This window comes from Hyaloscypha bicolor, assembly GCF_002865645.1.
Source record: "Hyaloscypha bicolor E unplaced genomic scaffold K444scaffold_118, whole genome shotgun sequence".
Classification (NCBI taxonomy): Eukaryota; Fungi; Ascomycota; class Leotiomycetes; order Helotiales; family Hyaloscyphaceae; genus Hyaloscypha; species Hyaloscypha bicolor.
In genome coordinates this window covers 172,439-231,421 of record NW_020194620.1, presented here as the reverse complement: position 1 = coordinate 231,421, position 58,983 = coordinate 172,439, and the positions used below count along the sequence as shown (strand labels likewise).

The 58,983-nt window shown below is 43.5% G+C and overlaps 12 protein-coding genes across 12 annotated transcripts; 9 read left to right on the top strand and 3 right to left on the bottom strand.

The window, feature by feature from the left end:
• Nucleotides 1–10,627: 10,627 nt before the first annotated feature.
• Nucleotides 10,628–11,996, bottom strand: K444DRAFT_536424 (uncharacterized protein; the record flags this gene model as incomplete). Its single annotated transcript, XM_024875376.1, has 4 exons — nt 10,628–11,229; nt 11,258–11,485; nt 11,666–11,729; nt 11,790–11,996. 4 exons carry the CDS (start codon nt 11,994–11,996, stop codon nt 10,628–10,630), a joined length of 1,101 nt encoding a protein of 366 aa, XP_024733057.1.
• Nucleotides 11,997–15,199: 3,203 nt separating this feature from the next.
• Nucleotides 15,200–16,061, top strand: K444DRAFT_615950 (uncharacterized protein). Its single transcript, XM_024880828.1, has one exon. It carries the CDS (start codon nt 15,412–15,414, stop codon nt 15,823–15,825), a length of 414 nt encoding a protein of 137 aa, XP_024733056.1. The 5' UTR covers nt 15,200–15,411; the 3' UTR covers nt 15,826–16,061.
• Nucleotides 16,062–17,231: 1,170 nt separating this feature from the next.
• On the top strand, nt 17,232–17,981 carry K444DRAFT_632582 (uncharacterized protein; the record flags this gene model as incomplete). Its single annotated transcript, XM_024883493.1, has 2 exons — nt 17,232–17,671; nt 17,732–17,981. The coding sequence occupies 2 exons, from the start codon at nt 17,232–17,234 to the stop codon at nt 17,979–17,981; spliced, it is 690 nt and encodes a 229-aa protein (XP_024733055.1).
• A 1,905-nt stretch (nt 17,982–19,886) lies between these two features.
• On the top strand, nt 19,887–21,689 carry K444DRAFT_536111 (uncharacterized protein; the record flags this gene model as incomplete). The annotated part of the gene is made up of 1 exon (XM_024875351.1): nt 19,887–21,689. One exon carries the CDS (start codon nt 19,887–19,889, stop codon nt 21,687–21,689), a length of 1,803 nt encoding a protein of 600 aa, XP_024733054.1.
• Nucleotides 21,690–22,355: 666 nt separating this feature from the next.
• K444DRAFT_654393 (aromatic compound dioxygenase) lies at nt 22,356–23,948 on the top strand. Its single transcript, XM_024885941.1, has 2 exons — nt 22,356–22,906; nt 23,008–23,948. The coding sequence occupies exons 1-2, from the start codon at nt 22,620–22,622 to the stop codon at nt 23,678–23,680; spliced, it is 960 nt and encodes a 319-aa protein (XP_024733053.1). The 5' UTR covers nt 22,356–22,619; the 3' UTR covers nt 23,681–23,948.
• Nucleotides 23,949–29,642: 5,694 nt separating this feature from the next.
• On the top strand, nt 29,643–31,146 carry K444DRAFT_536432 (uncharacterized protein; the record flags this gene model as incomplete). The annotated part of the gene is made up of 5 exons (XM_024875377.1): nt 29,643–29,739; nt 29,825–29,918; nt 29,970–30,132; nt 30,189–30,310; nt 30,396–31,146. Coding segments are annotated over 5 exons (1,227 nt in total), but the record flags the coding sequence as incomplete, so codon positions are not given.
• A 208-nt stretch (nt 31,147–31,354) lies between these two features.
• Nucleotides 31,355–32,592, bottom strand: K444DRAFT_55304 (uncharacterized protein). Its single transcript, XM_024876603.1, has 3 exons — nt 32,421–32,592; nt 31,809–32,367; nt 31,355–31,759 (listed from the first exon to the last, which is right to left on the bottom strand). Exons 1-3 carry the CDS (start codon nt 32,500–32,502, stop codon nt 31,564–31,566), a joined length of 837 nt encoding a protein of 278 aa, XP_024733051.1. The 5' UTR covers nt 32,503–32,592; the 3' UTR covers nt 31,355–31,563.
• Nucleotides 32,593–34,374: 1,782 nt separating this feature from the next.
• K444DRAFT_499033 (uncharacterized protein) lies at nt 34,375–35,139 on the top strand (the record flags this gene model as incomplete). The annotated part of the gene is made up of 1 exon (XM_024873318.1): nt 34,375–35,139. A coding segment is annotated over one exon (765 nt), but the record flags the coding sequence as incomplete, so codon positions are not given.
• A 2,060-nt stretch (nt 35,140–37,199) lies between these two features.
• K444DRAFT_535689 (uncharacterized protein) lies at nt 37,200–38,810 on the top strand (the record flags this gene model as incomplete). Its single annotated transcript, XM_024875310.1, has 2 exons — nt 37,200–37,923; nt 38,515–38,810. Coding segments are annotated over 2 exons (1,020 nt in total), but the record flags the coding sequence as incomplete, so codon positions are not given.
• Nucleotides 38,811–39,801: 991 nt separating this feature from the next.
• Nucleotides 39,802–43,993, bottom strand: K444DRAFT_665816 (uncharacterized protein; the record flags this gene model as incomplete). Its single annotated transcript, XM_024887121.1, has 9 exons — nt 43,716–43,993; nt 43,281–43,662; nt 42,906–43,223; nt 42,606–42,786; nt 42,439–42,459; nt 42,352–42,384; nt 40,978–42,298; nt 39,852–40,920; nt 39,802–39,813 (listed from the first exon to the last, which is right to left on the bottom strand). The coding sequence occupies exons 1-9, from the start codon at nt 43,781–43,783 to the stop codon at nt 39,802–39,804; spliced, it is 3,405 nt and encodes a 1,134-aa protein (XP_024733048.1). The 5' UTR covers nt 43,784–43,993.
• A 2,088-nt stretch (nt 43,994–46,081) lies between these two features.
• On the top strand, nt 46,082–48,904 carry K444DRAFT_55175 (uncharacterized protein). The gene is made up of 3 exons (XM_024876559.1): nt 46,082–46,752; nt 46,810–47,613; nt 47,667–48,904. Exons 1-3 carry the CDS (start codon nt 46,159–46,161, stop codon nt 48,819–48,821), a joined length of 2,553 nt encoding a protein of 850 aa, XP_024733047.1. The 5' UTR covers nt 46,082–46,158; the 3' UTR covers nt 48,822–48,904.
• A 4,996-nt stretch (nt 48,905–53,900) lies between these two features.
• K444DRAFT_615936 (beta-lactamase/transpeptidase-like protein) lies at nt 53,901–55,666 on the top strand. Its single transcript, XM_024880827.1, has one exon. It carries the CDS (start codon nt 54,041–54,043, stop codon nt 55,502–55,504), a length of 1,464 nt encoding a protein of 487 aa, XP_024733046.1. The 5' UTR covers nt 53,901–54,040; the 3' UTR covers nt 55,505–55,666.
• The last annotated feature ends 3,317 nt before the right edge of the window (nt 55,667–58,983 follow it).

The window sequence follows — 58,983 nt, the reverse complement described above, 5'->3', positions numbered from 1 at the left end:
AATTGGTTCCGGTGATGGTAATAGATACTGTGGAGTATGCAGTGATGTAGCTTGTAGCTGTAACTGTTGCTTGATCGCTCTGAGTTGAGGTAATGGTGGAGTAAGCTGTAACGTAGCCTAGAATATTCGAATTAGTAATTTTCTCTCTATAATAATGCCCTAAGAGCATCTTGAATAATAGTGGAGCGTTGTCTTGAATGTTCCATAACTTGAGGGACATTTGGTGGGTTAAGGTTCTTTCAGGCTGTGGTGGTTGAGAGTAAGGAGAAACGTCTTTCGTATTTTCAAAATTATCCCCAAGCAGACTGAACCATACCAGTAGAGAGATTTCACGACTTCTCGGGATCAAATTGAGCAATACAATTTAGCATCTTTTCAATGCCCGGCAACTTGCGGGACATTTGCCAGTTGAGTCTTTCAGAATGCCTCGTGAGCATATTGAAGAATAAAAGAGTGCTTACTTGTTGAGATCAAGGTCACTGTAGCTGAGTCGCTTTCAGTTGAAGTAATTGTTGCAAAAGCGGTGGAAATAAGAGTGACGGTTGCCGAATCGACTTCCGTATTGGTTATTCTGGGGAATAGAGGAGTTAGCAAGCATGATTCAGTCTTTGACTAGAGTAGACGAGAAGATTATGAGGAATTATGACACCTACGTTGCTGAATCAACCTCTGTATTGGTAATTGTGGCTGAATCGACTTCAGTATTAGTAATCCTGCCGGGAGTTAGCAAGTGTCTTGTAAGAACCGGAATAATGTCTCGAGTAATTCCGTGAGACAATGAAAAAAAAATGAAAGGTCCTTCCGGCCCCAGACCTACGTCGCAGAATCCACTTCGGTTCGGGTAACTGTTGCTGAATCAATTTGAGTGTTCGTGATCCTGGATGCCCCCGGCGTTAGTGAGTGTTTAATACAGAGGGGTTCAGGAGACCTGGTACAATGCCTCAGGAGAAACTATGAGACAACTTACGTAGCTGAGTCTACCTCTGTATTCGTAATAGTAGCAGAATCAACCTCGGTGTTCGTAATCCTGCGTGGACAGATTAGCAAGAGAATTGAGAAAATTTTGAAGTGGATTCTCCTTCGAACTTACGTTGCTGAATCCACCTCAGTGCGGGTAATTGTAGCGCTATCAACCTCTGTGTTTGTTATCGTAGCCGAATCGACCTCAGTGTTAGTGATTCTGCGTAACAGGTAGAGTCAGCATGTGCTTAAGATAGATTATTGTTTTTATGCAAACTGAAAATAACCTGGAAGGAGATCTCCCGCTACCTACGTTGCCGAATCAGTCTCCGTATTCGTGACAGTTGCGCTATCCACCTCAGTGTTTGTGATTCTAAGGGATACGGAGTTAGCAAGTGTTTTTGAGAAGGCGTGCTCCTTCAGAAATAGGAATATGAGAGCAGGTTCGTCCATAACACCTACGTTGCAGAATCAGTCTCTGTATTCGTGACAGTTGCGCTATCCACCTCAGTGTTTGTGATTCTAAGAGATACGGAGTTAGCAAGTGTTTTTGAGAAGGCGTGCTCCTTCAGAAATAGGAGCATGAGAGCAGGTTCGTCCACAACACCTACGTTGCTGAATCAGTCTCCGTATTCGTGACAGTTGCACTATTGGTCTGCGTATTCGTAATCCTAAAGTACCAGGATGTTAGTAAGCGCCGAATAGCTCATTTGGTAGGACTTTGAAGGATTCAGATGAGATTCTCTCAAAACCTACGTTGCTGAATCAACCTCGGTGTTGGTAATTGTAGCGCTATCGACCTCGGTACTTGTGATACTAGATGTAAATTAGCAAGTGCTTAATAAGATTATTCGTGAGAACCAAGAGAGGAAGAATTGCAGAGGCGTTTCTCCTATAGCACTTACGTCGCTGAGTCAACCTCGGTGTTGGTAATTGTAGCACTATCAACCTCGGTACTTGTGATCCTAGATGTAAATTAGTAAGTGCTTAATAAGATTATTCGTGAGAACCGAGAGAAGAAGAATTGCAGAGGCGTTTCTCCTATAAAACTTACGTCGCTGAGTCAACCTCAGTATTTGTGATAGTTGCGCTGTCAGTCTGGGTATTCGTGATAGTTTCACTGTCCACTTCGGTGTTGGTGATCCTGAGTAACGAAAGTTAGCAGATACCAGATGCGGGGTGTTCTGGGAGAACTGGGACTGTCTCGGGAGACTTACGTTACAGAGTTAGTCTGCGTGTTGGTAATAGTTGCACTCTCAGTCTGTGTGTTCGTGATCGTAGCACTGTCCACTTCGGTATTCGTGATCCTGGGAGAAGAGAGTTAACACGGACCTGATTCAGAGTGTTCCCTGAGAGCTGGGACAATGTCTCGGGATACTTACGTTGCGGAATTAGTTTGGGTGTTTGTAATAGTTGCACTGTCCACCCTGAAACACCGAGAGTCAGTATTCATCTCATTGGCAAATTCCCGGGATCAAATTGAAGCTGAGATGCTCTACGGGATTGGTTGCGAGGGTATATGAGAGAGAAAAATAATCTGGGAATTTGGGACGAAAGGATCTAGGAACCGGATCGCTTTACTCAGTATTTGTAATCGTTGCCGAATCAGTTTGGGTATTTGTAATTGTTGCGCTGTCGACCCTAGAACATCGTGGGGTTAGCATTGTTCTAATTTTGAATTTCCTAAGGTCGAATTAAATAATAGAGGCTGTGTTGGGAGCGTAAAGACGAAGGGATGCAGTCTTTGGACTTGCGACAAAGAATCTAAGAAACCAATTCTCCTTACTGTGTGTTGGTGATCGTTGCACGGTCAGTTTCCGTGTTTGTTAAGGTCGTGCCGTCCACTTCTACATTTGTCGATGTACTCGTGTAGAAATCGGTCAAGGTATCACTTTCTGTGGTATATAGTGTGACAGTAACGCCCTGGAAACCAGCAACTGTAATCGTGGACTTGGCAATCGTTTTTGTGACCTGCGTGGTGGGCGATTTAGTATGAACTTTGGAGAAAGATTGTTTGTAGGGGACAGAAAGAACTTGAAAGGTTCTATCTCCTAATACTTACTGTGATCGTTGGTGTTGAGGTTGCGAGGACTGTTGTGGTAACGGTCTTTGTCCTGCTTGTTGCCTCGTGAGTTGTTGTGGTTTTGACAGTCTGTGTTACCACACTTGTCCGAGTAGTTGTGGCTGTTGAAACACAGGCAGCTCGTTCATTAAGCAAAGCGCGAACATCAGCTGCCTGAACGAGTGTGAATAGGGAGAGGAAGTAAACAGGCAGCCAAGAGAATGACGGTGCCATCTTGAATGTGTGACGATGCAAAACTGTAAAGGAAAGTATGAGATGGCTGGGATGGACAGAATAAGGGAGCTTGGAGAGAATGGGCAAACTATTAGGTTGCTACCTTATGATGAAATTCAAACCTCATCGCGTTACGGAACGCCTGGATATCTCTTTCGATAGCGGCATCTCCGGTTCAGAGCAACGCAATATTTTCGTATGCTCATAGAGCGTAGGCTTTGGTCTTAAGCCCCCGGCCGAAAGAGATCGCACACGGAAATGAAGAGGCTGAGAAAATCTAGGTTTTGAAGATCGATTCGCTTGAAACCTCACAAATCGGATCATTATTAGTGACGGGACAGAAAACGCTGTGTAAGGGGTAGAGTGGTCAGCTAAGGGTGATGCTGGGAAGGCAATCGCCACAGTCCATTTTTGAATTGGCCCTGAGTTAACAACTGGTAGTGGCGTAACGTGACTATCCACTAATGCAACTGGATGGGGCACACCGTGCGGGGTTCACTGAGAGGACCACCCCCTGATCTTGAGACAAATCGATAACAAAAGCAGAGAAGTGACATACTCTAGAAGCTATTCTGCCTGAAATGAGAGGGAATACGCCAACAAATGGCTCGATGCGAACTCCCTTTGGCACTTACTTAATATTCATTCCTTTTGCAATCTGCAAACGATTCCTGGCCCAAGTACGAAAATTTCAATCGACCCATCGGCCACCCTGTTTTGAGAACATTATAATAAAGGGGGAAAAAGTTATTTACAGAAAAGTCGGACAGGTCGACTTGCCACCGGCCACTTGTTGGATACAAATGAAAAGAGGACTGAATTGTTGAGAACGAAGAGGAAGACCATGAGGGGTACCCCGGATTCTCGGCAAAATGCACCAGAAAAGCAAAACAAAAACCCAATCCTGTCACAATAAAACATAGCTAGCCACGAAATTTGATGAGGCAATACAATGATCTGATGCATCGAATGATCTTTATATTGCTTTTGGATGTCAGCCCAGAGCGGAAAGTTCACCACAGAGGGGGGGAATTGGTGCGCCCAACCACTTTCTTTGCCCTACGCCGGCGAATGTCACTGATCGTCTGTGACTGATGGTTCAAGAAGCCAGCGCGTCGGAAATTCAGAGGCTTGGACGAAACACTGGAATTGGCCCCCCCCCCCTTTTACTGATATTGATGAATAACAATCCCGTGTCTCAATGCGGCATATGAATTGTCCACCTTGAAGCATAAGAAAAGTTCCACTCGGATTGATGTGAAAGCTTGAAAGTTGCCAACGGGACGGAGATTTGAACCGCTGGAAGCGACCAATAAATTGCCCGCAAACGCTAGCTAATACGGGCTCCTTTAGCGACGCTACTGCATCTATTATTTTTTGAGAAAATCAATTCGACGATATTTCAAAAATGTACTATTATTAATAATATAACTAATACCTATAGTTGAATATAATTAAAACAGTCGATCTATATGGTGTTTTATCGCATTCCATGGTAGGAATGCAATAGGGTAGGAAATTCAATAAAATATACGTAATATGCCCCCTGACATACTAGCCCTCCTATATACTTCGTTCATACTTCTATTCCTTTATTATTATTAATTCCTTAATCTTCTATTATTAACCTCTTCGTAATGGCTCGTTTAAAGATTAATATCGATTGCTATTAAGCCCATATTCTTTATTTAATTAAGCAACAGCTATTATATGAGGAGATTATTGAGAGGTTACAGTATAACTTTAATATCGATATTTCCCTTAGAACTCTATGCAATAGGCTTTCCGAATGGAAAGCACCTTCCTAACGCTCGATATTCGAGCCTTCTCCTCAGGTAAAGGCTCTTATCATATAGTTCTTTTATAATATCCATACGACTAATGCCAATATACTTACCAACCTCCGGAGCTTAGGATATAATATTCCTAATCTATAATTATTATAGCAGGTTCGCCGAGCTATAGGGCTTTGACATCGAATACTTAATTCGCAAATTGAGCTAGAAAAGAAGCAACTTCGCTATATCCTCAAGTAATATATAGTGGATAAAGGCCTATAGGGCAATACTAGAAGTTATGGATACCGGCTTCTATATACTTATCTCAATTTCCTAGGTAATAGCAAGAAGTTTTCTAGGAATAGAATAGCTTCTATAATATAGGAACTTGATCCAGAAAGTATATAGCATTATTCGGAAGAGATAAAGGCAGCTAGAGGAGAATATAATATTTATGGACCGAACTTTATTTAGTCTATTAATAGCTATTATAAGGTAAGTATAGTATGGACTTAACTTTAAAAATCATTATTTGAATAACTACTAATACGTTTACTTAGCTACGATTTTGTAGTATTAAGATATATACCGGTATTAATACCTATTTACGGTTTATACCTTGGATTTATATTGGAATCTCAAATAGTTATACTATAAGTAGTATTATTTCCTAATTCGGTATAGATATACCCCCTTACAAATAGCCAATATTTACTTAGTCGTAATTCCGGCTATATAATTCTATAGTATTATAGAGAACTAGTTATTTGAATTATACTTAATTTAGGTAATAAAACCCCTGAATCTCTATACTATATTCTTCTTTGGCCTGATTAATATTATACTAATATATATTTACTTATACTACCTTCTAGGTTACTATCCTAGTTTAATATCTTGACTTAGTAAATGAAATAGAGATTATTCCATTTTATATTTAATCGGATAGAGAATACGAAATACCTATAGTTACTAATACCTATTATATTCTTTATAAAGCGATGTACTAAATAAGGGGTATTAATCCATATTAGTTCTTAGATCTTTATTGGTTTGAGACTAGTATAGCTAATTAATGAATTGAGATATAGTAGGGGCAAGTTGCAAAGGTAATTTATTTAGTCTAATCCTATAGACTAATTTAATTAGCTAATATTATATAGGGTATACTAAATAAATAAAAGATATTTTTTAAGTAATTATACTTTTAAAGGCTTTACTCTTACAAACTTCTCCCCGATTATATAGCTATGCTTTTCGTCTATTTGCCTATTATACGAGAGCAAACTAAGGAGTTTATCCGGGTTTGAAATATCTATTTAATTAGGAAATAGCCTAATTATCTATATATTATTCCTGGCTAACCCTTCCAGAACTATATGTTTTCAGAATAAAAGGGGGTCAGGGACTATGATATTCCTATTAATATTAATAAACTAAACGAGCTATATAAAGGATATACTAGCTATAATAAAGATATATATTTACCGGAGGTTATACTTGAGTAGTATGAATAAGAACTTAAGGATACCGGCTTTATACTCTTAATTATAGAATCTATACGTGACTCGAATAGAGAGATAAACCACCTGAGTACTTATATATATTTAAGGGAATCAATTACTGACTACCTAATTAATACGAAGAATACTCGTCTAAAGCTAGGGCTTTTATTAATACCCAAGGATATATATAATTGGAATCTATTACTAGAGGTAGCTATAGAATTAGAGGAGGCAAGGCTAAAGGATTATAATAATTAAGATAGTATTTAGTTTATTAATAAAGAAAGAAATACTAGCTATAGAGATAAAAATCTTATCTATATTAGTTCTAATAATAAAGCGGAGGTTAAAAATAATACGGGAGGTACTGGATTTACTATAGATAGTATTACTTTTAATAGGGCAAATGGCAATTGGGTTATAAATGGCTAAGAGTATAGGCAGTTTATAGAAGATGGATATATATCTGAGTCTAAAGCAGAGGAGAAAGATAATCTAGAAATTCCTCCTGTAAATATTAGACGGTTTGTCCGGTATTAGAGAAGTTAAATAAGAATATATTAATATATATTCCAAAAAAAGAATTAGCTAAAAATATTAATATTTACTAAAGTAATTAAATATAGAAGTTAATAGTAATCTATTTAATAAGTCAAATTCATATAGTTACAGGTGATTTATTTCTAATTTAATATTAAAAGGTTATATGATTTGCCTTCTCAGAAAATCGACCCCTACTCTTTTAATTTCTATATCCCCTATAATTATTCTATTAACTTATTGTTTTGGTAGTAAGGACTTTATAGTATAGATCAAATTCTCCGTTAATACTAGCTTTATTAAATTAATAGTTCTTATAAACTTTTAAAATAATTATAAGATATATTTAGTAAAAATAACAAGAATTATATCTTAATATATAGAATTTAATTTTTCCCCCTTAATTCCTATAGCCCCTTACTTAATATTCTATTGCCCCTAATATAGGAAACCATGTTTTAAGTAATAATAATACTAGGGATAAATAAAATAAATCCAATTTTAATTTATACTAAGGGGTATTCCTTATAGTTCTTGTATTTATTCCTTTTCATATATTAGTAATATACTACTATTAATAATCTTCGAAATGGGTCCCTAGTATATAAATTCTTTAGAGAAAAAGTTATAGGAATATAGGCTAAAGGATTAAAATAATATTAATATATTATGGTTCTATCCTACTAATTATCTTTATACTATTATTTACTAAACTATTAGATTTATTAGCTATACTCTCCTTCTAATATTTGATTATAAATCAAATCCTTATTCTTTTATCCCCAAACATTTATAATAGATAATATTAATCTATAGAACTCTTGTTTTATACAGGAGGCACTATACCCCCCCTCTATAGTAAAGTATCTACTATACGGTGCGATTAACCCTGCTGCTCCTCCTCCGGCTCCTATTACTCTTATACTAATTATTATATTAGACGGTATACTATTTTCTAGTTAAACCCAACTTCAAAATACTACTGCCTAATTATTAAGAGATTAAGGGATTAATATCTCAGCTAATTTCTATTTTTTTTACTATCCTCCGGATATAGATCTCTTAGAGAAGGTCCTTGAGGCAGAAGTATATAAGAGAAGGCAGCAGGCTAAGCTCGAACGTTTAGAGCAATTACGTAGTAATTTCTATTAGGAATCTCAGGGCGAAAGTACGTATCTATCTATTTAACTTCTAATATTAATATATTATTTACTAATTTTATTAGATTCGGCCCAGAAAAGGGGTAAAGCCTTTAGATCTTTTACTCTTGGCCAGGAGATATATATAAAGGCCTTTAGTAAGGGTAAATCGATGATCCCTCCTGCTCCTATTATCGAAAAACAATATAAGGTCCTTATTTCTATTATACTATATATATATATGAAATAGAAGAACTAGAGAGTAGCTTTACTGGGACGAGTATACCTGCTTCGACTATAAAGAAGTTCCTTAGCTTGGAAGAGTACCGGGAGGCTCAAAATATTCAAATTGAGCTATAGATAGTAGAACAGTTTAATATATATATAAAGCTTACTTATAGAAACATATACCTCTTTACTAATATAGTTATTTATTATAGTCAAAAACTATTATATAAGGATTTTGCTATATATTTAGCCAAGGCTTTTTTATTATTAATTCCGTTATTTGAAAACTAGGAGCTTAATTAATGGATTATAATCTTAGAATATACAAATATAGTCTCTTTTACAAGTAAAGTAAGCTATTATTTACTAGTATCCTAATAGAATTAGTACTAATATAAATAGGTTTGGCCAAGAGACAAAAATAAGAGAATCGACTATATAACTAGCCAGATATTTAAAGCTAAAAAGGATATTAATGGCTTATTATCTTACTTTAACTAATTAAATAGGAGCTTGCCAAAGCATATTTATCTTATATTTGATCAAGATATTAATATAATTCAGGAAAGAGATAACGAGATTCAGGATAAGTATAAAAGAGCTAATAGGGAGATACCTTTCCTAGATTTTAGCCCCCTATTAGGAGGCTCTCCTGATACCACCCCCAACGTAATATCTATATCTATAGTTATATCTACGGCATCTTTTTTACCTGCTTCGACTCCTAATCAACAGATCGAAGCCCTATGGGAGAAGGTTACTCCTTCAGAGAATGGGTCAGGTAATAACCTGAATTCTGACGATTTTAATTCGGACGATATGCCTATGCTAGAAGCTAGAATTACGGTTTCTCCTGCTCCTGCTCCTACTCCTGCTCCTGCTTCTGCTCCTATAGCTAGTAAGTTTTAATAAATTTAGATATACTAGTAGATCTGACGTTTTTACTAGCCTTCGCTCCCGCTCCACCTACTAAACCTCCTCAACCTCCTCTGAAGTCTATATTAAAGAGGAAGCGACAAGTGGAAGTGACTATATCAAGCGATAACGACGATAATAGATCAGATCTTGACGATGGAGGGAAGGAATTACCAGGGGATAGTGATTATAGGCCGGGGAATAGGTCAAGACATAGGGATAATCGGGGGCAGTTCAAAAAAGCGAGAACAGAGTAATAGTACTGGGCGCATTCGACTATAATGCATGGGAATTGCGTATTTGGCCATTATTAGGTGTGTTTTCCATATAAAATATGGCTTTAAAAAAAATCTCGATTCATAATTCTCATTTTGCGATTGCGATAAAATAATAGATGCAGTAGCGTCGCTAAATCAGCCCGTAGCTAAATCCCTTGAGGACTGGCCTACTCTAAACCTAAAAATAACTTCACTTCCCCTTTTCCTAACAACTTCATTCAAGACTCAAGAGCCATCAGCCCACACTCGCAAGCTCGCGTCCTTCAAAGGAGTTTTAGACTTTCTAGGCCAGCGGAACTTGGACAAAGCCGTACTTGTTGCTAAAATCCTCCAATTGCGGCGCTGGAAAAGCCTCTCTAGCCAAACGGTGACTGCAAGCATCGTGCGGGAGTGAAGGACTTGTTTGTTCTACGTCATGATTGCCAAAAAAGAGGGTGTATGGTGGGGTGTCGCAACCAAGAATGGCGTGCTGTCCGTGAGCCGCTCACGTGACGTGTCGAGGAGCGACTTCAAGTTGCGGTCATTGGCGACGGATTTTGACGTTGAGATTTCCTTGTACAGGGGAGTGAAATTGAAGTTGATTGGGTTCTTTACGAAATATAGTGATGCGTGACTGGTGTGGACAATCCACGGTTGGTGAAGTCGAGGCTAGCGAGTGACTTGGAAGAGTTTAATTGTGGAATCGGCGGCCTTAGTTTCGATGACTCGCACAATGTGCATCTCTATTAACTCCTGAAGCAAAAGTCTAGCTTCGTCACTCCCGACAAAGCTTCAAAATATATTCGCTGTTTCTCTAAACCCTTCGCTTTGTTTCTTCATGCTTCACCCACCTCGGCAGATGCTTCGACATCTCATCGCGATTTCTGGCTCTTCCCCTTGCCGAAAAACAAACACCAGCAAGTGTTCCATATGGCGATCTGTCTGCCTCTTTCCTTGGATTCCCGTTCTATCCGTCAGCTTTTCGATTCCAGCTTTCCTCTGCGGTCTTTTATATCGTTGTCCCAATCCGCTCCGGCGTTACTATTCTTTCCATTGACCTCGGATAAGTCGAACTCGCTGTCGTCACCACCGGCCTCTTTGCCTCCCTCTCTGCCTTCTCCCTCACCACATACCTTGCGTCATGCCAGCTTAAAACCCAAACTGTCGAAGTCGTCACCATAAATATAAGCTTCACCCAAAGTATCACCAGCAATCCCGTGCCTCCATACGTCTCCACCCCTAACCCATCTATCACTTCCTTCACAAGCGCCTCAACAGCAATATGTATTCCCGTTTCCAACCCCGTAACGAAACCGAAACACCCCGTCGCGATGAATGTCAGCGAAGCAATGATCACAGTGAACCACCGCTTCCGAAAGAACTCAATAAAGAGGTTAAACGGCGTAAACACGATCAAGACACCGGTACAAACTATCCCAATAATTTGGAGAACGATGGCGGCTTCGATTACCGTACTAAGCGCGCCTCCTCCTTTCCCTAACTTATTCGGAATATTGATTGCTGAAAAATCGAGAACTGTGTTTCCTAGCTGGAGTGTGGAGTTTGTTTGATTGGCGAGCTTCAAGTTGTCTAGTTTTGTCAGGAAAATTGCTTTCGAAAGCCAAGATTGGAGACTCACTTAGTGGTGTACACGACGTAGTGTTCCTGCTGGCTCCGGGGATTGAATAACTCGGTACGTAGTGCCCCGAACACAGCTCCGTCAAGTAAACTGCGTACCACTGCTTTACTCCCAGAGCAGAGACAACATCTCCTACAAGCGTATTCGCTACGCTTGCTACTTCTTCTGCTGACGAAGTTGCAACGTTGCCTAACACGTCTGTGATAAATGATTCTAGGTCTCCAAGCACTCCGCTTCCACTGGTCAATCCGCCAGAGGAGGGCGATCCAGCTGATGGTGTAGGCTGAGGTGTCAAGTCCGAACCCACTGAGTTAAAGAATGAAGAGATTGCTGAGATGGAGGGGAGACTGAGTTGCCTTGCGTCGATAGCCGGCGTGGGGAGATTGGACTCGAGGGGTGGGACGGCACGAGCTGTGACAGATACTGCATTTTCCACCTTTATTGCGTTTTGAAGAATGGTTGAGGTATTCAACTATACCGAAAACTATCAGTGATAATATATATTAAAGATAGAGGATACAGAGAAACATACGACGACGACTTCGTAGTCCTGCAGCTGGCCCTTCTCGGCCCCCGAGAGAAGAGCAACGAGGGAAAGCGAGAATGCTATGGCCGCGGAGACGAAGGTGAGGATTGGAGGGAGCTTGTCATTGAAGAGGAGACAGGTGAACAGACGTGTTTTCTTCGCCGTGATCTTCTCAGAGTCTACCGTGGAGAGTAGGTGGGTGTTGTCAGCCATTAGGGGTAAGATGGTGCCGGTACTTTTCTCTTGTAATTATCCGACCTGTAATTCTTTTCAATGAAAAAAATAGTTATTCAGCAGTAGCAAAAGTTTTTCAATGAAAGTAGTGTTTGTTTCCTCGACAAGAATTTGTCCAAAGGAGGTCGACAATTTCGGGGAATTGTCGAAGAGAAGTACGAGGAGCCCATAAACATTACATATATATTCTTAGCGTCGCATATGCAGATCAAGCAAGACAACGCATGACGTTATTCTTGTTGACCCATGGTTGGCTGTGAAAGTCGCTTTCGACAAGGGATCCCCCGATAGATCTCTTCTCGCAAGCCAACTCAAAACACTCTTGACCCGCTTCGTAAATCGGTGCGAAGAAAATGGAGCGCTCAGACTAAATTCAATTTATTAGATAATAATGCAACGGTTTACAATTTTCATCTTGAAATTATATGAGCGTTTTGGTCAAAGAGGAGAAACTCGCATTAACACTCGAGCATGAAGACGAAGACGAAGGCAAAGGCGAACATGCAGTTCTAGCTGTTATAATCGAGTTCTTTTTTAATCCTAACATTTCTTTCAATTTGGGTTGAAAATGTATGCGCACTCTTCTTGAGGTCACTAGAGGCTTGCAAGTATTTGCATAATGTCTACTTTCTCTACGCACCTCAAAATAGCGCGATTCTCTCTACTTTCGCACATACTTTAAACTAGACTCTACGGTTCTATCACATTGAAATTACAGTTATGCATATAATTTGTCGCCTGTGTAATTTTGAAGGGCGAGGGTAGAGGGTGAGGACTCGCCTCCTTCGGAGACATGAAGAAAAGCAATGTCAACCTGCCTCCGCCGCTATTGAGGTCGAAATCAAGAAAAATAGCAACAATTCTGGGTCTTTTTTCTTGCTGATCCTGCCGCTCCGTGATTGCTGATAACAGAGATGGGACAATGAAGTTTCTTCACTATTACTCGGGAAGACAAATACTTGCAACCGAGGTCAACATTACAACCAACAGAGGCAGTACAGTACAGCTTTAATTAGTATTGTGTACCCATACGGATAGCCACCCATGAGGACGGAGTTCATGCAAAATTGTGTCAATTTCGAGGGTTGCTTCTTGGAAAAGGTTCTCTGGTTTGACATAACAAAGCAGGTGCAAACAAAAATTGGCTCTCCTTGTTGGCTGTTAAGATAAGCCCGTTTCTTTTTTGCAGGCCACCAAGCCGGAAGTGTTGAAATTTAGGAAACCTTACTCAGAATACTACGACAGTGACGATGAACAGCCATCCCCCATCACTCTATATTGTTCCCAGTCCAATGATATAACAAGTAGGCTGTAGGTCACAAAGTAATTGACCCACACACAGATTTTATCTACCCCCTCACCCGCATCTACCATCCACCATGTCTTGCACTCAGACCTTAGATAACACCCACATTTGCGGGCAGATTGAGGCGAATCCTTCCAGAGCCTCTCACACCGACATAGAAGCACGTGCCGGAATCGAATCGAACATAGATCTGGTTCAGGGAGGCCTCTGGCCCAAGATGTGCGGCAAGTGGTGCATCATCTTTATTCCACTTGTTATTCTCGGGGTAGTTGTCGGTGTCTGGGTCGCACTGGGAACCAGAACAACCCATCCCCAAGGCAACTAAGCTTGCCGGTACATGGAAACCGGGAAGTGAACGGTATCTAGTGCATTAAATAAAACTTCAGATTCGATGCTGGTACACTGGATCTTGGCGTTTAGGCACAAATTTGAAAGCCAGGGATATATTGATATCTTTAAAAACTAGGAATTCAGAGTCCGAACTCAATATCTACGCTTTCTTAAAGAAATAAAAAATGACTTAGGTAATGGAAAACTAATTCGCGACTGATTACAAAAGATCAAAAAAATTCCATCGTTGGGAAAGTAATAAACTTCAAATTAATCAAAAGTCCCGGTCGGTTGCCTAGTATTCACGTGGGAAAACAAACAATGATATTGTTCTTGATTAGCTTCCGCCATCGGGATCCGAGGTTGAAGTCAATAAACAAAATCACAAATCTTGTTTTCCTTATTCAGAAAGATATTGCGGGGATCCCTTGGTGGGTGGAAAATAGCCAGTTTTGGGGAGTGAATACTGTGCGGAATCCTACTGAGAACAGTGAGCTTGTGATATTGTTGAATATTTCATTGCATTGTACTGTGCATTATTTAGAACCCGGGGTATAGGTACAGGTCTCCTCTCTATAATTCGTTCCGCATCCAGACTTGCTCGGACCCAGCAACGTATTCGTCATCCATCACCCACCATGACCCACCTCCAAAGTCCCAAAGCGGAGGTTCCCTACACTCCCAGCACTCCTAGCCCCCTGAAAAAAAGCGCATTTTAGCCCCGAACTAATCCAGATTCGCAGTCTACCCTGGCAGACAGACGTCGAGAATCAAATCGGCCCACAGGCATCTCCAGCTCCGGATTATAAGAACTGGCGGGCGCGTGGACCGCGGTGGTTTAAATATTTCCTCTGGTTTCTAGTGATTGGCTCTATTATCACAATTGTCGTCATCTATGCCTTGCATGAGGGAAAATAGGGAGAATCAGCTACATCAAATCGTGTACCGTAGCAGGAACTCTGAATGTGTCGCAATATATTGAAAGTCTAATCCCAAATTAAGGAGTCTAACTAAACTCTTAAGATTTGTGCTTGTGAACGGCACTTTGAATTCTGTATGTAGAACAGAAATCCAATTTCAAACCATTCAATTGAACGCGTTTAACATAAAGAGTATAACTTATGGTGAGTGAGTGCTTGGTTGATACGAGACATCTGCAAAAGTCTCCAGCGAGTATCGGAGAGTGTATCACACTAGAAAACATCAGAGGCCGCCGAATGCCCCAAAACTTTCGGATGCACATACTATGCTGATAGTTTAGGCGAAAATGGAGCCTCTCGTGCTTCATACGCTTCTGCGCTCAAGAATCGGGCATGCTAGCCGTGGGAGTATCCTTAGACTACGAGCTGCACCTCTCCAATACTCAGTCCGACTTCCATGGAGCTCGCTATATCCCAGAATTGATGCTCTTGAGAAATGATACACTTTCAATCAGTTGCTCAAATGGAAGGAAGTGTCGTGATCATGGAGAGGGGAAAGTGAAGTGGAGCTTATCAGCAACCACACCGTTTTCTCAAGCCACGATTCGGCTTGGTCGGATGCGAACCTCATCCTCCAATGAGCAATACACACTATCGGAGACACCACACCTCTTCTTATCGAGACAAGAATTACTTTTCCGACTGTCGCATATCAATTCAATTGATAATATGACCTGGAAGGATATCCTTGAGTTGAAAAGCCAAGTGATCTTCTGCACGTCGACTCCAGATCATACAGAATACGTGCCGTCTCCGCTATCCATCGAAACCTTTCAAAATGCATCTCAAGACAGTAGCAAATGCTCTCACATTGACGAAAACTCACAGTCACCACGCGGAAGAACCTCCAAAAGCCCTCGAAGCCCACAAAATCGTCACGATAACAACGATCGAAGAGTTCGAGCAGATCCTCGACGACCATCACCACCGGCGCGTCGTAGTCTTCTGCGTAACAACGAACTACAAAGATCCAGATGTGAGTGAGGAGGGATGGTATCACCACTACGAGAGGCTGAACGATGTTCATTTCGTTCGCGTGGACCTGGACGTTTCGCCACCCCTGGAAGAAAGGTTGCAACCGAAGGTCAAACCCTGTTGGGTCACGTTTCACAAGGGCGAACAGACGGGATGGAGCTCGGGCGGGATGAAACGGTTTGTGCAGTTGCATTCGGAGAGAAAGGGCTCCGTTTAATTGATACCGGATGAATTCGTCGGAAAGATGAGGGAGGATGAGATGAAATTTGAACGTTTGGTGCCGCTGGCCGATGAGGAGATGATGGGAAGATCTTGGTTTGTGTGGGTGCGCCTTTCAATTCGATGTAGGACGCTGAGCAAAGATGGAGAAATAATGAATGGCAAGAGCATAAGGAGTAAAATTTGACCCTTAACCAGTTGATTTTGCGAATAACTTTCTGTCTCGTTAGGCGGAATGGGGTGGGCCATTGAGCAAGGGAATCAACAAGACACGTGATACGGAGATTGCAAGATGGAGAAAGCCCCAGCGAGGGATGAGAGGAATTGAAATAAAGGTAGAGTTGCTAACAAAAACAGAAGATGTTTCGATTTTCATTCAATGTACGCCAAGGCGGAAGAAGATCAGACATGGCAGACCAGGGAACGGATATCACGTGATACTTGAAACGAAGCTCGGTTTCCGGAAACGCTTTGCCCGGCTTAGGAAGCCGGCTGCAAGCCAATCAGTAGATCATCTCCAGATCCTGCAAAGATAATCAGCTTGCGGGGGACAAGATAAAGGCTGTTTCTGACCAAGCATCTGGTAATGAAGGGGCTCGCTAAGCGAGGCGTTTGCACAGCCCCCCATCGTGTCTCAGGTTGGCCTAATCACCGCTGTAGCGCCTTTTACCCCTTTCCCATTCGTCCACGAGTCTAAATCTGGCCTCCTGCATACCAAAGCCCGTCTCAACGTCAACTCACTTGAAGCTTCACCCACGTCCTGGCGTCCGGGACTCCACCTATTAAAGTTCCGTGAGGACATGAAGGATCAACAGATCCTCGTCTGCCGCTGGCAGCTCACGCTCGGACGAGTCTCAGGTGTTATTGCTGGGGGTTCTTATTGGCTAACTGCATCCGACTGCCGATGGTCAAACTTATCTGATTGTTTCCTTTCCGCCACAGGGTCTCAAAGTCGGGATAGGACAGCGCAAAGCAGCAGAGCTGGCCAACGGCTGGAATATTAGTGGTGGAACTGTGATCAAACTTCAGCGTCAACTTCTTCTGGCAAAGGCACACCCGCACTGTTACACCGTTCCACTTGTGTATCAAAGTTGGCGCTCCTCCAGCCCCGTCCTGGCTGAGACCTGCCTCCAGCGTTAGGATTTACCTTTCTCCGTGCCCCAAAGAGGAAAGGGGCCTTGCATTCTTCAATTTAGGCTGTCTGCTGAGTTTGAAGTATTCGTCTGATATCAAGCCACAGACCTGACACCTCCATAATATATATCTCAAGATTCCCCTCCATGTCCTTCTCGAAATTCTCTCAAACTACCTCTTCTCGCCCCTGCAAAAACTAATTGTTTCGATCTTCACTTCAAACTTAAAGCTGGACTTTTGCTAGACATTTTATTTTATCCACTATCCAAGATGCATTTCACCACGCTCTCCCTCATCTTTTCCGCCGTTCCTTTGGCGCTGGCTCAATACGGCGATTCCGGCAGCAGCACCACCACTTCCGCCGCCGCCGCCGCATCGCAGACATCCTCCTCGGGACCACTCCACGTTGTCAAAGTATCAAACGCCAATGGAGACCTGACATTCACCCCCAACGACATCCAAGCTGCCGTCGGCGACCAAGTCGAGTTCCACTTCTACGGCCCCAAGCACTCCGTCGCGCAATCCAGCTTTGCCAAGCCATGCGCCCCAGTGAACTCGAGCGCCTTCTTCAGCGGTCCCATCACCACCTCTGGCACTACTGCCAATACCGAGATCTTCACCTTAAACGTCACCTCCACCGCTGCGATCTGGTTCTACTGCAGCGTTGCTAGCCATTGCGCGAGCGGCATGTCAGGTGTTATCAATGCACCGTAAGTCCTCCACGTCCCGCAAGTCCATAGAACGAACAGGCGCTAATCCAGTCCTCGCAGATCTGATGGTTCGAAAACCCTCGCGATGTATCAGTCTAGTGCCAAGACCGCAACCAGCACCATCCCGAGCACCGTCCAGGGCCTTATCCAGGGAACACTCAGCTCAAGCACCACTTCATCAGCGACTTCTAGTGGCGCCAGCCCGTCCGCGACAAAGAGTGCTGGTGTTGAGGCGAGAGGAGGCGTAAAGTGGACTGTTGTTGCTATCACTGGTGTTGTGGCAGCTGCCTTCGGCTCCTTGATTGTTTGAGACAATACAAAGGGTGAAGACGATGGGGACTTGAGTACATACAGCATGTCATGATTGACGAATTGCACTGTATGATGGGGTGTACAAGGAGACGGTTTACAGGAGTTCTGGGGTTGTAGTTTATATCAAAATTGAAATCTTCTTCCAACCTTTTACAAATCGAGTCACTCGCAAATGTTAGCTTGCTTAAAAGCATGTCATGACTTCACCCTTCCCTAGTGAACTGAGAGATTCGCTCGTATGACATGATTTTGCCTCAGTTATTGCCTACTTTTTTATTATTTTCATTTTCAGCAATTTCTTCTTCTGCATTAGCTCGGTTAGCAAGGCTCCCAGCTTTTGTAGCTATTCAGTTGATCACATTCCACTCTTCGCGATCTTTTGCTCCTCACACGACGGGAGTGGAACCGACTCCCGCGGTATATGAGAGATCGGCCTGTTGTACTGTACATCTCATATTCTGGAGGCTTTTCGCTTGGCCGTCGATGATTGTGGATATATCACAGCCTGAAGCAAATGAATGTTCCCAACGCGATGCTGCCAAGGACGGGCCTAGCTACCGATGCCTTTCTACTTGCCGATTGTTGAGTTACGGCCACCTCAGTAGAGGTGGCCGCTGGCAATAAAGCAGCTGTGGAAGGTCTCGTGCGATCAATGGTAAAAGCGCTTCAAAACCCAGCACAAATGTAATTCGTAAGAGGCGAGATGTTGGGATATGTTTGGTAACCCGTTTAGGTAACGCATGTGAAAGTATTGTCCTCGGGACTGTCTATTGTTAGTGATTCCCTTTAGCAAGTTCTTTTAGATTTCTTACAGACATTCCATGTGAGAATGCCACTATTCTCAGGACCACCTGGCCCCACGCAACCTTCTTTAGCTCACCAACAGCGTCAGGATCAAGGCAGGCGCCATAGCTACCCGAACTAGTGAAGATTTCGTTTGAGCCGCAAAACAGGACCTCCGCTTGGAGAATTCGGCAAGGGGGGCACAGGGTGCCAAAAAATGATTCAAGATATATAAAATATTCATGAACATTTTGAATAGAATCTGAGTAGTAGGTAGATTTTGATGAATAGAATAGAGTAGTAGCCACTACTCTACTCTACTCTATTTATTTGACACTAATCCAGACTAGAAATAGCCCTCGAGGAACGGTGATGCTTTCTGAAAAGTGCATTGAAATTTCCGAAATCTTCTTCATTGGTCTAGAACGTCCGGGAAATCTGGGTTTTGTCTTCAATGCTTGTGCGATGCAGATGTCCTGTGATAATGCACTACCCATTGGACTCGGAACTGAAGTTTGCAGGCGTGAAGGCTTCGGCGTAAACCATATTAGGGTCTGATTCATCTTCAGCCGGGGTTTTAATACTTACAGGGGGCCTGAATTGCTCTTATACGGCAAAGAAGTCGAAACTGGATCCTCAAAAGGGGTTGGGCTGGAGGATGAATGGCAGCCTCACAGCCTTATGGCTGTGCAAAAAAAAAAAAAAACAATATAGGGAGCAAGAACGGTTGATCAATGACAGAACGTTCTGCCATAAGGCGGTGAGGCAAACATTAGCCGTCGCACACGTACACGCGGCATCCTGCTGCATGTTAGACTTGGCAGCCAAAGGCGGCTTATTATTGGGGCCGACAGTGGCGATTCAAATGTGCAAGTACGACTAAGGTTCAGCTGGTTTGGCTGTTCAGCTAAACAAGGGTTTTCGGGGGTAATAGGGGTTATTTGGATGTCTATAAGTAAAGGACTTAGATCACTGTAAAATGGATAGTCGTCTGGGGAGCCTTGCATGCGCCCTTTTGTTTTGCCATCTCAACACTTATAACCACTTAGGTAGACTTCATAAGCTCCCCAGCCTCTCAATTTGAAGCATCCTTTGTTCGTCCTGAATCTACGGCTCTATTATGGCGACTGAGCATCGAATCATCAAATTCCTTCATATTCCTCTTGTTCTTCTCTCCAACGCGGTCTCCGTTACCCTTCTCTTCTTGCTCAATCACAGGTTCACAGGGAAGCTCCCACGTCTTGTTGGCCCTCATCCCGACACTATCGCCATCATTGTCCAAGTCTCAGCTTCTCTTCTCGCTGCGTCCCAAGTCTACGTTCTCTGCACACTTGTCAACTTCGCTACCCGTCTCCAGGTATTTCGGAGATTCATATCAGCGAGCTCTCTGAAACTCCTCGCGGCACTATCCATACCACGAATCGATTGGGGCCTCGGATATCGTGGCATAGCTGTTGCAGCATTATTTACCGTCATCGGACATGTTTTTGGCGCAATTTGGGCGGGCGCATTGACACCATTGGCGGTCGATTCGATACGCAAGGATGGAACCGTACAGATACCAACCTACAACGGTCCCTATAAAATGAGCTGGTTGCTGCAGACGGGAGGCAAAATCTTCTTAAAAAACTGCAACGCTTACCACCTTACCTCGTCCATCTCCATCAGTCGGTGCCCAACGATTAATTTCATTACAACTTTAATGTCGACGGCCCTGGGTGCCACAAGTGCGCCAGGTGTTCCGAGAGTTTACCCCAAGATAGAAGTTCCTGCTTGGAGCTACAGCAATCGCTCATACGGAGCCGGCGCCTCACAAGGTCTCTTCTCTCCCACTAGTAATTCCAATGACTCGTATACGGCATACTCATATGAAGAACCCGGTTACTGGAGCCGAGTGGCCTGCCACTACAACGAAACCTCAAACTTGACGATCACCCGTCTGGATTCTCTTGAAAACGCTCCATTCGTACTTTGGCTGGTCGAGGGTTCACTGCCAAACACAGTCGCAAACAATATCTCCTCCTATACGTTGATGACAGACCGTACACCTTGGTGGAACGAAGCGCTCGGATGGTCGGCTGCTGCGGCAAACGGTCATAACATGCTCGCTATTGCTACTGTTGCTAGTGGTCATTGGTATACACATTGGAACAGGATGCAATGTTCAGTTGACTTTCAGCCGACACTTTTTAACGTCACCGTTAATCTCACTCAGTCAATGATCAGTGTCTCTCCAAGCGGTCCGCATGCGGACTTCGACCAGACCGGCTCGCTTCAGACAGCTGTCATGGCCAACCTTGATCTAATCTCCCGAATGAGTTCTAACATAGGCATATCAAGCTTGGGCGCCGCGCTCGTCGCGAATTCGGTCGCTATGAACGCCAGCCACCCTGGGATGACGGAAGACGAAATATATTTACGTGCAGGCGAGAACATGATCGCTGCTCTTGTCGACGATTTGTTGGTTGCCGAAGCAAGCAGACAAATGATAATCCACAATTCAAGCGTCGCTGCGCCTGTGTACAAGAAATTCGATGCCATCCGGTTGGGATCGCCAAGACTCATTTATATTTCCCTGGCAATCAATATCACACTTGCAATCATAGTTCTGGCCGAATCGTTTCGTACCAAAGCATGGCACCATCTCCCAGCGTTCAACATTACAAATTTGCAGAGCGTCATTACTGCTGCCCTGCTGTCGCCGTCCAGATGCCCAATCAATGACGACGAGTTCGAAGAAGATGTGAATGCTACTCTGGCGACAAGTGAAATGAATCGGATGACGTTCAAATGGACGTATGACAAAACTAGTACCGTCATGATGCTAGTCGACTTGTCGAGCGATGTACCCAGCGAAAGAACGAATGCGACCAGTATCCCCCTGGAGCATTTTTCATCCGAGAGCCTGGAAACATTGGTATAGTCGTTTGTTAAAAGCCTGATTAAAAGCCTGATTAAAAGCCTGATTTAGACTTGTCGGAAGCTGGGTTTTAGTTACGCGCGGTGGGCTGGTGTAGCAAAAAACGCACGTGATTGTGAAAAGGCGCAGTCACATGACCATGTGCAATATTTGACCGGCCGCCGGAGGCTTAGGGGCGGTTGGGGGGTCTCCCCTCAAGATCAAAGACTACTTTTGCCTTTTTCTACTTCCTCCTTTTTATAAGGGGGAGTTCCGGGGGTCTCCCCAAGATTAAACACTTCTCTTATCTTCTTCTATTTCCTCCTTTCCTTTGAGGGGGGAGGGGGGGTGCGTGTGCCTGCAGGAAACACGCCCTCAAGCTCGTTAAGTAATAATCATACAGACATTCCAACGGGATCATGTTATTCCTGCGCTAATATTAATCAAATCACACGATCGATCTTGTGCAAGACGCCTTACTCAGCTGTCCATGGAGTACTGCGCTCGAATCTGAGCTGCTTGTGGAGTTCTGGGCCCTCGCCCCGCAATTGGGTGTCGGAATTGAACTTACCCATCGGCTAGGCGCACGTGCCGAATTACAAGCCGCCACCCCGCCCCCACTATTCCGCCGCTCCGTGCGGCTTTATGTTCTCCCAACAGCTCCATATGACCAGCAAAGTTCCCCGCAATGGAATCTTCTCTTTCAGCCAAACTGCCGAACTCTGTTGCGGTAACATTCGATTCGTGCCCTCATGCGTAGCTAGCCCTTACACGTACGGTTTGTGGCCTCATATATAAATCTGCTGCCGTCAATTCGAACTCGAAATAGCGACCTCCATCTTACTCTCGACGTAGCTTAAGCTGACATCATCGCTCTTTGCTCTCACAATTCTCCCAAAACGAGGCCTGATAGCAACCTTCTTCATTCCCACGCTGTAGAAAAGCAATATCGCAATGGCTGCCAACGGTACCAACAGCACCAATGGCGTCAAGGACAATAACAGCAAATTCGATCCCCACTTTACACAACACGTCATTGGCCTTATGGCCCCCGAGACACAACCCAGACACAGAGAAATCCTCAGCTCTCTGATCAAGCACTTGCACGACTTTTGCCGGGAGGTCGAGCTCACGCAGGACGAATGGATTATCGGTGTCAACTACGTCAACTCGATCGGCCAAGCGTACAAGAAGAACCGAAATGAAGCATGGAGGGTGTGCGATGTCCTGGGCGTCGAATCGTGAGTACCACTTGTGTCATTATACCAACAATCAATCGCCCCCGGCTCCGGCAGCAATAGAATGATATTCATTAAAGATATGGCTAACAATTCCGCTTTAGGCTCGTCGACGAGATCAACCACAAGATCGCCACCGAAAAAGGCATCGAACCCACATCTTCAACCATCCTCGGGCCCTTCTGGTCCCCTGACACACCATTCCGAGATCTTGGTGCCAGCTGCGTCCTGAATATGCCAGCAGATGGGCAGCTCACGCTGTTCCATGGTGTCATCAAGGACGCAGAAACCGGCAAGGGGATCCAGGGCGCCGTCTTCGATATGTGGCAAGCCAGCACCAACGGGAAGTACGACGTCTTCGATCCCGAGCACCAACTGTCAAACAACCTCCGAGGCAAGTTCCGCACCGACGAGAACGGCAAGTTCTGGTTCTACTGCCTGAAGCCGACCGAATACGCGATCGACACCTCGGGCCCCTCGGGCGACCTCCTCAAGTTGATGGGCCGGCACCCCAACCGCCCCGCACACATCCACATGATGGTCACTCATCCCGACTACATCGGCGTGACGGCTCAGCTGTACCCGAACGACGACCCGTGGCTGGAGACGGACACCGTGTGTGCGGTCAAGGACGATCTGCTCTTGGACTTCAAGCCCATCCAAAACGACCCTAGTGGCGCCACTCTCGACGTTGAGTACGACGTCCGTCTGCTATCAAAGAAGTACAAGCCGGATTCGAGTATGTTGATGGGGAACGCAAACCAGAACAATTTCTGATCCGAGTCTGTTGACGGTGGCCGGTTTGGTGTCTTCTTTTTTGAGAGCATTCTTGCAAATATCTTGGAGTTTTGTTTCGTGTATATAGCATAGTAGCCAGTGGCGGCGGGAAAACAATAAAGAAGCTCGATAGAAACTACTCCCGGGCCAGAAGCGTGCACATATCAGCGATTAGGTCAGGGACATCGCCAGGCAGATCTCATAGCAGGCTTAAAGCGAGTAGAGATTTCGGTCAATGACTTCAATTGGCTTCGACGTGAAGGCCCAGAATTGGTTCTATACATGATTAGTACGATGATTGTCCATTGCACGAGGCAGGGCTGCAAACCCCTCCTTGTGCAAGATTGATTCACAGTGAGGGGGCAGTAGAGGCTCCGCTAGCGGCCGCTCGCAACTGACCCCACCCCCTATCCGTCCTTCCCTATCAATGTTTGTTCATCGGACGATTATTTGAAGGCAGAATCCCGCATTCCTCCTCCAACACATAGAAAATATCCAGAGAACAATTGGCAGGATAATAATGGATCATCACACGTGCTATAGTGCCAAGTTTGTGTGCGGGGCAGTTTTCTCACGTAACCCTGTGGCACGAATGGAGGCTGTAACACCTGCGTCAACCCAGCCACGTCAAAATAGTACGGTAAAGCCAGGAAACGATTTTTTGTACCGCCAATCAATGTGTGCAAACTCCTAAAACATGTCTTTAGGATATGTCATATGATGACCAAGCCTCCTTCTATCTAGCATTTCAGCTTGTATTCCACCTCGTTCGCGACTCTTTCTGTTTACCTTGATTCATTTTCACAGTGATTGGGCCGATTCGAGAATCTCAACAATTCAGATTGCAAGAAAGACTAGCTTCTGAGTGGAAAAGAGGCTCTGCACTCGGACTCGGAATCAGAACAAGAGGAAGGTTCCTCGAGAAAGGGTGGTTTGTGCCTATATGCAGCCGACGAAGAGTGCTCGAGCATCTCTCGCCGAGAGCCCCAACGACCCACACAGTTCGGGCAACGCTTGAAGCAAGTCGGAAGTCGGGTCAAAGTGAATACACGAGACCTTCCTCACAATAAGAAGTTTCACATGCATCATCTTGCTTCACTCGTTGCACTCGCGCTCTTGCTTGCTTCGAGGAACATTCTGGACAAAAGGCCTTATTCCTGGAGGGTGAATCGCATTACCATGGTATTAGGAGTAATAAGTACTCTGCAATAATAGTTAGTAAAACTTCGTCTTCTCGATGTCAAACATGTGGTAGGATCCCCCAACGCCGCACGAAACCCACTTTCCCCTTCCAGCGCCGCTCGCTTGATCCAATCCTGGCACACCTTACTCTCCTCCCCATCCCGGATATAGCTGTGCACATAATGCTCCTGACGATAGTGGCTTTCGCCGCCCCTTCCCTCGGTTCCTCCACCGAGTACAGTATGCCACTCAAGTGCATCCCATCCACATCCACAGACCACACCGTCAAACTCTTCCCATTTCCACACGCATTCCACTCCTCTTGGAAATCCCTCTCTCTCGCCCCATCCGCTCTTGCAAGCACTAATGTCTCCAAACTCTCCGTATCCCCCAGGACTCCACCAAGTTAAGACTGCATTCGTACAGCGTGAACATCTTCAGTTAAGGCCATAGCGACCACACGTACATCTCGTGCTGCTCCGTCGGCCGGTCCCTAAAATTGGTATGATGATTGAAGAACGTCTGGCCCCGCGTATCGCTGGAATATGCAAGGGAAGTCGGTTGGACGAACCCGCTGTTGAGTATTCGAGGGATGCCGAAGCGCTCGCTCGGAGTAGGGGAGACACTTCGGTGTGGGACGCTGATGACGAGGCTGCGGAGGGTGGGCGCGAGGAGGGAGAGGAGGGCGTAGACTGTGCGCGCGGTGGGGAGGTCGTTGGTGGATTCGTTGCGGAAGGGAGCGAGGTATATGGTGGTTGTGTGTTGGGTTCAGCACGGCGTTGGCACGAGAGGTAGTTGCGGAGCTGCAGTGTCAGCGGTATATGCAGTGAGGGATTCGGCAATGCATCGTAGACGGTAAGGCGAGTCGATGTACAGGTAGTAGGGTGTAGAGGAGTCGGCGCGCAGTGGGGTCCCTCGTTGATCCGCGATGTGGGATTGAGCGCGACAACGGTCAGTGTTATTGTATGCGACGGCTCGTAAGCAATTTTTGCGGTAGCTCAAAATAGAACGATGAAGGCAATAATACAGAGGAAAATATTTGAGGTGAGAATAGCTGCGAGTTGTTGCTTGACATTTTGTGGTGAAGTCGTGATGGAAGTTGGAGCATCATTTTTGTGGAGGCGTTGATCAGCGGGGCGCGCCAGGGGCTAGTTCTACAGGGGACAGCCAATTGAAAGCCTTCGGTGTTTCAGGGGTACAGGCATACAGAAATAACCCCACCATACTCGGAGAGAGAGGCACATAGTTTAAAGGGTAGGGATTTGTGACTTTCTGAGAGCGAATGAGGTGCGGTATGAGAGATTGGATGGAAGTGAATCTATATATCAAGAAGAGAATACTGGGAGAAAAAAAGGGACGATAAGAAAGAGGAAGTGGGTTAAAAAGGGGTGAGTTGACTAAAGGGGAAGTAAGGTAAAAATGGAGTAACAGAGGGCTAAAACAAAATCCGGATCAGAGAGTGAACGTAGGGAAGAGTAAGTAGTGATGGACGGAATTCAAATAAAGAAAATCAGAGGAGTCAGAAAATTGACATGAAGCAGAGTGCAGTAAGACTTACACATTTACCCCCAAATACAAAAAAGACGTAGGTATTGGTTGCAAGCGCTTCAACGCGAATACCACTACTTGGTACCATTACCCCCTTCTCTATCTACTATATAAGGAGTATATCAAACAGAAAAAATATATTATTTCATTATGCCCCCTTGACTTAAAGTTTTAACCTCATGTTGCTCACTATTCATTTTACTAGCAGCTCGCCGTCCTAACAAATGTCGGAAGAGTAGAGGATTAGCAACATAGCTATCTTGATCATTGCATCCATGCCACTTCCGCCTGCCAAACCTACACTCAAACCACCATGACTAGCAAATACCAATATCGGGGAAGTACTCGAAGGCTGGCCCAGACGATGTTGTAGTGAGATTTGTAGAAGGGGTAGCGCAGTAATTGTTGTACCATGTCTTGATAACCTGAAGATATGACGCCACCGTGCAAGATCCAATCCCGCCGCATACTTTGGATACGCCAGTCGTGCCGGAGTCATCGAATAGTCGGTGTTGAGGATCGGCCCGAAAACAAGTGGAATTCACAGCAGAGATATTTGGCGGGCTGCATTTTCCTTGGGCATTGTAAAGAGTCCTGAAGCAAATCTAAAAAGACAGCCAGGAGCATAAAACACATCCACCATGGAAATTCAATAGATACTGACTGTCTCTCTATTCCAATTCTTCAAAGTCCACCTTTCCTCTGGCCGTACCCACCCGGATGTAGGCCCCATCATACCCTCATTCTGTCGGGTTGGGACAAACATCACGATATAAGAGTGAATAACTGAATTATATGGAAACCACTTGGCTGTAGAACAGGAAAATAGTTTGGAAACCGGGGAGAACCAGAGCAGGGATCGATGGTAAAAAGCATCTGAATACAAGCTTGAGACAAGAATGGAAGATGCGACCCCTAGAACCTTTCTCTCGGGAGGCTAGAATTGCGCTACAGATACATTTTAACCCTCGACCATTCAGTACATCCACTCTCCTTCCTCAGCCCAAAAAGCACAACGTCCTACCTTTCCAACTTTTCCATTTCCCAAACAACCTCTCTTATCCAAACAGACACCAGTCCGCGGGGTTATCTACTCATGCAGCCAAGCTTTCCCCTTGAATTCGTTGATAATTCGTTGTTGGTTTTCGATGCCGTTATCAACTCTGCACTTGGTTTGTAGAAGTGATACGATAAAACACTCGATCACAGTCCACCCGACAAATGGTCCGGAATAAGTCACAACACCATAGTTCTCAAGATTAGGCGCTGTGGCTTCGGAATGACATACCGAGATCGAGCCTCTGAGTCTAGATCTCCCACATGATGCCACCTCATGCCACGACATTGCGTGGCTGGAAGATGAGAGGTATATAATGAAAAGCTCTATCATGCATTTCCAAATGCTTCACAGTTAAAAAGGTTCTGTCCTGTTTTATGCGTTGTACTGGTGTAATATTTTGGAAAGCGATATCCTCATCTTTCTGTTTTCACGATGCCTTCGAGCTTTTCATCAAACTCACTTAAGAAAGATCAAGTCACCATCACCGCCACGGAGCTTCCAGATGAAGGCCATCCTTTCCACAACGATGAAATCAAATCAATTATCTCCAGAGCACCAGCCGTCTTCTAAGAATTACTTCATTCAAAGCAGTCCGAAACGAGGTCCTCGATCGACGTGACCATGAAGGTCTGACTTAAGGCTTCAAGGCTCGCAAGGAACAGGTCGGAATCGTCCAACCTCCTACAGGGAAGCAAGTGATCACTCAAGATATCAACCCCACCAGCCCAATGTCCAATGTCGAACCCTTCACACCTTCTCCCCAAGGACCATGATTCGCAAACACATGTCAATCATTCTGGTACCACACCACTACTCCGCTTCTCAGCCAGCTCTGGCCAACAAAACCGTATCCGCCACTTCGTAGTCCGAAGTTGTTGGGGGTTAGCCCAGACATCTGAGTGCTCTGCATATTACTTGGGGGAGGGATTGTGCAGAGCATAGTTCCGTCAGACACACAGCAGCGAGCGACTGCTGGTGTAGGAAAACAATTCATAAACATCCACGAACACATCGGTGCAGAAAGTTTAGGCGGAACGGGTATTGCGGGGTAGCTCAGCACCCCCGAACCTCTCTTTTGCCGAAACCAGTCCCCTTCCCGTGTCCCAGATCACGAAACCAACCCCCAAGACCCGGGATTTGACGCCAGGGTTATCGAACTTTAAAATCTAAAGGGAACGAACATCAATATATATTCCCTGCTTTTAGACATCATTTCTCGAGAAGCTACCTGGCTAGATTACTTGTCAGACTTTAGTACAACAATGCGCAGAGTTATACTGTAGGACTGGGAGATCTCCGTCTAATTAGAGCGTTCCTTGAGCTGAAAAATGATTCTTCAGACTCCACCTTCACTCGTCATGATGTGTTGTCAACCATCATCTAACGAAACGTTGCATGCCAAGTATCCATCCTCCACCTATATCATGGTGCTTCTTCGTCGTGTGGCTTCCCAATCATATTCAGCAGCCCCCCTGCAGCCCATCTGCAGGTAACCTTTTCACTAAATGTCTTGACAATCTAAATATAATTCGGTTCCTCAGATGCGCCAATCGTTGCGATCTCAAGAATCGCAGTGTAAATCGCATATGCGTGTGACCCCTGAAAGTCTGCCCTGTCGTTTCCCCAACTGGGCTAAGCGCGCCCAGAAATCTTTCGCGGATCCCAACTCCTCATCTCCCCGCCTTCTATAAAAGTGCCTTTTGAGATCCACGCCGCCGCCGTCGTCTCGAGCCTCATTCTTACCCGTCGCGATGTTTGTTGCGCCGGTTGTCGTTCATTTGTCCCGATTAGTTACTGACCGAGAGGAGAGGCCGGACGCAGCGAGTGAGAGCGCGGGGGAGGAGAGCAAGGCTCCTGGTGAGGGGGAAGACACAAAGGTACACTATGAGACCGAGGTGCATTCTAGAGTACAGGCTGATAAGATTGAGGATAACCTCGTACTCGAAGAAAGCGCTCCCTTGAAGGAGAAGAGGACACCATCACGGAAGCCAATCCGTATCCGTCGAGTGAGGCAAACCAAAGTGAAAGCAAAGCGGTACAGCAAATCTTCATCGCCCAGTACCGGCGCAGGCGTGAAGTGTGGGTTAGCATTCGCCCTGGTCAATTGACCGACCTACTAAATGGTGGCAAACAGCAACGCGAGATACTGAAAAGAAACAAGCGCGGTTCGATCTGAAGCCGCAAGTGGACGTAAAGCTGGGCGGAACAGATCCCTTCGGTGTCTTCGACCTTCCCCAAGACAAAACAACTGACCTTGCTCTTCACCATTGTAAGACTTAGTTGTCGCTTGACCTCCTCTCCTTTTCCGCCCCACAAGCTTCTCGCGAATAAAAAGATAACAACTGACTTTCAAGGGATCCATGTTTTTCAAAATACACGGATGCCCACGAATCCAAGACAACCTTGGATGCAGATCAATCTCTCCGATAAAACCCTCCTTTCCGTAACGTGAACATCTCCACATTTCCCGATATCCAGATCGAAACTGACGAAAAGCAGCGTTTACTGTTCAATAAACCACTTCTTCTTCATCCGAGGGCAGAGGTGCCCCCCCGCGTATCTACCCCGCAAACTCAACGCCATCCGAAATATTAACAAGGAACTGCAGAAGGTACCCAGCGATCATGCCATGGTAGCCGTCGCCGTGATGACTCTCCTTGAGGTATCTCACTACACCCCCTTCTTTCCCGGACTAGGTCAGAGGCTGATGAGAAGCAGTGCATGGGCGGCGAGCCGGCGGAATGGGTCGTCCACAGAAGAGGGCTCCAGCTCATGATATGCAGCAGAGGCGGCATCGAAAACCTTGGCCTCAACGGCTCGGTCCAGCGAGTGATCTCCTGGTGTGTGGCCATTTCTCTCATTCTCTTTCCCGCAACCGAGTACAAACCTTACTGTTCTTGAGACTCTCGCTGACGTTGTGTGCAGGGCCGACACATGCTGCGCCGTCCTCCTCCGTACCAACCCCAGCCTACAGCCAACCCTAATCCGCAACGCCCTCGAGCCCGCTATTCCCGGCGTCTCCGTCGGAAACCTCTCAGAACGCCTGCAACCACTAACCGCCTCCTCCCACCTCACCTCCGGCCTAATCTACATCTACCTCCGCCTGCGCTACCTGACGCAATTCCTCTCCGCCATCCCCGTCCCCACCCTCACCAGTTCCTCCTCCTCCTCCCCCACCACCCTCGACGAATCCTTCTTCTCCGATAAAATTGATTTCATCGAGCGTGCCATCTTAGCACTTCTCGCTTCCGAGAGTCTGGCCGAGAGTAAAGCCGCCGCGTTCCTAACAGCGCTCCTGAATGCCAGTTTGGTGTTTGTGTATGAAGAGCTCAGGGAAGTTCCAAAATGGAATAACGTTTCTATTTGTCTGAGTCAGAGGATTAGGAGTGGATTAGATCTCATCGAGTTGGATAATGTGGCGAGGTGGTGTCCGGATTTGCTGCTTTGGGTGTTGATGCTCGGGATGTCGGGGGCCAATCCTTTAGAGGTGGGTGCCAGAGCTTGGTTTGTACGAGAGATTATGGAGGTAGAGGGGCTGTTTGAGGTTAAGGTTCCAAAGGGGTTGAAGGAGATTTCTGGGATGCAGTATTTTGAGCTTGCGGAAGCTGCGATTACTCAACCATCGAGCAGAGTAGAGTCGGATTTTGATGGAGATATTAGAGATGAAGGCGGATAGCTGTTTGATATTACCAGTTATATCCCATTACATTCCCAATGCAGTGGATAATATGCGTCTATTAGAACAACCCTCTGGAGGATGCGCAGCCGATGAACAGCTCTCGCGTTGAGCTCGAACCTGTAACTGCAACTCACATCTGCATCACCTCACCCTCCAGCAACCTTCCCAGCTTCCAACATTCCACCAAGAAATCCGTTCATCTCCCTTCACATCCTCCTTCCCACTCCCGTTATGGGACCAATATGCACCTCTCACGAATGCGGCCCCGCAGGCGCCCAATACGTCTCCGTATCCTGCGCCGCCTCTGAACTCATTGCGCTCAGTCCAGATCAACATGTTAATGATCTTAAATATTCCGTCCTAACCTTTGGGGCAGTGACTCTTTCGTTGCCGACGGGTTGGCGCGGTTGAAGACTAGGGTTCAGGGGGAGAAGGCGAAGAGGAATCTACTGAGATGGCTTGGAGGAAAAGGTGATAGTCGCCTGTTTTAACTGTAGGCGTGGAAGGCATGGAAAGAAAGGATTTTACGCATTGAGGCGCGATAGCTAGAGAGAGTGTTTTGCTGAGGCCGGTGAGGAGCGCTGGTGTATTTTTAAAAGCATCGATCTGGCTGGCCGATAAAATTAGACGGGATCAGTAAGAAGGAGACCAGCACTTACGTGCTAGCAATAGCAGGATCTTCTTCGGCAATATCCTTCTCCCTTCCATCGATCCAGTGCAGCGTCGCTTTCCCTCGAACCTTTTCAGAACCAACCACATCCTCCCATCCACTCCCCAGCCCCTCGTTCAACTTCTCCGGTGAGGTTTTCCACTCTGTATCACTCTCCTCATACGAAAACCCATAAACCACAAACCCAAACCTCAGCCTTCTCATCCATCTGATCTCTTTCCCTGGGCTCCATTCCCCTCTCACGTGAATTATCAATCTCCGGCTGCAGCATGCGATGCCTCGACTACCTATTAACCAGCTAACTCGGCGTCTCCATGAAATCCGGACCTGGTGCAACTCTAGGCCTTTCCGTGACTCTATCATTAACGACTTTTTGCAGCGCAGAAACGCATAATAATCTATTCGAATTGCTGCCTGCATGACGTTGATTTGTCGATCTGATTGGAAGGTTGCCACGAAGCGGGATTTCCAGACGGTGTAGAGGGTTTTGAAATGTTGGAGGTTCCGCCGGGGGCTTGCTTGGCTTTGACTTGAACTTGAACTGCAGTCTATGAAGGATATGATTAACAACGAGGTAGAGAGGGGAAGGGAAGGAAATTACTTGTCCTATTCCTCACACAGCATGGTGAGGCTCCAGTGTGGTACTGGCTCGCCGCGCTGGGTGTGGACTGCATTGCACTCATCTTGGAAAATATCAATCTCGGCCCACATCTTGTTGTAGACGTGACAGCATTTCCTTAAACTTCTAGGTTGCGAAGGTAGTCAAAGATATCGATTACTCTTGAATGGTAACCATTGCTTCTTCGATGATCGCCTTCTTCGTCCAATTTCTTGGCTTTCCAGCGCGCTTCAGATACCGGAGCGATGCCGAACCAGAACTGAAACGTTAGCAGAGTTCTCACGTCGTGGATTAGACCTAACCTTTGTCTTCGTAACTTTGAAACTCCTCTCAATTGTATCTGGACCTTTCTTCCCAGATATCACGTTCCCTAAAGTGCGCCGTCACTGTCTGCGGAAAGAGTGGTAGCTCAGCCTTGACATTCCCTGGCATTTCTCCAGAGAATGCAGCAGTGAGGGGTTGATTGAAAGTCGGAATCTCGTACGCTGGACCAGTAGCTAGATTCTGTTAGTGAGGGCAGAAAGGAGAGTCACATGATCGACACTAACCGCCACGCTCTTCTGCATCTTGGGGGCCGACTTACTGCAGGGAAGAACCTGATGCATTCTTTGCCAAGCATGAGGCCTACGATAAAGAGGGCTGAGAATATTAGGAGTACAGTCGTGATGATCCAGATGAAAACTTTAAACCACATATTTGTAAGTTGTTGGGAAAGTATGTTTGATATGAGGTTGGCTGTTGGTAATTTTAATTGACGTACTGGGGTGGCAATCCAGGCATGGTGGTTGGGAAAATAGGGGCTTTTAGCTCGGCTAAAAATGGCTCAACCGAGAAACAAATATCGGGGGGGAAGTTAGACTCCTGCCAACTATGTGAATCACGCTATTAATCAGAAGGAACGGGTTTGCTAGAGTCTAGGCTATTATTAGTAGTTGAATTATAGATATACCGCACGTATCTCAATCGATCATTTGTTAAAGAGTTATACTATTGATTTACTGTAGTCAGAATCTGCCTTGTCGGATAGCTTACATAACCAGGCGCTAGGCCCCTGGTGCCCGTTCCAACTTTCTCCAATCGCCATCTTCTTCTACCCATTACGGAGTGGGTTCTGCGTGGGGTTGCATCCCGGCCCCGATCGAAAAGAGTGGCCTTATTCAAAACCAGATTTCACTTTTGGTCGAGGCAGAGTAACGAGCAGAGAACGAGGGCAGAAAAAAGAAAAAGTGGAAGAAAAAGAAAGGATTCACGAGCTTGACTCCTTGAGACTCGTGTTATTCCTTGGCTATGTCACCGCAAATTTGCTTGAGGAATAGGGGGGATAAGTGGGGGTCAGGATTCTAGTGTTATTGGCTGAACATCACTGTCCGAGCACCGATCGACCGATCGCACCCACATCGTCACATCGACCACGGGTCAATCTCACTTCCACCGCAACACACCGCTTCGAAACGTGCGAGACCTGACCTATGGCACGAAGCTGGCGCAACTGCTGAAAGCAAACTTGGGCAGTTGGAGAAGGCGTACAGTATTCATGTCGGTGGTGCCGACAAAACGCAACGCTCGTCTCGTATTTGGCAACCCTTGGCGGGGAAATTCCAGCACTCTGGCAGCTGGAAATGCGCCACCTGGCATTTCCCCTCGATCTAGAGCAGCAAGGGTGACGGAGGCAAGTCCAGGAAGACACAAACCGAACTGGAAATCCTACTAATTCCCCCGTATCCCCAACTGACCCTCATTTCCTAGACTGGGTGAATCCCGTGAAACACCCTGGTCCCGGTGGCTTGACGTTACTCCTCCTTGGTTTGAAGCATCGCTGGCCTCTTTTGATTCTTTCTCAAGTTACCTCTGCCCAACTTTTACTTGACTTTGCTATTCTATACATTCACAGTGCTTCTAAGGTTCGACTCTTGCCTTCAGAACCGGACTTTGTGCCATGGCGGGCGAGACAGGACCCATTTCGGTGTCACTGCCAGTCGCTATGGTAATCGCGGGGTTCTTCGCAATCTCGTGTTTCAACGTCATTGAAATCGTCATCCACATATTTAACATCTTCAAGCGGCGCAATGGTCTCTTCTTCTGGAGCATGCTTGTCGCCTCGTTGGGGATTGTGGTACACGCTGTCGCCGTTTTATTACGCTTCTTCAAGCTGGCACCGGATTTCGCCATGTGCGTCGTCACAATCATTGGCTGGTATGCCATGGTAACAGGACAAGCCGTCGTCCTTTACTCCCGCCTGCATCTCGTCGTTCGCGACGATAGGAAAACTCGTTGGGTCCTCGTCATGATTGTAACAAACGTCTGCATCCTTCACTTTCCGGTGACGGTACTTTTTCTTGGCAGCAACGCGGGCAACCCAAAACCTTTTCTCGGGCCGTTCATCATCTACGAAAAGATTCAACTCACCGGCTTCTGCGTTCAGGAATTTATCATTTCTGGACTCTACATCTGGGAGGCGATGCATGCCCTCAAACCAGTCCTCGCGATCAAAAGCCTGAAGCAGCGGAAGGTCATCCGAGACCTCATCCTTATTAACCTTCTCGTTGTCTTTCTGGATATCTCCCTCCTTGTCACCGAATACACGGACAACTTTCACATCCAGACCACCTATAAGACCGCCGTGTACAGCATCAAACTCAAAATGGAGTTCAATATCCTGAATCAGCTGCTCTCCGTCCTCCAAAACCGCTTCTGTACTTGTTACCCTCCGAACACCGCTGAAGGCAACGTACATCATCCCAACCCCAACGCGAACGGGATACTGCAAAGCTACAGCACTGGCGGCGACTATAGCATTGGCACTGGCACCAGCAGAGTAGACACCTCTCGAGTCGGGTCTGAGAAGGACTCTGTGTGGAACGTTAGGATAACGCATCGTGAGGCCGACGGTCATTTAGCGGAGTCCCCGAACACAGGCTCAGACGAACGGGCTCAATAGGTGTTCGACCTACATATGGTGTGATGCCGACAGGAGGATGAGTTGTGGAAAGATGTGGACCGGAGGAGAAGTACGCGACAGTATTTTCGAGGCTGGGCTCAGCTTTCATCCCTCCTCTTACCTTCCATCAGCTCTATCGCTGCCCAGCCATGAACGCCTTTCATCCAGGCCAAATGAGTTCATGCAAGCTCGGGCGGTTATATCGTATGGTGTTATTAGCGGGGCCCAGAGGTTGGAGGGTCGACTCTGCCGAACTGTAGCAGGCAGATGGATTGTGTGCCGGCGGCCATCAAGAGTTCGAGGAAGGAGGACGGCACAATGGCGAGGATTTCCACCCCCTTAGCTTGAGATTCCTGTATTTAGGCCATCCAATTGACCGGGTTTCGCACTTCAATGTCGCGGCATACAGTGGAAGACCAAGTCCAGTTTGACAGTCCTCGCTTAATAACGGCAAGCAATAGGGGAAAATGTAAAACAACTCCCCCCCCCAAGGGGGGGGGGGGGGGGCATTAGGGGCTAGGGTTTTAACGACTTGTATTTGCTACTTAAGCTTTTTTAAAGGCCTAAAATTAGATTTTAAATACAAGTATAAGCTAGTATAATATAATTATATGCTTTTTAACTTATAATATAAAGATTTCTTTAAATAAAATTTTAATTTAAAAAAGATTATATATTAATTAATTAAGCTCTAGTTTTCAAGCCCTATAATGCCTTATAAATCAAGGGTTTATAGGCTCTCGTATCTAGTTTTAGACTTGTTTACTAAATATCTAGGCTTTCTTAAGCTTATATATAAATTAGAAAATATTAACTTTTTAATTTCTTTAATTTAAGGAACTATTACTATTTTATATTTATAAAAAGTTTGTATTTAAATAGTTCTTGAGTAGCACTATCAGGAAATAAAGAAATTGTTTAGTTATATTGATTTCTTATAAAATAAGATAATAGAGAAAACTAGATTTTTGGTATTACTGTTCGGGCGCCTCCCCTTTGGGTTAGTGGCTAGTCTGGCCCTCAATGGGCACCCCCCAATCGACACCCGGGTCGTTTTACATTTTCCCGTCAAACGCCAGCGAAATGAATGCGCCGGCAGCCGGAGCCAAAACTTGCCCACGTCATTCCTTTCCAGCGCGAATTTTGCTCCGGCCATTGACAGAGCCTTAAAATGGAAGGCTCTCGTTCACGTACGATGAAGTTAACACTTAAAATAACATGAAACGCTGGGCTTAGCGCAATTCTAAGTAATTCACTTTACTTTCTTTATCTATCGAATGCTTCACTCATCAATTACAATCCCAACGTGACAGGAAAGCCCTACAGTAGTCATTTATCGTATAATTTTTTTCTCCGGATGTGACTCTAGACTCTCAGAAATCAAGTTCGACTGTCGAGACTCTCTTCTTTTGACTAGGTTCAGCACTATATCAAGCAACAGGTACAGAGCCACTGTACCGTATGTCTCGTTCCGTTTTGTTAGCTTAGGCTCTGAACAGCTGATGTGGCTAAGCTTAGGGCGTTTTAGGGCATCATCGAAGATCTCCGTACGTTCATTGTTCCGCGAATTGGCTAGCAAGGGATTCCCATTTTGCTTCTCATTTGCGAACATACGAGATATAGATTTCATTCTATTGCGATATCTCAGTACCTCCAAGAAGATGGCGGGCCATCCAGCCTCACTTCAATATGAGCAAGCACCTACTGGCCACATTCGAATGCTGCGCCTTGAATGGAAACCTGGAGAGAACTCGCCTCATTGACAACTGGAAATATGGCCGTTAGATAAACCATTGCTGTACGATGCACTCTCATACGCATAGGGTGATCCGGGGCCAACTTTTCCATTTCTATGCGATGGTGCCGTGCTCCAAATTTCAAGTAATCTCAATCTCGCGCTACATCGCCTTGTATCCCCTAGCGACTTCCGTTATCTGTGGATAGATCAGATATGTATCAATCAGAAGGATGATGGCGAGGAAAAAGCAACTCAAATCAGATCGATGCACCTAATCTATGGCAACGCTGAGAATGTTGCCGTCTGGCTGGGCGAAGCTCCCGAGGGAATGCAACATGCTCTTGATTTAATACCATCAATTCAAAATGGATTGAATAATATCGATGGAATATTCTTGGTCAACCAGGCGAACTTTGAGTCTCATGGTCTTCCGGAAGTCTCATCGCCTGTCTGGCAGACCCTTGGCGCGATATTTGGGAGTAGTTGGTTCGAACGTCTCTGGACTTTGCAGGAAGTTGTGCTTGGGAGGAAGTTAAAATTCCAAATGGGGTCCTATCTTCTCGACTGGGATGTGTTATCTTCGTTGGCTTTTCGCATCGCAAAAGCAAACCTGAGTTTTCATATGAGGGGTGAAACTGCCATGCCAAAGGATCGCGCCGGTGGGTTTACTGCGGTCCAGCATATTCATTATCTGCGCCAAACGAAGGCCGAATTCGGATACATATCTTGGCCTATGCTCCTAGAGGTAGCCCGGACTAGAGCATGCACAAAGGAAGTTGACAGAATCTACGCTATTACTGGCCTTCTCAGTAGGGATCTCCGAAGCTACATACCGATCGATTATGAGTCATCGAACCAGGCGGTATTTATCAATTGCTTCAAATTGCTCATACAATTCGATATCACACACTGTTTATTGAATAGCGCATGCTCGAGGAATAACATCCCCGGCTTACCCTCCTGGTGTCCCAACATATGCCAGCTGTCGGCGGCCCATACTCTGGGTCAGGTTGCATTGACCTGCGGCTATCGGGCAGGCTGCCGAACATTCCCAACAAGGTCAAGCTCCATTCAAGTTCTATCAGATTCCAACAACATCCTCGTGCAAGGTTTGAGCATCGATACAGTAGCAAGTGTGGTGTCATCGGAGCCTCCTTGGCTGGGCTCCGATGATCCAAATATCGCACGTCAGGCCTTGGATTGGGAAGCTGAATGCCTGAAGATTGCTCAGGAGGTTTTTGACATGCCGAATGGTGTTCCAGAAGAGCACTGGCGTACCCTGATTGCGAGCAAGATACATAAATCAATGCCTTGCGGATCAGATCATATCGATGGTTATCATAACATGAAGAAACTCTTAGAACTCACTGCAAATCCAGCGTTGAGCTTCCCACCAATAGCCGGCGCGACCGTTTCAGCGCTAACTTTTGTGGATTCAGTGATATTTGCATGTAGTGGCCGGCGGTATTTCAGCACGAAGACCGGTCGTGTCGGCCTGGGACCAACCGACATCGCACCAGGAGATCTGGTTTGTGTCTTTCTTTCTGGGCCAACCCCATATATCATTCGCCAGCCTCAACGTCCTTCTAACTATATATTCCTCGGCGAAGGTTATGTACATGGTCTGATGAATTCAGAGGCTTTAGATATGATGGACCAAGGGGTCGTACAAAGTGAAACTTTTGAGCTTGAGTAGACTGTCATTTAGAGGGGTTAGAGGCTGCGATGGGGGAATTTTGTGGGCTTCCTTGGCCGTTCGTGAGGAGGTGGGGAAGTAATTGATATCGAGCAGTTGAAGTTCGTTCCAGCTATGCGAGGCCGTGTTGAAGGGCCTGTCGTTTCCGTCGGATGTAGATATCAAGGTTAACGGCGAGAGGCAAATGAGAATCTTGATTTACAGGATGTATATATAAGGCGATATAAAGGCATAAGATAGCTAATCCGACTAATATGAAACGAAACCCCTTAGAAGATAGAAGTCGAAACCTCAAGTTTCCAAAGAGTTTTGTTTAGTATTAATCGACCTGAGCAAGCTGTAGCGACACCGACAAGCAAAGCCAAGAAGTCTCCCCGTGGCAGATCCTCGGACTCGCCAAGATGCTCACCTTTGTATATCCGTTAGTAAGCGTAAGTGTCTCTCCCTCGGAGGCAGCTTTGACAAAGGGTCTTCTATCAAAGACACAAGCGTTCCGATCACTGCTGCTACATGAAGGCCGGATTTGCGCTAGCTGTAACGAGCCTCTTGCAAAGAACGAGTCTGTGCTCCGATGATGCAGGTGATGAGTCAGAGAATGTCCGCAGAGAAAGGACAAAAATGTGCAATCGAAGACTACGTGAGGTGCATCGGCCATCAATCTCTCTAAATAGAGTCTCTCCACCTGACTCTTCCTTTTCCTTACGGCCAACGCCTCACAGATCCCGCCAGATTTGCAAGGTATCCTCCAACAGTACTTAATATACTCCCCGTGTCTTGCCGCAACATTTGCTCTTGCTCCGAGTCTTGTTTCTCTTCCTCTTGGTCTGCCCAGTGAGTGTTGTGCTTGCGGGCAATGACCCGCGCTGCCGGCGTGTAGCACTCTGGTCTTCTCCAACGTGATTCATTCAGGATCCCGTCCGCATAGCCAAGAGGTGCCCCCGATTCCGAAAGTAGTTTGGGTGTAACCTTGGCCCCCTTTTCAAGCATAAGCTCAGCCAAGGCGCTTGGACATATTGGCAAGGCAAGTTCCAGAATGCTAACTCTGTTGCTGTCGACCGCGTTGGGATCTGCCCCGTGATTCAAGAAGGCAGTAATGCAACGAGAAAGTGTACAGTTCACTTCATTTTCCGGATGGTGGAAGGCCTTATCGTCATCGTAAAGGGATGAGAGCAAGTAATGAATTGCAGATCGTTCAGTGGCATCGCCTTCCTGATGGCTCCAATAGTTTCGGTAATTCAACACGTTGGCATTACCACCTCCTTCCACGAGAATAGCCAGCATTTCTAGATGCAAAATTACCACGTCCAGACTAGAGCTACATGCTATTGCCAGCGCCAGGTGCATTGCTGTAATCGGGTGTCGATTTTCGGGTGCGTCCGGGTCCTGATCTTCGGAGATAATGATGCTCTCGTCCTTGTTGTTGTCTTCTTCATCTTCGTCCCCATCCTCATTTGTGTCTTCCTCGCCACTCTCTTCGAAGCTGTTCTCGTCGCTATCCTCGTCGCTGTCATCGTCGGCCTCACTGTCGTCTCTGTAGAAATTGTTCATAAGATGCCGACGGTCGGGACCCACGTCGACTTCTAGCGCAATATTTGGATCAAAGCCGCTCCTGAGCAAGAACCGTGCGAAATCTTGCCATTGTTTTGGACTGTGATATAAGAATGGCTGTGACTTCCACTCCGAGCGCGCGTTTCCAATGAGCATGTAGAACAACAACTTCGGGCTTCGAGGCACTTCTGGGTTCCTTGATATTTCGCGGCTGATTTCCTTTTCACTAAAAGTAATCAATTCGACCTGCGTCGCGAATTCCAGAAACGATGATGGCTTCAGAGAACCATGAACAGTAAGGTTTGGGGATTCCAGTGTTGGTTGTCCATAGGGGACAGCGCTCCACCATGTATCAAGCCAATCTCCTCCGCATTGGGTGCGAATGGCCGCGTGAAAGTCATGCATTATCGAAGGACTTTCTGTTTCAAACACGCATCCAAGTTGCAGAGCCCTGATTATGAATTTGCAGATGACGGCGGAATGAAAGTGTGGGAACTTCTTTGGGCAAGTTGGTTCGACAAACCCATCCCATACCTCCTGGTTGACCCCTTCCCATCCTCGCCTATGTTTTAGAGTGTATTAGAATAGGCTAGCAAATGAGGCGAACCAGATCCCTTACGTAGAATCCATCTGAGCAATGAGTAGAATCATAAGTCTCATCATCCGTTCTATACCAGCAACTGCCATGTCCCGAGTGGATTTCCCGTTTAACAAGGAACTGTTTTGTGCATCTCCTATGAATGACTTCACGGTTTGATGCACAAACTGCACACGAGATCGTTCTTGAGGTCGAGTTACCTCGAGGAGGCCACCAGAACAAGCTCTTATTCGCCTTTCCACTTCGCGCTGTCGTCTGTCATCATCGGCAGCCTTTAAACTGACCTCTTTTGTTGCTAATGGACTTCTTTGCATTAATTCCACTGCAAGACAAAATGCAGGGAAGTCTGTTCCGTCGTCCGCTCCGTACTCAAACCACAATACAAGTTCGAGCATGCCCATCAAAATAGGTCGGTCTTCCTTGGAAACGTTCTCCATCATCCGCTTATAAAACTCTGGCAGGTCAGTTGGGAGGCCGGAAAGTAAAGAGTGCACTTCTTCGATCGGTTTTCCGTCACAGAATGGTTGCCAGAGCTCGTCCAGAACGAGTGCAACCCACAGGAAAACACCATCTGCTCTGTCGGTGATATTGTCCACAATGAAGCTAGTGTTGTCTCGGTTGCATCCTTCGAGTCTATCGGTGGCAAATTTCCTAATGTCTTCTTTAGTCCAATCCTGGATGGTGAAACTTGGAGTTTCACTCAGTAATGAAGTGAAGGCATTCCAGGGTCGGCTAGAGGCGCAGACCCGGATAATCAGTTTCTGGTCATTAGATTTGTCCGTTGGAGCGGCTAGTCGTTTTACAAAGCGAGCAATATCCTCACTACGACCGGAATACTCGTCTAGAGCGTCGATAAAAATACAGATACAACCTTCAATCTGCTGTTGACGAACATTATCCAACGCCTTCTCTAGTTGCGGGATAGTCCAGGGGCAGATTGAGTTTTCATCCAAACACGACCAGTAGATATCAGTAACAGAATCTACTAGCCTAGGAATGTCTGATAGTAATTGAAAGATGATTGATCGCAAGAGACCATCAAATGCCTTTTCGGTCTCAACGCCTCTGGCGTGGAAGAAGAATGCGGGTGTTGAAAGGATCGGCCGGCCTTGCTTAGAGAGGGCCTCTCGAGTGCGAGAATCATTGAGCAAATATTTCATGAGTGTTGACTTTCCGGAGCCTGGTTTCCCTGTGATCCAAAAGAGACTTCTGTCGCTGTGGAGCCAGTCTAGAAAGCCGGTTTGGGGTTTTGTGAATACCCAGTCAAAAGTGTGAGTATGTGCAGTCGTGACTTCACCAACCCTCTCATTCATACGAGCTGTCCTGAGGCTCTGGCATATTTCTAATAACTGATTAGCACTCTCAGCATTGAAGTCACTGATGAGTCTAACGAACCCTTCACAAGCAACTTTCGTTCTAGGTCAAGCTCTAACACATTTAAGTACATTGCGTCTTGTCGGAAAGGGCGACTCTGTTACGTACTCGCTTGCTCTTTGGCGGCTTCTAAATATGAATAAGCAAACAATAAATGTGTGGAGGGAATGGACGAGTTTTACGAACGTTCTGCGAGCAATTTCCGTTCCTGTTCGTGTCCTAGCACGTTTTAGATCTCTTGTCTCTTAGAAATCAAAAGACATTTCATTGCGTACGGTCTAGCTCTTTGGCAACTTGGGTCTGAATCTCATCCATATATTTAGACACCACACCCTTCACTTTGTTATAGCCTTCATCATTTTTGTCACGGTACCTGCACATCATCATGTGGTTAGCGTTGATGAAGTCCCTTCCCTCCCTAGCATCGTCTAGCCGGGAGGAGTCATCGTCAACAATCTTGATGTGCGAATATAGTTAGCACGAGATACAGGATTTGTTTTGCCCCCGGCGGGGTGGCCTGGGTAAAAAAACCGTAGGGACTGAATCCGGGAGGGAGTAAAAAGAAAATGGCATACCTTCCGGGACAAGGAATAAGTGCCTTTAAACCCCTGGCCTTCCTGGAATGAATATATCTTGAAGGCTCGATCATACAGCATTCGTGCAAACTCTTGCCTGAGCAATGATAACATTTCCGCGTCAGGCTTGAGTGACCGTATGAGAGTATCTCTCGCATCAAATCCAGCTGCAACGGCGATATCCCTTGCTAATACCCCCATCTGTGCATACGAGCTCCCGCGATGTGGCGTACCGAAGAAGATGATTGCATGTGTTGACTGGTATATATCGCGCAAATCCTGATCCTCTTCCATTGAGTTCCTAGAGCGAAAGAGGGCCTGTATTCCTCAGACACGTCAACATTTCCCCAGCTGAATTATGCTCTTGAAACTAACCTGCTTCAGTATAATTCCACCCAGACTATGCACGAGAAAGATGATGGGCCGTTGACGACATCCTCGTCTTTGAACCTCAAGCGCACGCATGAGAGATTCGCCATGAGAAAGGATACCACTCTGATTGGCGGGTCCCTTGAAGAACTTTGACACTTGGGAATCGTATCCGTACGTCAGCACTCGAGAATTTGGGAAATCTTTGGCGAGAAGGTCCTTCGGCCAGAAAAGATGCGATGCTTCGTTGCTGCCCACCTCCTCGGACTGCTTCTTCCGAGAGAAGAGCTTCGCTAAACTGCGACCAGGCCTAGTGGGTTCTATTTCATTCCCACTATATGTCCATGTATTCTCTGGGTGGCCCTGAATGCCATGGACGAATACAAGGCTGCAAAATGAGGGTCAGCTATCTTGATAAACAGCCAGGGTGGACTGACTGACTCGGCAACAGGCTCCACACCTCCAGAGAGCACTGTAAACCCTTCGTCTCGGACATTGACTTCATCCATTGGATGCCTCTGTTGGCCGACTGGGCTCAAGAGTGGATGGCGAGAAGTATGGAAAAGGACTGTAATCCCACAACTCAATCGCGCCGGTAGATGAGAAATCTTGGGCCCCAAAGAGGAATGATTGAAGCAACGCAAGTTGTGGTCGAGGAGGCTGAGTCGCCGAACATCACGGATTTAAATGACGTGGATCGATCCTATTGAAGGGAATCCTGGATGCGGGCTAATTGGTTTTGGGCTCCAGCGGCAGCGCCCTGCTGCCACAGCCTGCAAAGGAGGGGTCCTCGAAGCTAAGCATGGCATTGGGCGATAGGAGTAGGAGAAGAAGCAAATACATGTCGTGCGACCCCAAAAGTAGAAGGAGCGTGGTGATAGCCAATCAATTAGCAACCGCCATGCGCACCTGAAAATGTTATCGCTGCTGTATTGTATTGGTAAGGGTTCGCTACAAGGTCGTATTATTGGTTGACAGTGGCCAGCTTCCGGCGAGCTAAAGGCGGGATGGGTGGGAACCTCCGAACTAACACCCTCACAAAATCGAGGTCAGAACCTCAACCTTCCGTGGCATCTCTCTCAGGGCCGATTAAGATAAACTCATATTACACCAACCCAAATTCTGACCACCTTTCCACCCCCGCTCCTCCTTTTTTAAGCTCTCTCAAATTTTGAAGGGCGTTACTTAAGTTCTGCGTCACGTGGGTCTTTTGTTTATAAAAATCCGTTATGGGTTCTCCTAAACGCCCTAGACAAAAAAACAAAGCAATATATCTATTTAAAAGATTCTAATTATACTTTAATAATATAACCGAGGTTTAATATTAATATATATTCAAGCTTAATATATGCCTAAAATTAATAAATATTTAATTTCTAGCTTTATATAAATCTAATAATTAATTATTAAATAAATGTTAAATTAATTAACCTAAAATTAAAGATATAAAGCAATTAATATAAATAATTTAAATTAGCTAATTATGATTTATTATTTTCTTCTCTAATGACTTTCTTATAAATATTTCTTTTATACTTAATTATTAATTCATTTTTAATTCATTTTCTTGATTTCTTTAATTTAATTTATTATTATTATTTTTTATATGTTTTTTTATTAGTTTTTATAACTTTCTAATTCTAATATAATATTATAATAAATATTTTAAATATTTTAAAATATAAGTGTTTTTTAAAGACTCTTTTATTAAGCTAAATTATTTCTTTTAATATTTTTCTTATTTTAAACTATTTATATATATATTATATAATACTAGTTATATATAACTTAGTATATAGTCTTTAGCTTAATTTAAGTTCTTTATTATTATTATATATATTTTATAATATAAGAAAAACCTTAAAAATAATTTCTAATTTTAATAATATAATTGTGACGGCGAGATCGAGGCAATGGTCAGGGCTCAAAGATCCAAGTATCTCATGTATTGAAAATACTAAGCTAAAGAGAAGAAGGAGAGAAAGAGAGAAGGAGAGGGGATAAAAGGAGGGAAATACTAGCTAAAACCACTGAAACGCCGGCTAGCTAGGTGAAACCAGTCATGTGACAGCCACCCCCCTTTGGCCCCCAGCCAGCGCCGTCACAATAATTATATTTAAAATAATTAAGAATTTATAAGGCTATAAATTTATATTATTTTATATTTATAAAATAATTATTAATAACTAATAACTTGTTTTTATATTTTATTTGATTTATATATAACTATTAAATATTTAAATTAAATTTAATAAAAATAAGCTTATATAAAATATATATATATAATATAAATTATTATTAAACCTTATATAAAAATATTATTTTTATATATAAGAAAATAATTAATAAGCTGCTATTTTTACTAAGATTAATTATAGTTTTTAGAAGTTTATTAATTTCTTTTTTATAATTATATGTTTTTAATATTATAATATTTGCACTTTTTATTAAAAATAATTATTAAATTAGTTTTAGTAATTTGGTTACTATTCGTTAATATATAATAAAGTATATTATAATATTACTTAACTTTTACTTTTTAGTTAGCTCATTGAGATTGCTTCCTTGTTTTGAACCCTTTCAGTAAATATTGGCGTTATTTACTTCAAGAGGACAACTAAGGACTTTTGGGGTCCACTTCAAGTCCTCTTCGTTCATTTTCAGGCGACCGACCGGCTTTTCGGCTTCAGCTGTTGCATATGGTCTGTGTAAGCGCCATGTTTCAGTCAGCTGAGCCGCAGCCTTGATAAGCCAGGCAGGTCCTGAGGCTGATAGCCTTGCCATATTAATACTCGAGATCGATGGACTAGAGTTCGAGTCGTGGAAAGTGCTAATAAAATCCACTGACGACTTGAACTCACTTTAGTGGGCAGGCACAGCTACCATGAGCACCGTATCCTCATCCTCGTTGCCCCAATCGACAACCCTCCGTCCAACATCCCCCCAACAATCAAATCCTGAAATTTTTGACTCACAGGAAGCAACCTCCTCAGCAGGATCCTCTCAATTATTAGATTTCCAGATTGCACAGACTGCACAGACTGCAATATCTCCAAGAGCATCCTTCATGACTACATCGTCAGAACCGGTATCAACCGCAAATATCTCACGCAGGGCAACAATCACAACTTCCCCACAATTATCTCCAGTTACCGCTCAAACTCCAAAGTTATCGCCATCCAGAGCGCGGAGAGCAAGGGAATGGACTATTATCCTAAGAGCCTTTGGAGTTCGACTCCTTAGCACATGGCGCAGTACACTGTACGGCCAAGACACTGAAGTAAAGAAAATCATACTGGACCAATCTTTTCGAGTAGCCTTGATACGTTGCTCGGTGCATTTCCTCCCGATTTCAGCATCCGTCGCCCTTACGGTTTTGAATCTTAAGGGATACTTTATCGGGGCTACCTTCCAAGGCCCATCTAATCTCAGCGACGCGGTAGATACGCTGTTTCTGCAGGTTGCTGCTAAAATGATGGTATGTTTCTTTGCCCATGGCGGACATGGAGTGACCTGGTTTGACTTCATATACTAGGAGTTACTCATAGTAGCATCGCTTAGCACTATAGTTCTCGAGATCATCAGACACGAGATTCTTCATAGGAAAGAGGGTTTACCGTTCGGACTTCTCGGTTCTGCTTTTTCCTTTAAGGATTTATCATTTTTCTGGTCCCCGAATCTGTGGTATGGAACCGGAGCTATATCTTCAAAGTGGCAGAAAGGCCGAATACTAGTTATATTATTGGTATCGGGTTTAGTTGCCACTTTTGCTGGACCATCGGCCGCCTTGCTGATGATCCCCCCTGCCCGTTATTTTCCAGGGGGAGGGACCACTTTCTGGCTTGTTGGGAACCGGAATTCACTTTGGCCCTTGAATCTCAATTCTGGTGCAGTTGGTGGAGCATCATGTCTGAATGCTACGGCCGAAATGCTAGAATTGAGAACCAAAAACACCACGGGATGCATCTGGTCCTCAACATCATCCATAGCTGAATCTGCTAAAGGTTGGCATCTGAGCACTTTCTACAACACTATAACCATAGTCGATGAACTTTCTCAACGATCGGTATCTTACCGTGCTAGTGATTGGACTGCCAACTATTTCGACACCTGGGCTGTTTCGAGCAGCTGTGCCATCGCCGTTTATTCCACAGAGCTGTCTAAGATTTGGTACGACGCCATCTATCACGCCCCAATAACGAAACATATTGCTTATAGCAGTTTGAAATACCGCGAACCGACTCTTTCGCTAGCTACAACTGTTAGTCAAATACCTGTTACTCGTGTGAGATGTAACAACAGAAGGAATGTAACATTTGGCACTAGTTCAGAGTTATCTGTAATAAATCACCCCATCCGAAACCTTTGAGTTCTTATCGCTGACAATTTCAGTTCCCAGTATTCGCATATTATGGCGACTACCCAGCCAGCGAGCACAACCTTTCTGTAACCACCGTCAACTCGTCTTCCATTCTCACCCAATGGATTCCCATACCCCAAACCCCACGCAAGCGCTCGTTCGGCTCTATATATAGTTACCCCAGCACCTTTCTAACAATACAAATCCCCCAAAATTCCGAGAACTGCACGGTATATGCATGTGCTGTTGATGCACGCTGGGCAGACGGAGAAGCAAGCCTATCTAACGTTGCCCACAGTAACTCTTTGCAAACAGGCGTCGTAACAAGTAAAAACGGGGGCCCCTATGCAAACCCTCGGTTCTCACCCATCGATGACGGGACGTGGAAGCAAGTCAGTGCTGATCTCGATTGGCTGTATACGCTTACACCGTTTTTAAACTCTTCTGTTTCTCCACCCCCACCTCAAACCCGAGACCTACCTGGGTGGACAAGTCTCGGATCCCTGCTTGCTACTGCGGGGTTCGATAACAGCACATCCTTAATCCAAAGCGACGGGGGCTGGGCCAGCTTAACCTCAGCACTGGAATCTGTCATCGCGATCTTAGTCACCGAAGGGATGGCTAGAATCGGACTTACTGAGAACATGCGCGCTGAAATCTACTATAAAGATGCGGGAATACCCTATCTGTACTCCGGGCTTACAGACACAATCTACCCATTTTACGACTCCATTCTCAAAGACGATAGCAAGTGTATCCTCCCTCAACAACACATCGATGCCGACAATCTCACCAAGGCTCACTGGGACGTATTAGTTTCCGGTTATGCGTATAAGGCAGATAGCATAGCCTACTATCTCGCGATCGCAGTCCTGCTTTTGCACGCTGCCATGGCGCTCGCACATATGGCACACTGCCTCCTCTTCAAGCAGCTTTCTTCCGACGCATGGGATTCGTTCGAGGAGATGATGGCGCTGAGTTATAATTCGCGACCCGAGGGGAAGTTGCGGAACGCGTCGCCGGGGATTAGGAGTAATGCTACGTTGAAGAAGAAGGTTATGATTAGAGTTGTGGAAGGGGAGAAGAGGGTTAGGGGTGAAGAGGAGGTGCAGCTTCTGTTTGATAGAGCGCCGGATGAGGGGTTTGAGATGGTGAAGTTTAATGAGGAATATGGTGCTGTGGATTAGATAATGCTTTTATTGTTATGTCTGAATTTGAGGACATGTGTGACCATGTTATTATCATCAATAGAAGTCATTGTATCTTGAAACTCTTGTTAAGGGTATGCCTTAATGCATCGTCGATTTTTCAAACTTTATTTTTATTTCCCTTCAGGCTCTCAGAATTATACCATAGCATTTTACATCGCTGATTTACGGTCGAGGCAACAGTGTTCTTGGCCTCCACATCAATTTAAACCCCAATCTTCTATTGAAGTTCAAGGCTTGCCGGCATAGGACCAAAAGCTGTCCTTCGTCGCCAGCTTGGTTTTGGATATCGAAGGCACGACAGTCTCATACTGGTATAGTTATTGACTTCACATTGGAGTCTGTTTGAGTTGCTCGCAGCCAACGATCAGTCCGTAGATGTTTATTCAACGAGTGTACTGTACAATACTTCTATTTGGAATGTATAATGGTGCAATCGGTGCTGCCGACGTGGGATTACGGACTATAACACGATTTCACGGCCGTTGTTGACTCCCAATAGAATGTCGATGGGCAATTTCGTTGGCTTACTGCAAAACCTACTTCTTCTGTGCCAATTCCAAACGGGAATTGTATGCTATATAAACTCTTTGGAAACAAGCTTTCTCTCTAGCCTACAAGTACTAACTATATACAACGAAGCTCCCCCAGGCTCGGCAAAAATACCTAAATTTCCGGTATCGATACGTATTGATGCCAGAATCGTAAGGTATTAATAGTATCAATAGTAGTATCAATTTCCTGAACCTAATTTTCCCCTTTAATTACAATTAACTTTCGAACTACTTCTCTTATAAGAAAACTTTTAGTAGCGCAAATATTCTCTTTAATTTAGGCTTTCTATCTAGCTACTTATCTTATACTTTAGGCTAAAACTAATCTCAATGCGGCTATTTTAAGTAAAAATGAGCTTTTGAGATTTTCGTAAGGCTCGCTTATATATTTAGTACCTTGATAAGAAATATAAATACAGGGCTTAATTTTCCGAATACGAGAGGTATTTTAAATTTAAGATATTATTAAATTTTATTAATAATAGTAAATAAATTTTTTAATAGAAAGACTAGAAATTAAAGGAATTATACATAAATATATTCTTATATAAATAAAATAATAAAATAAAGAGATAATTTTTAGGAGTAAGAATTAATAAGGTATTAATATATATTAATTCTTATAATACTTGAAAAATACCTAATACTATTAATACCGGTATTAATACCTCAGGTATTTTTGCCGAGCCTGAGCTCCCTACTAAGTAATTCATTAGTATTAACTTTCTTATTAGTACTCCTGAGAAATAAATATTTAAAATATAATTGGAATACTATAATACAGATTTCTTTTCTAATAACCTTAGTATATTAGCCAGATACAAGTTAGTATTATAGTAGTTAAACTAGTTCTTGCAAAAATTCTTAGTTAATTCTCTAAGTAATATAGTAATATTAAGCTTCTTATAATATTCGAACTTTATTACATGTTTTTAAATATAAGAAATAATATAAAATAAAGAGACTAAAAAGTATAATAAAGGCTAGTATAAAAAGTATTTATAAAATAAAACAAATTCTTATATCTATTAATAATTAAATTTATTATTTAATTATTAGCTTTAAAGTAAATCTTTTAAAACTTGTATTTTATTAATTATTTTCGAGATTAATAATAATATACTCTATTTAAAATAATAAATTTTAAAGTTTTTAAATTAAAGTTATTATATATATAATTAAAGCAAGAAGCAAAAACTATTAATTATATTATTAGTAATATAATTTATATATTCTGTTATAATAAAAATATATAGATAGATTGCTTGAGAGGAAAGAGAGGTGTGGTACGAGTGGCCAAAGCTTAAATACAGGAATGTAGTCACGTGAGCCTGCACGTAACTACTAGCACGCAGTTGCCATATAACATATTCTTTAAACTTTTCTTATAATTATTAAATAAATATAAGTAAATTACTTTAAAATAAACTTAAAATAAAGATATATAAGTAATATATTAAAAACTAAAAAGTATTATATTTATTTATAATAAGTAATAAAAGTAAGATTTAGTTTTATTAATATTTAATAATTCTTTATATTAATTATATAAATTTCAAATTTTAATAATATAAAACTATTAAAGATTTTATTTATTTAATTTTAATTCGATTTTTTATTAAATTAATATTATTTATTAATTAATTAAAATAAATATAAATAAATGTTTTATTATATTTTCATTAATTTAAATTAATATTTTAATCTTATTATATAATATAAATTATATATGTTTAGTAAATAAATTAATAAAAAGTTATATATTATTAATTCTTATTAGTTTTATTTTTAAGATAAAGTTAAGTCTAATTAGAAGATATAATAATATTTAAACGAGGAACTTAAAGGCTTGCTTATTACTGGAATTTGCTAACAAGCAAATACTAGTATTTAATACTCGATATTAGAAGCTAGCTTTTAATATTTTAAAATTGTTTCGCAAAATATAAAAACTTAATAACTATTTGTAATGCGCACATGTGCCCAGAGTACGAGCGAATGTCCAGGTGGATCTGGTAGCCTAATTGGGCTAGTGCTTATGTGGGATCGCATTCCCTAATTGTGACTAGTGCTTCCATACATCCAGCGGAACGCTAGATTCTACATATGGAGGCATGCGAGCTTTGGAAATGGGCATTGATTAGTTTCTTAATGGGAACCAGTTCTTGGAATCAATTATACTTTCATGCTTCACCATACTTTACCTTGGATTCCACTCCTTACCTTAACTACTTGCATAGCGCCCTGCTATTATGCGCCTTATACTATTGCAATTATAAAGGTTTTAAAGTAATTTCTAGTAATCTTAAATCTTAAGACTTATAAGGAATTACTTTTCTTTGGTAATTATTTCTTATAATTATAAAATATTATAGTTTAATATTTATTTATTTTATAAGGCAAAAGTAATTAAATAATTAAATAAATACTTTATTACTTTATTATAGCTTTTTTATTAAAAAGAAATTTTAATAAAATTTATATAATAATTAAAATATTATATTTTATAAAGTACTAGAAAAGTAATTAAAAAAAAGTAAAAGCTAATATTTAAAAGCTAGTACTTTTAAAACTATTTATAATAAGTAATTCTAAAAATACTAGAATTTATATAAGAGTAAATATTAATAATTAAATACTAGTAATAATTACTAATATATAAAACAAATATAAATACTTATTTTTATAATAATTAAAAGCTAGAATTTAAATAGTAACTAAATACTAGTATTTAAGAATTATAAAACGGGCCTTAATATAATTAATTAGTAATTTATACTTGCTTTTATTTCCGATTTATTAATAAAACTCGAATTTAAAATAATATATTACTTTTTAATAAAAAGCAAAAGTAAAAATTTAATTAAATAAAAAACTATTATTATATTTAAAAGACTCAAAAAGTCATTTTTGAATTAAATTAAATTAAGTTAAGTTAGTTTTATAATAAATATATTAAAAATATAATAATATTTAATTATTTAACTCTATATTTATTCTTATTTTTATATTACTTTTTAAATTTACTAATATTTTAATATTCGAGCTTATTATATAATATTTAAAAAAATTCTTTTAATTTAAAAGTCTAATAATATAAGCTTTTCTTTATAATTTTATAATTTATTAAAAGTATTTAATTAATATTATTAATTAAACTCTTTTTAATATATTTTATAAATAAGAAATTAAAAATATATTATTTTCTTTATTTTATAATTCTATAGAAATATAACTTATATTTTTTTAAACCGGAATTTATTTAATTATATTAATAAATCGGGGATAATGCCTTATTATTTCTTTTTATTATTAGCTTTACTAATATCTACTTGAATTATAAAGAAATTTAATTAAATTATTTCTTAAATAAAAGAACTTTAGTAATTTTCTATTATAAGTAATTATTATATTCTTTTTAAGTATTTATTTAATGTGCTTTATTTAAGGATAAATAATAGCAAAATATACTTTAAAATATATACTAGTATTAAGTGGGTTTTAGCCTTAGTAAATATTTTCTTATTTAAATATATATTTAATACTTCGAAATTAAAATATAATAACTAGATCTCGAGATTTATATACTGTTTTATTCTTAATCTTATTACGTTTTAGGAAGCTTTAAAAGGGCTATTTCTAATACTCTGCTACTAGTACCGACTCTGCTATAATAAAAGAACTCCGAGAAGCTTATATAGAATAATACTCGCTATTAGCTACAGGTATTGGCTCAACGGTTAGCGTTAGAACACTATTAATTGGGAAAGCCTCCACCAGGTCACGGATCCTCGTTATTCTTTTCGTATGTGTTATAGCTACAATCGCTGGCTTTGGGTGTATAGATGTCGCTGCCAATCTCAGTCTCGTCTGGGTGCCGCCGCCTCTCTCCCCGTTCCCCCTGCTTCTCGCCGCCGCCGCCGTCGCACTCCCTCATTATCTCTACTCCTATCTCCGCCCGTCACTAGTTATAACAGAGCACAGCAATGGCAGATTTTTCTTTAGAGACAACACATATCGGCATATACAAGTAATAAACAGAATCATAGAAGTAGCAGAGGGGCTAGAAAACAGTGCGAACCCTAGTAAAGGGTTGCATTGAATTGTTTCCTTAATAGATGCCCACAGAAACACCTAGATAGAGACATGAAAGACAGATATAACCACATGAAACTCACTGTCACGGCTTTGATGAAGTCGCACTATAAGGAATCAGAACGATCATTTTCGAGTTGTCCTTATCGAAATCCGAATGTTTTCTCGGCTTACACTAACAGGGTCATTGAGCTGTGTTTGGATCGCGCTATTTGTCATTGTAATTAATAGAATGATAGGTCAAAATGGGCTCTGTTTGAAAGAATGAGATATAGAGTTGGGGGGTGGTGCAGAATAGGTGGCGCAAATCATAGACTCTGGAGAAATGTTTCGCATGGAGTCAACCCACCTTTCCCCCCCGCGATTTCAGCCCCCAAACTGTGATTCACGTAGGCTGCCGCAATGCAATCAGGCTATATTCCTTGCTGACGTGGTCTTTCGAGAAGTACAGTACCAAACAAAGCTCAAATAGAGAGACGTTTTTTTCGAAATAAGTACAGAGACAAAGGTAACAAGTTTCATTGTAAGAAAGACATCACCGGAAATAAAATGGATTTCTTCAATGAATTAGAGCATCTTATCAGCTCTCAAGGCACAGTAAATGCATCCACAGCAGATGTTCTCGCCGAAATCGGATCGCCGTCCGTCTCAATCGCTGTTCTGGACCACGGCTCTATTGCTTCCAAATGTATCTCAACAATGGGCGATAACTCAGAGACACTATTCCAAGCATGCAGTATATCGAAAACCATCACTGGAATGGCGACGATGCGCTTAGTTCAGGCAGGAAAGCTAAAGCTGGAAGACAAAATCGTCGACGTCATCCCCAGACAAACAGTAGAGATTCTGGAAACTCCCTACACCAAAACGTTGTTGCAGGAAATTACAGTCAAACATATCATGAGCCATACATCTGGACTTACCGTCGGCGGATTCCCTGGGTACTCTAAAGAGGCACCGAGTACGGAGGTCCTGCTCTCTGGGAAAGCGCCCGCGAACACACTTCAAGTCCGGGTGCAAGGATTCCCAGGGTATGCGTTTTCATATTCCGGAGGCGGGATGACTGTCCTGCAAATCGTTCTTGAGGCTGTGACGGGAAAAGATTTTGCGGAACTGGTGAAAGAGCTTGTTCTGGGGCCACTGGAAATGACACGATCGTTCTACGCTCTCGCAGAAGGGGAGACGAATGTTACGAGAGCGCATTTCACGGGGTATACGCCATCCGATGTCCGATGGCATATTCAACCCGAGAAAGCGGCCGCGGGTTTATGGACTACGCCGAGTGATCTTTTGAAAGTTGTGAGAGCGATGCACCGGTCGCTGGAAAGTGGTGATGGCAAGGAGTTTTTGGAGAAGGAGATAGCGGCGCAGATGCTGGAAGAGGTGGCTAATACGATGGCGTTGATGTGGATTGCGCCGAGAGATCCGGGTATTGCGTTTGGGCATGGAGGATCGAACTTCCCTGGATGGGAATGCTTCGTTATGGGGTACGCAGACTTGCGCCCCCAAAGTGGGAAAGAGGATCGACTGTTGGAGGAAAAGGCTTGGGATGATTGCGGGATTTGCATCATGACCAACTCAGCAGCAGGCTTTGCGGTATGGGCCAAGGTATTCCATGCCATTTCGTATCTGAAGAAATGGGCTCCGATTCCGTATTTTGATGGCAGGACACCTTTTGGTACGGTACCATTTTGTGCGTATGGGGCTCGGGTGGACAAGAGATGGGTCGAGTGGAAGGGTACGTGGGCTGATCGTGGAAAGGAATTGATTGTTGAGGGTGATGAGGACGGAGAGCCTAATTTGCGGTATGAGAAGGGGAGCAGGGCAAGACTTGTGCCTGCTGCGATTCCGGGCATTGAGTATGCAGGGGACTGGAAGTCGATTGATTTGGTTTTGGAGGGCTTGGAGATGATGGTTAGATTGGGTTGGACAGCGGAGAAGAGAAGTGTCGAGCTTTGGCAGGGCGTAGTAGGACCAGATAGAGTAGCGCACTTGACCAGAGGGGAGGCTTAAGGGCCACCATGCCCATCTGTTGTTGTCGGGCTTCTGAAGCGGTTCGCTGAAAACGGACACGGCGCCTCGGAACATGTACGGGCTGATTCATCAAGCCGTCCTGTGCGAAGGTAGCAGAAAACGTGAAAAGTAGGACCACTGTTTCCAAGCCACTGGAATTGCAATCCAATGGCACACTGCCAGGAGGCATCCTCAGTAAGTCAATCGTCTGAGTGTGTTTGATGGATGAAAGATCTAAATCCCGTCATAGAGGCGATGAATTTGATTGATGATGAATGCCGAGGCATCTCCAGCGACGTTTATGACAGCCTAGCCTGTCCCGCAAGGGGCTTCGCTTAGGGCATTCTGCCATGATCTACTAAAACGGAGAAAACCCTATTAATACCTCAAGTTATAGGGCTTCTCGCAGCTCATATATCTCTCTATACGTGGGTTCTAAAATTATAAGAGAAGGTTAATTACTTCCTCTAAATCTATATATTGAAATTTAGGTTTTTAGCCTTAATTAAGAGCTTATCTTTAACTTTTAGGCTTTAAATAACTAGAGTAAGCCTGTGAAATACGTGCTTATAAAATAATAGTATTTATTAAATGACTTATTTTTAAACCTTTATTAAACTAAAGAGTTAATTATTTATTATATTATAATTAGCTTTGTACTTAATTACACATTTCTAAGCGAGTAAATCCAGTAAATTAGAGGGTTAGTAACCGGATTTGAGCCTTCTTATTTATTATAATTTCACGTATGTGATTAATAATAAAGTATAAACCTGGCTGTAGTATAATGGACAGTGAGGATATACTTTTCTTTGAGACGAGGAAGTTAAGCGAAAAAAGGTTCTCTTACCGATTCCTCCGATGGCTAGCGAAGAGCACAGTTTCTCATTACTTTGACCACCACCCTTCGGTCCGCCGTTCTTTCTTAGGAGCGGCGCAACGGGTTTCCAGTCGCGGATTCTTGGTAACCAGAGAGCCCTATGGATGACAGGACTGCAGCATCTGATTCCAGGAAGTTGCTAATCAGACAGGCCAATAATTCATGACGAGGCAGACGAGAATGTTCATGGTGAAGCAATTATTATTACAACAAACTCCATACAGACATAGACGATCTCCCAGGCCGCAGGGAACAAGAACGGAAGTGGAACAGTCCCAAACCGAAAGAAATATTTCAACGCTTAACGTTGCTGCTCTCCTTTTTATTGTAGACTGCACAGTCGATCCTTTCACAACAGTGACCGCCTACCCTACACAATCTTTACAAATGTCTGCGAATGAATTAGTGGAACAGACTTGTAGAGATGATCAACCATTTCCCAGCTGTCCGCGGCCGGCAGTCGTCATCTGGAGGCCGGGACCCTCGACCTTGGTGAGCACACAGTAGGTAAGCCGCTGTCCCGTTTCTGCAGCGCCAGTGACTAACTGTGACTTGGCGGAACTTTCCTCCCATAATATTCCGACTCAGGTCAACACCGTCCCACGACAGCAAGCAAAGCGAGAGCGGAATCGTCGGGCATCCGGTGTCCTAATATATCAAGGGCAGCTGGCTTGAGAGACGGATACGCTATCTGTGATTCCCTGCGAGATTATAAACAAGTGGAACAGGAGTGCTAGTCGAGAAACTCTTGCTCACTTGTGGCACTGTATTTGGACAAAGCCAGCTCGCACTCGAATAAGGAACTGGACACCACACTCGAGACCTCCGACCCCCCAGAAACTAGTATAGCAGGACAATTAACAAGATCTCAACTCTAATACCAGAGAGGCATTGAAGGGACCTCAAAGGAATATACACAATTTGCCGAAGTGCTGAGGCGATTATACAAGGTAAATATAGCTAACCTCTACATACAGGAGAATGCGGCTCAGAATAACGCAAAAGAAAGAGAGTGGCAATCTGGAGGCTGGGAACACAACTCGAAAATCGATATGTGATACCCCCCTCCGGATCTTCTTCCAGAACTACCAAAGGAGGAGGGTGATACATGTAAGAAGCCATGAAAAAGCTTGAAAATTGGATATAACATAGAAAACGGTTGGGCTAAACTAGTTAAACACTTTGACCCTGGCAATCTGCTCTTAGTACTTCAGGGTTTAACTAGTGACAAGTGAGTTGTTTTCCTTCGCAAATCTCCCTTCTCAGCACCTTAGCTCTACGACAGTTTGATTATTGATCTTGTCCCCTAGCCTACAAAAGATGATACTAGTCTAGGTAGATACCCTCGTAAGATATCGGGGTTCTTAACGACCTTCTCTCAAAGCCGATATTCAAAACCACACGTTTCTTGTTTCGCTCGCCAGATCAGAGGCTATAGCTTAAGATATTGACCGAAAGTCACATTGTATCTAGAGAGCTTACAGTCTGATCATTGAAAGAGTTATTCCAGGTTACTAATAATTGCTTGTCCTTTCTGACAGGGGCTGCTTTTGATTTCACTTGGCCTAATGCTAAAGCTTCAGCTTCACCTTTAGTGGTCCCCGAAAAACAAGTTTGCGGCGCTAAAACTACTGACCGAGGTGACCGAGATTTTATATACGAAAGTTCTCTTTATTTCACAACCAGTAAAAACACAGAGTATTAACTATTAACAAGCTATGGGAAGAAGGGTCTCAGAAAGTCTTTAGAATAGTATCACATGGACTCCAATTCCTTCGATTATCTCTGTTTAATCTGGCATACACAGCGATCCTATGTGTTACCTGGAGCCAGTGTGTCAAATGATTAGATTAGATTAGATTAATGGCCATTAATCTAATCTATTTACGAAAAAAACTCATTAATCATATTCTATTCACATATTAATTAGATTAATCATGATTAATCTGATTAATCTAATTAGTCCGTACGTGACCCTAACACGTGATAGCGCTAGCCAAACCTGGTAACGCTCCTGCCCGCTCTGGCTCTAGCACTACGCTAATTAGGGGCAGTAACGCTTAGTAAGCGAGTCGAAGCCAAATAATAAAAGGGGGAATATAGAGATTCCGAGGAAAATAACTAGTTTATTATTATTAAAAGTTAGTATTTAGCTACTATTATATAAGCCCTAGCTTAGTTTGACTAGGGCTACTTAATAAATACCTTAGTTATTGAATAATTATTAAGTAAATATTAATTTACTATAGTCACGTGACAGATTAATTAGATTAATTATGATTAATCAGATTAATTATTCTAATCTAATCAAAAAAAATCTGAATTACGTTAATCGTATTCTAATCTAATCTAATCATGATTAATCTGATTAATCTGATTAATGTGATTAATTCTTTGACACACTGCCTGGAGCAGAGTCCACATCAGCTGCCAAAGTGATGCAGATCATGCACACCCAGGCGAGAAAGAGAGAGTTGACAATACGAAGACAACGGCATAAAGTATCAGGAATACAAGGCATTGGGAGACTTTTAGAATCTCCGGCGTACAGATTAAGGTGGTAAACTCGGTATAGGGCTCTATATTTCCAGGCCCTTCC

Excerpts from the sequence above, each read along its gene's own strand:
- K444DRAFT_615950 (XM_024880828.1), top strand. The coding sequence starts at position 15,412 with ATGCATCTCAAGACAGTAGCAAATGCTCTCACATTGACGAAAACTCAC.
- K444DRAFT_654393 (XM_024885941.1), top strand. The coding sequence starts at position 22,620 with ATGGCTGCCAACGGTACCAACAGCACCAATGGCGTCAAGGACAATAAC. Across the intron at positions 22,907-23,007 it reads GATGTCCTGGGCGTCGAATC|GCTCGTCGACGAGATCAACC; the intron begins GTGAGTACCACT and ends ATTCCGCTTTAG.
- K444DRAFT_55304 (XM_024876603.1), bottom strand. The coding sequence starts at position 32,502 with ATGAGTGCAATGCAGTCCACACCCAGCGCGGCGAGCCAGTACCACACT. Across the intron at positions 32,368-32,420 it reads CTGTGTGAGGAATAGGACAA|ACTGCAGTTCAAGTTCAAGT; the intron begins GTAATTTCCTTC and ends TATCCTTCATAG. Across the intron at positions 31,760-31,808 it reads GATCCTGCTATTGCTAGCAC|CCAGATCGATGCTTTTAAAA; the intron begins GTAAGTGCTGGT and ends TTTATCGGCCAG.
- K444DRAFT_55175 (XM_024876559.1), top strand. The coding sequence starts at position 46,159 with ATGAGCACCGTATCCTCATCCTCGTTGCCCCAATCGACAACCCTCCGT. Across the intron at positions 46,753-46,809 it reads AGGTTGCTGCTAAAATGATG|GAGTTACTCATAGTAGCATC; the intron begins GTATGTTTCTTT and ends TTCATATACTAG. Across the intron at positions 47,614-47,666 it reads GCACTAGTTCAGAGTTATCT|TTCCCAGTATTCGCATATTA; the intron begins GTAATAAATCAC and ends TGACAATTTCAG.
- K444DRAFT_615936 (XM_024880827.1), top strand. The coding sequence starts at position 54,041 with ATGGATTTCTTCAATGAATTAGAGCATCTTATCAGCTCTCAAGGCACA.